Source organism: Phalacrocorax carbo, chromosome 8 (genome assembly GCF_963921805.1).
Source record: "Phalacrocorax carbo chromosome 8, bPhaCar2.1, whole genome shotgun sequence".
Classification (NCBI taxonomy): Eukaryota; Metazoa; Chordata; class Aves; order Suliformes; family Phalacrocoracidae; genus Phalacrocorax; species Phalacrocorax carbo.
In genome coordinates this window covers 20522093-20594181 of record NC_087520.1, presented here as the reverse complement: position 1 = coordinate 20594181, position 72089 = coordinate 20522093, and the positions used below count along the sequence as shown (strand labels likewise).

The 72089-nt window shown below is 38.5% G+C and overlaps 1 protein-coding gene across 2 annotated transcripts; it reads left to right on the top strand.

Annotated features, from left to right (window-relative positions):
- Positions 1-19006: 19006 nt before the first annotated feature.
- Positions 19007-62428, top strand: GABRA1 (gamma-aminobutyric acid type A receptor subunit alpha1). 2 transcript variants are annotated; one of them, XM_064458964.1, is made up of 10 exons: positions 19007-19073; positions 21569-21656; positions 25427-25539; positions 35413-35480; positions 41266-41486; positions 43137-43219; positions 47848-47991; positions 53920-54072; positions 56638-56840; positions 60162-62428. In XM_064458964.1, the coding sequence occupies exons 1-10, from the start codon at positions 19016-19018 to the stop codon at positions 60468-60470; spliced, it is 1440 nt and encodes a 479-aa protein (XP_064315034.1). In that variant the 5' UTR covers positions 19007-19015; the 3' UTR covers positions 60471-62428. The 2 variants fall into 2 exon arrangements, with proteins under 2 accessions (XP_064315034.1, XP_064315035.1); XM_064458965.1 differs by lacking the exon at positions 19007-19073 and adding an exon at positions 19093-19448.
- Positions 62429-72089: the final 9661 nt, after the last annotated feature.

The following is a 72089-nucleotide window of genomic DNA, read 5'->3' as shown; positions in this document are numbered from 1 at the left end:
ACCTACTCAAGTCCAAGAGTTGAAGAGGCATATCTTTATTTGTAGCATCTAGTCCTATAGAACCTGGGTGAGGTCAAGAAAAGTTTTAATGAAATGTTCTAATTCTAAAGAGTTCCACTATCAGATTGTTTTCAAGAATAGGCCCCTCTGACAACAGCTTGTACACATAGACAATTACTTTGCTGGGGAGTAAGCTATGTTCTTTTTCCCTGTTTGAATTGTTTAAATAAGCTCATTCACAGTTAGTATTTAAATGGCTAGTGCTTGCTATATTATAATTGAAATATATGGATTAAAATACAAATGAATGGCCTTGTCATTTTTCTTGTACTAACTGATTTTTCAGTGATTATTTACACAGTCAGAAAGATAAATTATCTCACCATTGATATAAAGTTTTGTCAATAGATTTTCAGGGCGGGGAACACTTACAGCAATACCCAACACAGAACATATGAGAAACTGTTTTAAAGTCCCTCTATTTAAAAAGGCACAGGACTATACAGTATGCAGTCTTAATGAATTCAGTGGCACTGCTAACATACTTAAGAACAGATCTTTTAATAGCATTTGTAGACCAGTGCTTAAGAGATGTTTGTTTTCAGGTACTGAGGCTATTAGGGGTAGGGTGGGGGTTGTTTTATTCAAAGAATCAAAGTATTTTCTTTATATTTCTAATGAGACAAATGGACGACAAGAAAATCCAGCCTTCCTCCCCCCAGCTTTCATGGAAGAATAGCTCACAGGGAGGTGGCATTCTCAGTCATGCAAATATATCATTAATTAGTTACATAAATGGTTTTGTAGAATCATGCAAATGTTAACAGAGAAATAGCTAGGTAATTCTTTAGCTTTCAGAAATGGTTTTGTATTTTATTCCTGATAGAGGTCTGTACAGTTCAAACTGTACTTAAAGCTCTTCTGCTGTCAAATGTACGTCTGGATTCTCAGTGCATACTAACACAACTGTAACAACTGGAGACAGCAATTCCAGCTCCTTTTGTCATCGTACCACATGACTTCACAGGAAATCCTCCATAATCCTACTTGTACTGAAGGACCTTTAGTCCTCTGATAAAGCGTCCTGGTTACAGCTGGGGTAGAGTTAAATTTCTTCGTAGTAGCTAGTATGACACTATGTTTTGGATTTTTGCTGGAAACAGGGGTGATAATGTGGAGATGTTTTGGCTGTTGCTAAGTAGCACTTACACTGGTCCAGGACTTTTTCAGCTCCCCGTGCTCTGCCGGGTGCACAAGAAGCTGGGAGGGGACACAGCCGGGACAGCTGACCCAAACCGACCAATGGGATATTCCATACCATATGACGTCATGCTCAGCATATAAATCTGGGGGAAGAAGGAGGAAGTGGGGGACGTTGGGAGTGATGGCGTTTGTCTTCCCAAGTAACCGTTATGCGTGATGGAGCCCTGCTTTCCTGGAGACGGCTGAGCACCTGCCTGCCCATGGGAAGGACTGAATGAATTCCTTGTTTTGCTTTGCTTCTGCACACAGTTTCTGCTTTACCTATTAAACCGTTTTTATCTCAACCCATGAGTTGCCTTGCTTCTACTCTTCTGATTCTCTCCCCCGTCCCACCAGAGGGGAGTGAGTGAGTGGCTGCGTGGTGCTTGGTTGCTGACTGGGGCTAAACCACAACATAGGGTAAACTGAGAGGTGTGTTTCAGGAGGGAACTGGGAGTTAGGTGTAGGATAGGCTATATGACTGTACATTCCTTGACTTGTAGAAAGGACGAGCCAACAGTTCTGAGTATTTGAATTTGCTGGTTTAAGTAATTATCAAGACAGTCTATGTTTGTAAGAGATAGTTTTTGTTATTAAAAAAAAAAAACAAACAAATCCAAGAAACCTGCTCAAACTGCTCAACTGTACTTGGTCAATAAATCCAATAAATCTGCATGACTGATCTCATTTTTCCTAATATACATAAAAATGCCAAAAAACAGCAGGGAAGGGAAAAATGAAACTGACACTAGGACTCTATTGAAATTCCTATACAATTAATACACTTAAGACAATGAGCAGATCCGATGATGCAGACAACACTGACTATTCTACACAGGCAAGGCCTACTTTCGCAAAGAAAAAAGACAGGACTCCATAGGATGCTGCTAGCATGGAGGCAACATTCTAAATCAGAGAAACACATGGCTGGCACAAGCATACACAGGTATATACAGAGCCACCCCTTAAAAGAATTTTGAGGATTGGGGACATGGATATTAGCATGCTTAATATCTATAATATCAGTCCTAAATACGCAGCAAAAGGGAAGGTGAACTAATACAAAATAAAATTTATTACTAATAAGTAATTATCATAGTCTGGCTTTGCATTATTCAGTGCCATAAGCCAGTAGACAGAGATATCTGGAGCAAAACAGCCGGTGCTGTGGATCAGCACCCAACTTTATGCATTCTGAGAGAGCTACTTCTAGTCTGGCCCCATGGGCTGAATATCCATTAGCTACTGGAACATGTCAGACACTCACCTGGAGACTGTCGCCTGATATTGTTTCATTTGCAATGATTTGAATTTCCATGTTCTAAGACTCCTCCCTAATGTGAGCCAAACTGCAGCAAATATCCAGATTTGCTTCAAAAGGCCACACAATATGAATAAAACACTAGCATAAATGTATCTTTTAGATAAGGATTTGCTAAATAAGGCTATCTTTGGCTCTTTTCTACAGTGGATATTGTTACTATGAGTAAGTACTCATCAGGTCAGAAGAAGCAATCAAGAGTACTATTGCTGCTTTAATTGCCCCATTTACACACCCTCATCACAAACACCTTTCAGCAGCATCTAAGAAATTCCCAGATGTCCCACTGAATTCAGGATTAAGATGGTTCATGGCATCTTCCCTTGGTAAAACGTAGTAGTGTCGTGGTTTAGCCGGCAGCTCAGCCCCACACAGTCGCTCGCTCACTCCCCCACCGGTAGATGGGGGAGACAATCAGAAGGGTAACGCTCGTGGGTTGGGATAAGAACAGTTTAATAATTAAAATTAAAAGAAACAACAGAAATGCAATGTAAAGGAGAACAACGAGAGGCGCAAAACCCCGGGGGGGGGAAAGGGGGGGGTGGGAAGGGAAGGGGGAGGGGAACGAACTGCCGAAACAAACCGCACACGCCACAGACTCCCGCCGCCGCGCCACTCCCGAGCCGCAACTGCCCCCCCTTCATGTACTGGTCATGGTGTCACGTGGTATGGAATGAACCTGCCATTGGCCAGCCGGGGTCAGCCGCCCCCGCCATGGCCCCGCCCCTCCCAGCCCCGCCCCCCCCACGCGGCAGAGCGCGGGAAGCTGGAAGGGTCCCTGACCCCCACAGTGAAGAGAATTAACCCCTTCTCAGCCAAAACCAGCACATTCTCCACCCCTTATTCCATACCATTTACACCATGCCCAGGTCCCGTACCATCCAATACAACCTTACCAAACACCACCCCTCCCCTTCCCATCCTTTAACATAATACACAGACATCATTCCCTTAGTCTATGGACCTTCCCTGTAAAATGTCCATTAAAATGTCCATTGAGCTCACTCAGTCCATGACTCTGGGCTCCATCTGTCGTATCAGTCTTTTAGGATGGGAGAGATGGTGTGTGTGGCGCTGGGTTGCTGCATACCGAGTCAGTCATTGTTCCATCACTGCTACACCTTCCTTGTTTCACAGTTTATCTTCCATGGGTTGGGAGGCTCGTACTCTGATATCATTGATACAACACAGAGGTGACACACAATATTATATAGCAGTTCGCATTGTGCCATTCAGTTCATTGGCTGTTTTCACCCAAAATCAAATCCCCTTGAGGCACACATTGGATTTCTCCATCCTCCCGCATCACCCACCAAGTGTACCCAGGTCCTCGAGCAAAAGCAATCCCACGAATGGGTTTGCCTTTGCCCGAGGCAGGAAGAACCCAGACTGTTTTGCCCATCATACTTTTTTCGTGCAGTACAGGGACTCTGTCCCCTTCCACAGTACGTAAGGGTTCTGACTGGGCAGGGCCAGCTCTGTTGGCAGATCCCCTCATGTTGACTAACCATGTGGCTTTTGCTAAATGTGTATCCCAGTGCTTGAATGTTCCACCCCCCCATTGCTCTCAGTGTAGTTTTTAACAGTCCATTGTACCATTCAATTTTCCCAGAGGCTGGTGCGTAGTAGGGGATGTGATACACCTACTCAATGCCATGCTCTTTGGCCCCGGTGTCTATGAGGTTATTTTGGAAATGAGTCCCATTGTCTGACTCAGTTCTCTCTGGGGTGCCATGTCGCCACAGGACTTGTTTCTCAAGACCCAGGATAGTGTTCCGGGCAGTGGCGTGGGGGACAGGATATGTTTCCAGCCAGCCAGTCGTTGTTTCTACCATTGTAAGCACATGGCGCTTGCCTTGATGGGTTTGTGGGAGTGTGATATAGTCAATTTGCCAGGCCTCCCCATATTTATATTTCAGCCACCGTCCTCCATACCACAGAGGCTTTACCCGCTTCGCTTGCTTGATTGCAGTGCACATTTCACATTCGTGGATAGCCTGTGCAATAGTGTCCGTGGTCAAGTCCACCCCTCGATCATGAGCCCACCTGTATGTTGCATCTCTCCCTTGATGGCCTGAGGTGTCATGGGCCCACCGAGCTAGAAATAGTTCACCCTTATGTTGCCAGTCCAGATCCACCTCAGCCACTTCAGTCTTGGCAGTCTGATCCACCTGCTGGTTGTTCCGATGTTCTTCAGTGGCCCGACTCTTGGGGACGTGAGCATCCACATGACGTACCTTTACAACCAGGTTCTCTACCCAGGCAGCAATATCTTGCCACAATGTGGTAGCCCAGATGGGTTTGCCTCTGCGCTGCCGGTTGCTTTGCTTCCACTGCTGTAGCCAGCCCCACAAGGCATTTGCCACCATCCAGGAGTCAGTATAGAGACAGAGCACTGGCCACTCTTCCCATTCAGCAATGTCTAAGGACAGCTGGATGGCCTTTACCTCTGCAAACTGGCTCAATTCACCTTCTCCTTCTTCAGCAGTTTCTGCTACTTGTTGTGTAGGACTCCATACAGCAGCCTTCCATCTCCGGTGCTTTCCCACAAGGTGACAGGACCCATCAGTGAACAGGGCATATTGCTTCTCATTTTCTGGCAGTTTGTTATAGAGTGGGGCTTCTTCAGCACGTGTCACCTCCTCCTCTGGTGATAATCCAAAATCTTTGCCTTCTGGCCAGTCCATAATCACTTCCAAGATCCCTGGGCGACTGGGGTTTCATACTCGAGCCCGCTGGGTGATCAGTGCAACCCATTTACTCCACGTAGCATCAGTTGCATGGTGTGTAGAGGGGATGTTTCCTTTGAACATCCAGCCCAGCACTGGCAGTTGGGGTGCCAGGAGCAACTGTGCCTCAGTACCAACCACTTCTGAAGCAGCTCAAACCCTTTCATATGCTGCCAATACCTCTTTTTCAGTTGGAGTATAGCAGGCTTTGGACCCTCTGTATCCCCGACTCCAAAACCCTAGGGGTCGACCTCGGGTCTCTCCTGACACTTTCTGCCAGAGGCTCCAGGTAGGGCCATTCTCCCCGGCTGCAGTGTAGAGCACATTCTTTACATCTTGTCCTGCCCGGACTGGCCCAAGAGCTACTGCATGAACTATCTCCTGTTTAATATGTTCAAAGGCTTGTCGTTGCTCAGGGACCCATTTGAAATCATTCTTTTTCCAGGTCAGTTGATAGAGAGGGCTTACGATCAGTCTGTAATTTGGAATATGCATTCTCCAAAAACCCACAACGCCCAAGAAAGCTTGTGTTTCCTTTTTGCTGGTTGGTGGAGACACGGCTGTTATTTTGTTGATCACGTCCATTGGAATCTGACGATGACCATCTTGCCATTTGATTCCTAAGTACTGGATCTCTTGTGCAGGTCCCTTCACCTTACTTTGTTTTATGGCAAAACCAGCTTTCAGAAGGTTTTTGACCATTTTCTCTCCTTTCTCAAAAACTTCTTCCGCTGTGTTGCCCCACACAATGATGTCATCAATGTATTGAAGGTGTTGTGGAGCTTCTCCCTGTTCCAGTACAGTCTGAATCAGTCCATGGCAAATGGTAGGACTGTGTTTCCACCCCTGGGGCAGTCGATTCCAGGTGTACTGGACACACCTCCATGTGATAGCAAACTGTGGCTGCACTCTGCTGCCAGAGGGATTGAGAAGAATGCATTAGCCATATCAGTTGTGGCATAACACTTGGCTGCCTTTGACTCCAGTTCGTGTTGAAGTTCTAGCGTGTCTGGCACAGCAGCACTCAACAGTGGAGTGACTTCATTCAGGCCACGATAGTCTACTGTTAGCCTCCACTCTCCATTAGACTTCCGCACTGGCCATATGGGACTGTTAAAGGGTGAGTGAGTCTTACTGATGACTCCTTGGCTCCTCAGTCGGTGAATGAGCTCATGGATGGGGATCAGAGAGTCTTGGTTGGTGCAATATTGCCGCTGGTGCACTGTTGTGGTGGCGATTGGCACCCGTTGTTCTTTGACCTTCAGCAACCCCACAACAGAAGGGTCCTTCGAGAGGCCAGGCAAGGTAGACAGCTGTTTAATTTCCTCCGTCTCCAAGGCAGCTACACCAAAAGCCCAACTGTACCCTTTCGGGTCCCTGAAATATCCTCTCCTGAGGTAGTCTATGCCAAGGATGCACGGAGCCTCGGGGCCAGTCACAATGGGGTGCTTTTGCCACTCATTCCCGGTTAGGCTCACTTTGGCCTCCAATACAGTTAGCTCTTGGGATCCCCCTGTCACCCCAGCAATGCTGATGGGTTCTGCCCCTATATAGTTTGATGGCATTAGGGTGCACTGTGCGCCGGTGTCCACTAAAGCTTTATACTCCTGTGGGTCGGACGCGCCAGGCCATCGGATCCACACAGTCCAGTAAGCCTGGTTATCCCTTTCCTCCACCTGGCTGGAGGCAGGGCTCCTCTAGTCCTGATCATGGCAGTCACAACTCACTTCCTGTAAATGTGAATCAGGAGTCCCTCTATTACGCTTAGAAATAGAGTCAGCACTTCTACTCCTCTGTCTGGGGACTTGCTCTCTGGAAACTGGAGCAGCAGCTTTCCTGGAAGAGCCTCCCTGAGTGACTGTTCTTCCTGCAGTTCACGCACTCATGCCTGTAGGGTTGAGGTAGGCTTGCCATCCCACCTCATCATGTCCTCTCCGTGGTCACGCAGGTAGAACCATAGGGCAGCCCGTGGTGTGTATCCTCTCCTTTGAGCCAAAGGACGCTTATTCCTAACAGCTGAGACACTACTCTGTAGAGGTGGGGAGCAGGACATATCTTCTTTTAGTTGCTGGACCTCTCGGGATAGTTTCTCCACAGCAGAGATTAGGGAGGGAGAGATATTTGCTTTGTAATCCCGGAGTCTATCAATCACCTCCACCACCGCTGGTGTCTCGTCCCCTCTCCAGGACATCACTGCCAATGAGTTTGCATACAAGGATGCTGCGCTCCGTACAAACTTCCGCCACATGGGTCGTGTGCACTCGGCTTCATCTGGATCTTTGGATGACCGGTGATCGTCCAGGTCACCATAAATCACCTCAAGCACAGCTAATTCCCTTAGATACTGGATGCCTTTCTCCATAGTTGTCCATTTTCCTGGGCGATACGTAACATCATCTTTAGAAGGATACCTTTCCTTTACTCCGGACAGGAGTCGCCTCCAGAGGCTGAGGGCTTGTGTTTTTTTCCAAATTGCTTTGTCAATACTCCCTTCCCCAGAAAGCGATCCCAGTTGTTTGGCTTCTTTTCCCTCTAATTCCAGGCTACTGGTCCCATTATCCCAGCACCAGAGCAGGCAGGTGACAATGTGCCCACCTGAACAACGACTGAAATCTTTTTGCATATCTCGCAACTCGCTCAGGGACAGGGATTGGGTGGTCTCTGTTTCATTTATGACTTCTTCCTCCTGTCCTCATGATGGCCCTGCTTTTTCATCATCCCGTTCTAAATGAGTTGACATCTGCTTCCAATATTTCATCTTGTGTATGGGGGTGACTGATACTGGTACAGGCTGATTCTCTGAGCCAGCTCCAGTGCTTGTCGTGGGGGTTTGAGTGGCCACAGTGCCAGTCACTTTGCCTTTCAATCCAGAGACCTTCTTGTCCCCTTGGGAGCACTGAATACTGCTGAGCAGGGCTCGGTACGCACAGGCCAGGCCCCAGCACGTTGCAGTTATCTGTGTCTCTCTGGAGTTCCCAGCATAACAACATACTTTCTCCAAATATTCTACTAGTTTTTCAGGATTCTGCACTTGTTCAGGTGCAAAACTCCGAAACACTGCGGGTGCCCACTGCCCTAGGTATTTGCCCATGCTATCCCACATGCCCTGTCACTCGTAACTATCAAGCCTCGGGGCAGATTTCTGGGTGATATTCTTAAAGTTGCTTAGTCAAAACCAAAACAACATGCCCAAAAACTAACAATAAGTGCACCTTAACCACCCAAGGATGCTCAAGATACAAAAAGGTTGTTGTAATAAAGGCAGAGACATCATAGAACAAAGTTGCAAAGATACCATTCTGTATTGCCTCCATATAAAATCTCTCAGAGGAGGAGGTATAACTGTTAATCGCCTCAACAAGGTGGTATCCAAAGTACAGTAATGGTTTCAGCAAAAACCCCAAATACCAGATAAATCTGAAAATGAGTGTTTGCATAACAAATCTCGTAGGCAAAATGTTACTAATCACAGCAGACTAAACAAACCAACACCGATCTTTAACACCAACTGCAAAAAGGACAACATGGTGCTGTGACCAGCAGCTGTTGTTATCTCCAACCCTTGAGCCCCACGTTGGGCGCCAAAAAGACTGTCGTGGTTTAGCGGCAGCTCAGCCCCACACAGCCGCTCGCTCACTCCCCACCGGTAGATGGGGGAGAGATTCAGAAGGGTAACACTCGTGGGTTGGGATAAGAACAGTTTAATAATTAAAATTAAAAGAAACAACAACAGAAATGCAATGTAAAGGAGAACAACGAGAGGCGCAAAACCCCGGGGGAGGGGGGAAGGGAGGGGAGAGGGGGAACGAACCGCTGAAACAAACCGCCCACGCCGCAGCCGCCCGCCGACCCGAGCCGCAACTGCCCCCCCTTCATGTACTGGCCATGGTGTCACGTGGTATGGAATGAACCTGCCATTGGCCAGCCGGGGTCAGCCGCCCCCGCCATGGCCCTGCCCCTCCCAGCCCCCCACCCCCACCCCCCCACGCAGCAGAGCGCGGGAAGCTGGAAAGGTCCCTGACCCCCACAGTGAGAATTAACCCCTTAACCCCTTCTCAGCCAAAACCAGCACAAATAACTTTTTCCTACAGTGCATGTATGAGGTCAGCACTTGTGCATGAGCAACGCACGGCTGGGAATACCCACTCTTTGTTACCTTAAAGGTTGCAGGTCTCTCATGGAATCAAGTCTTTGAGTTTACTTTTGAAATATATTCTTGTTTTTATTATGTTTCAGCATTTAAATTGCAAGATTTTCTAAAATATGTGTATCCTGCTATGCTACCTAGAAAATAAGAACCTTTGAGCTTTAATAGGACAATCTGAACTACAACCTGTTACCCACTCCTGTGAAGGTCTACCACAATGTATTAATGGAAAAGAAATTTTAACATTAGACAGGAGAAATTATTATGTTGGATGAACGCATATTTCAAAACCACAGAAAATGCTTGAGTGGCTTAGGTGACTGATGGCTTTTTCTGTATTACTCAATTTCAAGAACAATGAAAAGATAGAACAAGGAAAAGTTCATGGAAAAGCTGGGGGTGGGGTGGGCGGGAAGTCTGGAGAGTGCATATTCTGTTCTTTTATGCAAAAATATGGTAGAAAAATATAAAATATAAACAGAATTATTTCCATAACACCTTTGGCTGATTCTCCCAAATGACAAGAAAATTTGCACTTTTGGCAGACCTTACTTACGTACAGCAGATATTTTGTGCTAGTGAACTTTTTGCCTTCAGAAGACTTTCTTCACTATTTCTTCCTGTTTTGCTTCTTTATGGGGAGCAGGAGGGAGTCCAGCGCTGAGCCCTGTCCAGTTGCTGTCTGCCAAGGATCTAGCATTGGGAGGTTTCAATAACTACAATTGTGTTGACTAGCCAGTTTTATTTGCAGGCACATACAGATTTGCTGTTGCACTTGTTTAGTTTGTATCACTGTCTTTAGAAAAACGCCTTCACTCTCTTTCTTTGTCATCCAAGGCAAAGCATACTTTGATACATTTTAGCTACTAGAGCAAATCACTCTCTGTAATCAAGGAAAATACCAGCAGTTTTGCAGTCATAGGGCCATTGGCATCCCTAACAGATGAGAGAAGTTCATGACACTGCTACGAAGCGATTAAAGATTTTGCTGCAGACTACTGATAAGACAAATGTCAGGTGTCAATTGCTTTATGATACAGACTTAAGCCATATCAACATTTAGGCCTCTCAAATTCTTGCTCGAATTATATATGTTACTGAGTAACACTGCTTTTAGTTTCCGATGAAGAAAGTATTTTCACTCTTGACAAATTACCTCACATACCAATATAGTTGGGGATTTTTGTTCTGAAAAATGGAGGATATCATCACAGCATCACACCTGGCTCAGTATCAAAATACTGTTACATTGGATATTTTTCTTGAACTCTCAATTGATGGGATACAAATAAGAAACTGTAAAAAACCCAACCCTCCAGAACTGCTACAAAACAGCAGCAATATTCTGTGGACCTGACTTTACAACCCTTTATTACGTTCATGTAACTAAGTTTTAGCTACATTTTTATCAGTATTTTCTAGTAGAATGGGATATATCTGTATAAAAACCCCCATTCATTCCATTTCAACAGTCTCTTAAAAAAAGTACAGAGACATCACCCTACATGAGAATTTAGGGATCTACTTAATTAGTCACAGCTGAGGATGGGTTCGATGAACCCTGTCTTTAATGACCTGCAAAGCAGAGTTTTACTTTCAAAATGAACAGCTCACTCTTTTACTTGCTACCTTACCACAAAACGAGAAAGTCAGACAACCTTCTTGTCAGTCCATGAAATGCTGCCGATGATAACATTTCTTTGTTCGGGGCCTGTGCACTCTCACTCCCTTCAGTGAGGGTAGCACGTGGTAATCAAGCAGGAGGTTCCAGTGCCATGCCACTGAATCACTCCCCAAAATACGGAGCTCTTTGCCCCACAGCAGAACTAACACAACTGAAAAAGTAGTTTTCCTCCCAGTCACACCAGTGGCTGTTGGCCTGAATATTGTTCCAATCTCAATTGCTTTGCTTTTGACTGACAGCAGCAAAAAAGAGAAAAGACTCAACGTACCTTTTTAGAGAACCACTACTGACTAAAGAGGCACTGCTTCTTTGGAGACACATTTCATAATTTTCATAAGTAACAGTTTGAGCTCTAAAACAAAGCCAAATTAATATTGGTACACAGGATCTCAAGAGAAGTAAAACTGCACACCAATATGCATGCTACAAAGGTTAGGTAAACATGAACATTTTTATGAAAGGAGCAAGTAAAGACTATGAACACTAAATACGGCTACATATTAAACTTACTACCTTTTCACATGTTACCTGAACAAGCCAAGGTGTTTGTAGCAATTTCTTTGTTAGTTTAAGCTGGGTAGTAGGAGGGGACCAGATCCACAGCTGCTGCAACAATCCAGCTGAACTCAGCACAGCTGTGCCAGTTTACATGTGCTGGGGAGCCAATCCCTACATCTACAAGCCTGTTTATGTTATTCAACACTAAAAATTATTGGTTATATTCCAAAATATCACTTGGATCATCTTGGATTATCAGACACCTTCAGAAATGCTACTGTTATAGGTCTCCCTTAGAAAAAGCACAGATTTAGATTACAGTTTCAATTCTGCTAATATTTACATTCATTGCTAATGTCCAGAAAATATTGATTTTTTTCAAATTTTTGGGTTTTTGCTGCTATACCCCAGCAATTATTTCATCTGCTTGTGAATGAAAACAATTGTTTTCTGATATAATATAAACACGTATGCAAGCTATTGTAAATGCAGACTTCACATTGCAAAGCCTGGCATATAAATATAACAATTGTGAGGTATGTTTCCGTGAATGAAATAGATGGAACCGGAAATGTAGTTAGATCAGTACGTCACAAAAAGCAAGAAAAAACTAGAACTTTATCAAGCAGCTCTCTAGCCAACATCAAAATTTCAGTTCTGCCTGACTAACCCTGAAGGCTCTGCAAAGACATTTAAAACCTATAAATCAGGTTTTAGTCTATAACAGCAAAACCAAGCAACATAAACCACAGAAGAAATCAGGAAGAACCCACCTTAGAAGCCAAATGCATAGAAACCAGGAACCTTGGGCCAGAGGAAAGCTCGCATGCTACCTACCCTGCTCTTACATTGCCTGTAAATTTCTGCCACTAACACCTGGACCTTCAATTGTCCCAGCACAGCAGCTCTGGGAAAATTACACAGATTTTGTCTGTGTAATTTTCAGTAGGTATAAAAGCAAACAGAAATAATTTTAAAATGGAAGGAAAATGTAGAAGAGTTGTGTTAGTAACTTTTGGATAAGAACCTTAAAAGAGATGAGTGCAAACGCTAACGTGTAAAATCATACCATTATAACATCACTTTGTTAATGATTGTCCCAGTGTATTGCTCATCTATATTTGCTATGCCTGACTAAAGTTGGATTTTTAGCACTAAGCAGGTCACACAAAAATGAAATTTGAAAGTCTGAATATCACTTAAATGTTTACTCTGCTGTTTCTACAGCAGACTTCAAACTCTAGAACAGGACAGTGCATTCAAGAGTCCTTTGATAGCATACTACGATTGAGCAAGAGCATCTCCATGCAATAGCATCAGCGGTCAGGAAGCGTATGGTGTGTCCAACTGGAAGATAAAATAATCCAAAAATCCTCCTTGCAACCATCTCTAAGAAGGGAGGAAGGCAGTGGAGCAGGAGGAATGGGTGAATCAAACACTGTGCGCTTCTAAATGACAGTGGGACCTGACAAGCTAATGGACGTGTTACCTTTGCTTTACAAACTTTCCTGTGGTTTCTAAACAGTATTTGCAAGAAAGCTTCTGCTTAGTACTGCGCTTGCTGAAATCTACAGGAATTTTGGCTAACTGAACTTCACAGGTTGCAAAGTTCTCATTCTAGATAAGGGCAGCAAGACAGGGAGAGAAATTAAATGTGTCTAAGGTCACCTAAGAAGTCAGCAGGGTGATTGGCTTCCAAAGCAGCAAAGCAGCAAAATTCAGCTTAGTGTGACACATTTAAGTTTAAGAATATTTACGACTCGTGGCATTAAGTGGATTCTTAAGTGTTTGGCTGAATAGGGATGGATTTAAACACATTTTAAGCATATCTCTGAATTCAGGCTGAGATATTTTGACTGTATGTCTTTTAGTTCAATCAAAGGCAAATATTTACAGTAGGAAAATGAATTTTTCTCTACTGATTTTTTTATCCATTTTAAAAAATGTATTTTAGTTTTTCTTATATCTCTAAATATTTATTTTGCCTTGCTCACTTTCTTTTCGTAGTCACTTATTTCCTTTATCCACAAATAATAAATAACAAGGGCTTACTAATGCACTAAACATTATGTTGTCAGATAAATTTTTAAATGGAAAAAAAAGTGTCAACCTTCAGGAACTTTGAATGATCTAGAACTTCCACTTACATAGATTTTTATCCTTTCTGATATAAGAAAAAAAAATCATCATTATGGATCAGTACTGTTGCTTAAGAAAATGTGAAATTACAGGTTAGTTCATCGATCTGTAGGAATATGAACTGTCATTAAGTATATCAAACCACAAGTCACAATTCTAAGGTCTGAGTCCCAAATGCAGAGCAGGAAGGACAGGGAGCTACAAAATCACTTTCTTATTTCTGAAGGGTACCTGAATGATGTCCACATCAGGATGGCAAGAGTACAGTCCTCCCTTTTTGTGGGGAGAGCTTCCTAGTTGTAACAGGTGTGCTGAACTTACACTGAAGTTGCCGTGAAAGCTCCAGGAGTTTGTAGATTTCTAGTCAAGGCTTCACCTCAGCAGAAAGAGTGAGTTTGACTGTAGGAGATAAACACATATGGTGTTTGTATTCCACTATAGACAAATCCAGCTGTTGCAGGGAACGCCTCCTGAAAAAGATCTCATCAATGATCACTGCTGGATTTACCAGGCTCTTGTAATCCCCACAAGCTCCCTATTGTGACCTTTGTTATTTTGGTGGTTTTCATTATTTCCGCAGTGGTTTTTTTAGAAAACAGATTATTATCCCATTCTTCCTTTCTGACACCAGACAAGAAATTCTATTATTATCTAGGAAAGAACCCTCCATTTCTGGCTTTATGATTGAATTTCGCGGTTGTGTCTGAGAAACTTGTAAGTAATTGGGTTTTCTGTTTGAAATATTGTATTCAGAGATCTTAAAGTTCAAAAGACAATCATCATCTCTAAGTTTCTGGGCATCAGCTATTTTACATCTTTATTCCATTTTTAAAAGGTAATGGGTTCAAAGAAGTGCCTCTTTCCATTTTCAACGCAGACCTAGAAAGAACATCCCGAAGTCTTTAATAGGTATCATACCTCAGATTGACTCTCTGAAAATAGTGCAACTTGTTTTCACGAAGATTCTTATTTGTATTTCCCAGAAAGTTCTCTTCCTACTAATTTTCTGAAGAGGAAAGAGACAATGGATAGAACCTTACTGTAAAATGAGAGAGGCATAATAAGCAGGAACTTTTTTTAATATCATCACTTGCCTTTTATAAAAAACACTAGCTGACGATTATATGTCCTGTTTTCTTGACCGTGTCTCTAAATTAAAGGGGAAAAAAGTTAAGCTACTGAATTTCCTTATGTCTACCAAAGGGTCAATAGCTATTCTTCAGTATATTTATGAAACACATTAAATTAGTAATCAAATTCAGATCATATATTTAACAAAATATTTCCATTTAATCACACTAGCAGGACTTGTAAATAACAGAGTTCAAAGCTGTGGAGCAGATGGTCTTTCTGTTTTAATTCTTTATCTGATCTGCTGTATGCCAGTAAATCTCTGAGTTTCATTTGCTTTATTCAAATCCCTTGGCTATTCAGGACACATTGTGTCAAAGCATTCTGCTGTGGAATTTCAGTTGGTTTATATATACTCCTAAACTAAACAAAAGCACGTGCATATTTTGTACACATAAAGAACAACATGATAAAAAACACAACACTGAAAAAAAAACATTCTTCCCTGGTGACTTATATAAATACCCTGCATATGTGCTCTGTATATAAATGCAGAGGGAGGATCAGGCACTTAAGGAATAGGACAGATTTCAGAAAGTGTTCACTAGAAATTCAAAAGCAAAAATAGTTCTAATGACTTCAAGAAATCTTTCAATCTTTCTATGTCAAATTTAATCCATCATTTAATACCTTTATTTTACCAAAATAGGATTCAGTTGGTTTAACTTCATTGCTACTAATCACTTGCACTAACATCAAGGTTCAAAGCGTTGCACACAGCAGCTGTGCCAAGTTCGTTTTGGCTGACTGTTTAGATTTAATAATGTTTTTAAAGAATTTAGCTCTACACTACCTTGTAACGTGAATAACATAGCCTCTTTTCGACAACTTTATGGAGCCATAAAGCTGTCTTGAAAAAACCTTAGGTCTTCTTGACATCTTCCTTTTCCAAATGTGACTGTAAAACCATGCAGTGAGGTGCACATCATCTAATATCGAGTTACTTGGAGACAATCAGATGCATCTTCCTTTTCTCATTTGAACAACTCATTCAAGAATGAAATCACATGACCCCAAGACTCCCTGGTAACACACACATTCCTATATATAGCTTAAGATTTTCAAAGCTATCCTCTTAAAGTAGATGCCTGAAAGTCACAGACAGCATGATTTGACAAATGCATTACCCTTAGTGGTGTTTGGATTAGGTCAGTGGAATTTGGATGGGAAGAAGAAAGAGTAAGTATTGCAAGACATGCATCTCCCACTTTAGCACTTGTTCTTTGAAAGAGCATTCTTGTCAGTAACAACAAATTATATTTTTCTTTAAAAGACCAGATGTTTTCTTTCATAGTTGGCTCTTCTTTTCCTTAAAAGACAGTTATTTTGTTACCACAATCTGTCATAAAACAGACTATTTGTTTGATTACATCCAAATATTGTTAGTGTTTACTGTAGAATGACATGCTAACTGTGATAACAGCCCTTGAAAAGAAAAGGGAAAATCTGGGTTACGTGTGAGCACTGATGGACAGGAAACTCAGCCATGGAGGGAAAAATAGTTTTGTCCTACTTTCTGAGCAGATGAGAATTAGAGAGAGAATGAGCAACTTCCAATTTTAGGTCAATATTTTCGCCCAGGGATAACTCAGAAAAACATATCATCCTTTGGCACACAGCAGTTGCATCCACGGAGGAAAAGACCGTCCTGTGTAACCCTTGACATAATAAAAACAGTTGCCATTGTTTAGGTACTAATTAAAATAAGTCAAGAAGAAAAAAATAGGATGCAAGGTTATGTCTCATTGGCTCTGAACCTATGTCAGCTGCCCACTTGCTCCGATTTTAGTGCAGAGGTACGTGAACCTCTAGCCATTCAATCATTCACTTGTCAGCCCATCTGTCTGTCTAGCTGCCTACCACAGACATACACATACAGCAAATGGACTTAGAATTTCTTTGTTCATGAGAAATGAAGGGGGAAATGAAATACTGGAGCAGTGATGAACATCTATTTATTTTTGCAAACATATAGTAGTCATCTAGGAAAAAGAGTTTAAGGTCATTGTAGATAATATAATTAATGTCCTAGTGACAGGGCAAGGGATCTCAGTGGTTTTACAGCCACACAATATCGACGTACTTCACTAAAAATCCCTTGTGCTGTTTCTGTATATTTGGCCGAGGACCTCAACTGACTTGTTGCTTAAGCAAAACTCTCTCATGCATCAGTGCAAGAATAAAAACATAGTAAATTATGCTAGCTAAGAGCAAATGAGGGTGGAAACACTGCATATTTGGAAAATACCTCTAGCCACTCAGACTGTGTCTATGCGCTAGTGATTTGAAAAGCTACTATAATTCCCTTGAGCAGCCAGCAGGTTTTTCTGTTCCCTACATTTCTGTGCACTGCTAACAACCTTGAATCAAAATGAGATGAACTACACTGGAAGTGTCAGGAAACTAAGCAAAAAGTCCATTGCAAGTTTTTAAAATAACCTGTGGCTATTTGATGTTGATCATAATGACTGGGTGAACTTGGTGCACTAGGGGACATTGATAAACCAAATTTCTATTTTCCTTGCGCTTAGGGGAATCATTGCAGCATTTAGTCAGGCACTTATCCAGAATGACTGCCACCTTGGAAGTTATTGCCAGCCTCAGCTATGAATGTCATTGGTTTGTTGGGTCACATCAAATCCTTCTCATGCTGTTGCAAAGACAAACAAATCACGTGTTTCATGAGCGCGCATAGAATGTGCAATATTTCAATTAAAAATCTGGATAAAGCTTGCAACAGATAGTTTGACTGTTACATAGGATACTAATTCGGGTTATCTCTGACAAAATATATGGGATTTGACCTCCCTTAGAACAGCATCATAGGAGGGAACAGATATTGGCTCGGCGATGGCATTGAGAAGGGAAGAGAGAAAGTAGACAGTATGTGAAATCCAGTAGGTGCATACAATGTAAGGATTTCTTCCACCCCACGGGTGCCGGTAGCACTTTATAAGTAACAGATACTGTTGATTGAGGGGTTCGTTTTCTCTTCACACTAAGCAGAGCTAAGGCAGCTGACCACGCCGTGTTTGCGGCCGTCAGCCGTGTCTGACATTTCTGCAGAAGGCTTGGAGCTGAAGAAAGGTGCCGGGAGCCAAAGCCACGATAACCTGTGGCGGGCAGGTGGGGGCTGCGTGCCGCCCTCCCGGCGCCCCCGACACGGCTCCCGACACCTCGCCGCGCCCGGCTCCCTCCTGTTTCTCCGCAGAAGTATCGGCACCCCCGGAGCTCGCCCACTTTGCTCGCACCTGGGCAGAGGCCGGTCGCTGGCGGGGGGAGGGGGTTTAATCGACATTAGCTTGGAGCAGAGCGGTGCCCCTCGGGGACCACGGGTGGGCCAGGGCCGGACTTCCCCGCCTGTCCCGGGGGCAGACGGCAGGGCCCCTCCGGCCGCGGGCTCCGGCGGGGCGCGGGGGCTGTCCCGGCTCCGGCCCCCCGCGGGGGCCGCGGGGCCGTGCCGGGGCCGTGCCGGCTCCCGGCGGCCCCGGGGGGAGCCGCGCAGCGGGAGCCCCGAGCGCGGCCCTCGGCGGAGCCCTGGGGCCGCTCCGGGCGAGGGTGGCACCGAGCGGCGACAGGCGTGTCCCGGCGCGGGAGAGCCGCCGCGTCCCGCCGCTCCCGTCCTGCGGCTCTCGCCCCAGATGCGTGCTACCTGCGCTTAATTAGGATTGCACAGCGTCTCTGTCCCCGTCTGGCTACATCCATAGGCTCCCGCCTGGTCCCTATAGGTACAGCCAGCCCACAGGCACCCACGCGTCGTGCTGCATCCGCTGCATTTCTCGCTAGCCTTCATTCATATGTATGCCGCGGTTAAATATTTGATCAAAGGTTGACGGCTAACGCCGATCGGTTTTATTTTTAATGTACGACCCTCAAAGCAGGCTGTTTTGTAAACTGCAAGTGTCCAAAGATTCTGGGTGCAGCCCCCCCCCCCCCCCCCCGCGCAGCCTCCCCCCAAATAATAATGCTGCAGATTGTGGAAGGATTTGAGTCTGCAGCCAGAGAGAAAGGGATTAGGGCGAGAGCACTGGAAGTTAAATTGTGCTGCATATAAAAAATGGGCGGATTGGTCTCTAGATGAGAGCTTGGTACCACCTTCCTTTCTAAAATAAAATCTCTCTGGCATGAAGTCACAGCCTATTTCACATCCGGTTTACCCTGGGACGTATTACTACTGTCTTGGTAAAGAGAAAGCTTTTGTTGTATAGCGGCGGTCGGAATACTGGGAAGAGAAATTTTGGGTGCTGAAGCCGGCGGAGCGGAGCAGCGGCGGGGCCGGCGATGGCCGGGGCGGAGTGAGCGGGGGAGCGGAGCCGCGCAGCCCCCGCGCAGCGCCCGCGCAGCCCCGCGCAGCCCCGCGGGCGGGAGCGCAGCCCCGGCAGAGCCGCCCGCCGCGCCGCCGACCCGCGCCCGGGGGGCTCCCGCTGAGGGCGGCTCTTCGCTCGCTCCCACCCGCACGCACCCACCCACACCCGCACCCACCCGCATCCCTCGGCGCTCCCGGCTGCGGGCACCGCGTCCCGCCGCGCAGGCGGCTCCTCGCCCCTCTCTCCGCAGGTACCGCCGGGTCCCGGGGATTTTTTTTTTCCTATCCCTCCAGCTTGAAAATCCGCAGCGATCGATGGGCATTATAATTTATCTTATTTATTTATTTTTTTAGCGCGGTCTGATTTCCACCGGTCTCTTGGAAAAGGTTTTTGGGGGGGTTTGGGGCTTGCTTTATATATATGTATATATTTTTTTTTCCGAAGGAGGCGGTGGGAGGGGTGGCTTTCTCAGAGTGAGGGGGAAATACAAAGTTGAAATGCCGGCAGGAAAACAAGTCTCCATTTGCGCCTCAGAGGTGGGCAAACCTCTCACCGGGGATCAAAAATGCATCAAAATGCCCCCCTTCCCTCTCCCCCCCCCCCCCCCCCCCCCCCCCGCCTTTTTTTTCTTTTTCCAGTGGGAGCTGCCGGATTTCTCCCGGCAGCGTGGCTCTTTCTCCCATTTTGAACGGGAAAATCAGAGCTGGTTTCACAGACGGGCGGGGGGAGGCCAGGGTCTGGGGGCTGCTGGTCTTTAACACTCCTTGAAAGTCTGTGTTAACATTTGCTTTTTCCAGCTGCGAGAAACTTTCCTTCTCCAGGATTTACAGTGCCTGTGTGGGTTTACTGAAGCGGGGGGTGGTGTTGGGAGGGGGGGGCGGGTGTAGAGCTCAACAGATCAAGATAGTTCAGAATAATTCACTTTCCGTTCTTTATCCCGAGGAGCCTTTTGCCAAAGCAGAAGTTGGCAGGACGGGGAGAAGGCGATTTTTGAAGCCACAGATGTTGCCTTTCCTTTTGTAAGGGGGCTGATCACAGGGCAAGTTAAGATGCAGTCTCGTCCCTGAAGATCTTTATCCACGCTTTCCTGCCACATCCAGCTTCTTCCTATCCAGTTAGATCAGCTCAGCCCCACTCAATTCTTATCTGTCGATCATTTGCCTATAAACGCACTAATTATATCTCACTGCTTACATACCGCTTTGTAATGATATTTTATTGATTTAAATTGTCCCTGAGAGTGTGCAGTGAATTCGGGTAGCTTTATTTAAAGGTACAACAACATTTCCATGTGCAGGGCTTCATTTTCGCAGGCATTTAAAAAACCTCCAATTCGCTACTGGGGGGAAATAGAGGCTTAGTGTTTTGTTGCCCTTATTTACTGTAGTAAATCGACTGGATTCCAGCACACAGGATACAGATATGTAAAGGGACCTGCAGCATCTCCTGGGCAATCAGTTGAATCTGGAACACCGGTTCCACAAATATCGGCTAACTTTGTATTTTAGGGTTTGTTAGAAAGCGAAAGAAACCTTCTGAGTTGTGTTACTTTTTACTCAAAGGTAAACCGAGAGTAACTCAGCGAATTCTGGAGAGAGGACAGGAGACATTTGGAGAGGAGGAGAAGGCTGCTGATGCAAAAACATTCCCTAGCAGTAGTCAGAGACCGGTAGAGATTTAGGAGATGGTGTGTAGGCTGTCAGCACATGGTTTGGTTATGAATTGTGCCCCTTAGACCAACAAAAATATTAGTGTGCATACGTAGCAGCAGATCAGAGAGTCAGAATCTGATCACTGTACTTCTTCTCTGATGCTAACATTTCAGTGAAGAGGAGAATAGCAATATCTTCAGAAGAAAGTTGCTTCCCTCACATCAAAGCAAAGCAGTGGCTGTGAGGGAAGCACCGCTCTCCTCGGTCACGCTACTGCACACTGACACCTTCCAGGAGGTTTGGAAGGACTCAGGCTGGTTCAAGTCAAACAAAAAATAATTACACTTGGCTAGCTGGAAAAGTTATGGAGGCACCTTGTCACATTTTCAGCACAGGAGGAAACAGTAAGAATTGCCACGGAGTTTGGGGACAGCAGCTTTAACTCATAATTGTTTTTGTTAAAGTTCAAGAACAATGCAAACAAGAATACACCCTTACCGGAAAATAAATCCCACCCTAAACCTCTGTGTCTAAAAGTAGAAGGTAAACAGAAGAACAGCCAAGGCCGTGCTCCCTTATTCTGAATGACATGAGCTGTAGTATTGTGAGGTCATTGCCTGACATCAAATTATTCTGCAAAAGTTACCAAAATTGGACATTTTTTTTTTTTAAGTACCTGTTTTAATGTAGGGGATGTTGATGATTATTTTTCTTCTAGTTTCAGAGCCCACCATGAAGAGACTCCTGGTGCTTTGTGACTGCCTCTGGGCCTGGAGCCTCCTTTTGAATGCGTTGACTGAAAGAAGGTGGGGAGCTTTTTTTAATGCACCAACATATTTTAGGAACCTTTAACTGAATATAGCAGCATAAGGCAAATACTGCATGGGCTGCACTACTACTAAGTGTACTGGGGGAAGTTAATCCCTGTTCAAATCCCAGCTAAATCTAACTAAGGGAAGACTGAAAGAAAACAACAATTTATTTGCATAACATCTTTTTTTTTCAATATTGTGAAGAAAAAAAAAGCAAAAGCTTTCTGAAACAAATTGAAACTAAACTACCTCTTAAACACCTGTGCAATCCTTTCTACCCTTATATAATGACTGCTCAGAAATACAAGTTCCTTAGGAGAAAAAAAAAGTGTAATTAGGTTTTTTTTTAATCTCACTTAAGTGCTACTTAGTAACTTTATTGTCCCTGCAATCAGAGGCAAAACCTTTACTTCTTGGTTGGTCAGGATTGTGTCTTAACTTAGTTTTGCAAATCTGAGGTAGACCTTCCTGGCAAAGGAAGACTGCTTGGATGAAGACTTTGTAAGCTCAAACCCCGTAACAGTTTATGTTTGAAAGACCATGCTGCGCTGAATGTTTATGGAATATATGTTGAAATGATAATCTAAAAATAGCATTAGTATTAAGAACAATCTCTAATCATACAACACCTCATCTAACAACTAATAAGTTAACTAGAGATTATAAAGCAGTTTAGAGTATACTAGAAGAACTCTCTGCAGTTCAAAATTCAGTAAAGGTGTTTGAGAAGACTCACAGATATATTTCTGTATTTTAGAAATATTAATGTCCCATCAATAATGTTACCTAATGACCAAAAAGCAGTAGAAATTCTGTACTGTCAATAGTGATCCCTAAAAGATGTATTTGTGCCTTGATCTCTATAATGTGTCCTTATGCATTCACAGCTGTAGATAAACTTATTTTCTGGCTACCCTGAAGGTTTTGAATAGAGTGGAGTGGGCAAAGGTTCATCTGCACAAGTGTTTCCTCAAACAAACAAACAAAAAAGGAATAGAAGCGGGTGATCCATGTTATAATTGCTGTATCAAGTAAACATGACATTTTATAAGAAATACCTTTATTTTGATAATATATTAGGAAAGGTGAGATTTGAAGTATTCATGAAGTACTTCATCTGGCCTAGCTAGAGAATTTCGTGAAGACATGTTTATTATATAGATACATGTACATGTATATGTGTACATATATTCATTATGTCTATAATACTTGCATGTGCGTTCTTGAAGTGAGAATTAAAATGCATTTAGACTAGTGTTTAAAAATTAGATGGTGTGTCACTATTATAATGACCTGTAGATGGAGTTAGTGCACAGTTTTTATTATACTGTGGTTTAATATGAAAACACAATCGCACACTGTCACTTTTTCCTCAAAATGTACACACCTTACATGAAATATATCTGTTTCTAAAGCCATTCTGTCATAGCAACTTCCCTTCCCTTTCCTTCTAGAGTGCTGTTAATCCTTTATGATAAAAAACAATTGATGAATTAGATAAAGTGTCTGTGATACAGACAGTCTTTCTATATCATTCTTCTTGTCATAAACCCCCAGCATTAAGACTATTTTAATATGTGTGCTTTGAATGAAAAATCACAGTCCCTCTGGAGTTACAGTATACTTTATATGTACACAAATGTTCACATCCTTCCTGTTGTGACCATATGTCAGTTAAAAACAGCCTAATGGTGCTTTTTACCTCTGATAAAATGGTGGGAAGAACAGGTAAGGGTACTGACAAATGCAACACCCAGAGTGGAAGCAGTGTATTGCATGCATCCTTTCTGACTGCACTGCCACTAGTCCATCTTTCTGACACCTCTTCTGCAAAAATATTCATTTATTTACTGCTGAAATTTGTGAAATGCTTTTATATCCTTCTGCCACCTTAATGCTGACGACCTTCTGCTACCCTTGAGATATGTATGTACAGCTGCTTGTTTACTGACAATGAGCGTTAACATAAAATTTAATCCAGTGAAAAGTCCTGTGTTGCAATTCTACATAAGGTGTGCGAGGAACGATCCTTTGAAAGATAATGCTCACTGGAGACAGCAGGAGAACTTGTTATCTGTTAACATATAGAAACCATAAAAGAAAAAAATATAGCGTTTGCGACTTAAAATGCATCTGTAGGTATGAAAAATATAAAACAACCAATTGTTTTTTTAACGGAAATTATATGATACGGCTAGAGGAAATTCATAGTCTTTTTTAGAACTATTAAAGATTTTCTCTTCTTCATTAGAAACAGTGATTTATATGCATTAAAAACCCCTGAACATTGTTCTCCACAAAGTCACATCCTATTGAAATAAAACAAAAGTTAGCAAAACTTCTATGAGTGTCAGTTCTGAAACTCATTTAAATTTGTACTGTTACTTATTCAAACCCGTACTGCAAAATAACTTTGAAGCATTTGCTGAGTCCCTACATTCAGGCTATCTTTCCTCCTTCTCTCTGTATTTGACCCAAGTGGGATATACGTGTGGGATGTACAAAGGATGTTTGACTAATGCAGCTTACAGAAAATAATTTTGTAGGTATTTTAATAGAACAGATCATTTCAGGTAACAAATATATTCCTCATAAGACAGTCCTTGCTGGTTAGAGCAGGAACAACTGGCAGGGCACCGCGTCCCGCATAGCGCTGTGGCTGTAGGGCTGACAAGCTGCCCAATGGAAGAAACACCTTTGTGACTAGCCCTGATCCTGACAAAAGTTTTTGGCACTGCACTCTTTATCAAGTTCAGTAGCAATGTGTGTGACAAAATGACGTGTTGGAAAGCAGTGTTTTTGCTTTTAGTCATGATGACTACACATGTTTATAATGGAAGCCTTCCCAGCAATGAATACAAAACTGATACTGGGTTTGGCTTTAAGACAACTGTATCCTATGATTAAGGGAATCGTCTATGACAGGGTATTTTGTAAAGGTTTCAGGTTTAAGTAAAAGGTTGATTCTGATGTCATCTACAGCTGACAAAAACATAAGCCCAAGGATTTCGTTCTGATCTACGTGGATAGGAGTAAGATTTTGGTAGCTGTGTTCAAAGAGCTTAATTTCATCCTTGTTCAAGAAAAATTTCAGGACCTTTGGCTGAGTTAGAGATACACATTAGGGATCTGTAAGCAAAGCTTTACAGATGTGAGAAATTTCCATATCAACAGATGGTTTTGTTACATATTTGTGGGAAAAGTTGGAGGTATTCCTCCAAGTCTAATTGCTAAAGGAAAATGGGGAACAAAGAAAAATTATATACCAACTGTAAAAATGCACTCTCACTTGATTTACTTCTATATTCATAAAGAAGACATCTCTGTATTTTTTTTGTTTTAGCACTTATTTTCAGTACTTGTGTCAGTGTTCTCAAGTATCGTTATCTTTCTTTCTGTGCAAACCCTTTATAGCTATTATGAATTAAACACTATCTTTTGCTGACAAATGAGCCTTTTACTGAGGAACATATATTAAAATATTATAACCATTAATGAATAATGACAGTTAAGGAACTGTTGTTCTATTTGCTCACTGTTTATTGAGAGTTATTGTTTTTCTATGATTTTACAAAAAAAATGTACAATCTGAGAAGAAACTCTTTAAGTGAAAGAACCCTATAAAGCACTACAATCTTGTTTTATGGAGGAGATTTTGTGACCACAAACCAGTATAAGGAGGGTTAAAGAGATTTTGGAATTATTGTTTTGTAAGGTTATTAGTAGATCATTGTTTTTTCAGTGTTAACTGTTCTGCATTTCAGCTATGGACAAACCTCATCACAAGATGAACTTAAAGACAACACCACAGTATTTACCAGAATATTGGATCGCCTGCTGGATGGTTATGATAACCGCTTGAGACCAGGACTGGGAGGTGTGTTGTATTATAATTTTCAAGGTTACATGTTAGATAAAAATCAGTTTAAAAAATGTTATTCTTCCATGATATACTTGTTTTAATTCTGTTTTTATATACACATAATATAATGCTGATATGTAACATTAATTTTTTCAAAAATGGCATGCCCTATCTGTCTTTCTCATACTCTTTTCTCTCACACTTAAAAGAAGAAGAAAATGGTTCACAATTCAAGAAGACCTCTGAATATGTATTGAAACTTTAAATGTATGAAGAATAAAAGATAATAAAATATGACCTGTGACCTGACAAATGACAAGTTTATGAATCGGGCCTAAACAGCACATCTATCTATGATTATCTTCATAAGAGGATTTGGTTTTAAAAGTGAAAGCATCAATCAACCTTAGTTGTAAAAGTCTCAGAGAAGTTTATAAGTTGGGTCTTTGTTCCTACTTATGTATGTCAGGATTTGTTTCTGTAACATTTTGCTTTCACAGCTTGGTAGAAATGTCTGTCTTCTACTCTTGGTGCTGAATCCATAAAAAGGTTTAAAAACACACAGCAATTAGAACTTTATAAAAACGTTACAAAGTCTAGTCTTTATCAGCGTCTCCACGTTCCACTCTGATTTGTTCTACTCCGACATGACCCTAAAATTGGGTCTTAAAAACTTGTTGTTGGTTTCACTTCCTTCAGATGTGGGTGGGTTTTTTTTGTGTGTGTATTTTTTTTTTAAATATTCAGGTAAAGTAAAATAAAGCAACCCACCCTGCAAAGTATAGTTCAACCTGTTTTCATATAATAGCTCTCAGAGGAACTGTGTTATCTGAAGAACAGGGTATTACATTAAGAATTTTTATACCAGCTCCTGCGGATGAAATGGAAGGTAATTAAGAATAAGCTTATTCTGTGGTTTGAGGCTACCATCTTGCAACAGTTCTTGAATTGTGAGCCAACTTCTTCAACGGTTTGACTTCACTGACTTCAAGGAATGGCTAAAGATAAAATTCTGTTTATAAAGTATCAATTAACACATTTAGAAATTGGTTGGTCTGTAAATTTTTGTGTGCAATTTCAGATAATGCACAACAAAAAATAGAATAACTTCTTTTATCTACCAGTAGTTTTGCCTGCCTACTTGTAATCCCTTGGACTAGTGTAGAAATAAATGCTCCTTTATCTTTGATTAATGCAACTGTACAATTCAGTCAGCTACTATATCACAGTAAATAAACATAGCAGAGAAGGCAATAAATAAATGAAACTCTGTAAATTGTAGTAGAGTCTGGTACCTGTCTACAAGAAAAATCTGAGCACATGGTGATTTCTTAGATGAGTTTTGTAGCTGTTATGATTTGTTTAACAATTACTAGAAAAGCAAACAAAAGGAGACACAGGGAAAGGATTTTCTCTCATTCTCTGGATTGCAGTTTAGAGAACTGAGCACATCTGTAAAGAATCTTATGTATATGTATTGATAGATATGTTTCTGAAGCCAGACTTCAAGGGTGCACTGTGAGAACGGGCCAGCGTACCTCAGGAAAGGATCATCCAGTCCATTTAAAATTTACACTTGACAGTAAGATTGTTTAATGTAACTGCTTCTGTAGGAGGAAATGAGTCTCTTCGCAAACTTTGATAGCCATTTACATCATTGTAGGTTAAAAGAAAAATAAGTAGAGCATGGGAAATATGGGGTGGAGGGAAGGCAGGATCAGAGCAGTTTCTCTAACCAAGGGTTAGAGAAGTTTGAATAATCTTTGGATCCCTCCTTTTTTGAATTGTGTTGCATGTTCTTGCCTATAGCCAAGAACCTCAAATATCACAATTTCCCTATTGCTCAGTACATTATATTTTCACAGTTATTATAGTTCAGCAGAGTAAATTTAATTTTTCTGTTATATTTGGTAGCTTTGAATACTAGGAACTAAGAGTACCAAGTTTTAAAAAAATCCCACCTCTAATGAAATTGTGGGCAGTAAATTAATGTTTAAAATCAAATGTAGTAAGAAGTAGCTTTACTCTTTTGACTGTTGAATAATGCTTTATAGATTTCAAAAGTGAGGGACAAACTTCTAGGCTAATAGTTTCAATTCTGGTACCAATTTATAATACAGGGTTTGCTCAGGAATTTTTGAAATTCACCTCTGCAAAACCTTCTTGCTGAGGTATCTAAATATAAGCTAAGAATCTCAAGATGACTCAGTTTTGACACATTTGATTTAGACACTTCGTATAATGAGGAAATGTATTCTGAAATATTCCATAAATAAAAATATCCAATGGGAAATCCAAATCAATATATCAAATATAACACAGTTTTTGGAGTTGGAAGTTCAACAGCCTTTCATTATAGCATAACATGTTGCTGGAAATTTTAAAATGTATATGGAAGAGCAGTGGTTTCATTTTCCATCCCAACATCAGTGACGGCTTCTTATTAAATATTTCAATCAGAACTTGATTTTTATTTACTCTAAAGAGAAAGTGAAGAAAACTACCAATATAACAGCATTTTTAGATATATAGAAGTAGGTCTAAAACTCATTTGCTCCATATTAGCTGTGATGTATCTATCAGAATTTGAGAGACCAGAGACCCTCACACATATATGTTACGTTGATAAATTTTATACTGTTAGGCACGATGTAAATCTGTATACTACTGATTACCCTATAGCACTCTTCCAATTATCCAAAATTGTCTGTCCTGTTCTTTCTATGCCTTTTGACAAACAGTAGGTGAAGTAAACCAGTGCTTGGTACAGTTACTTTCTTCTACAGAAAGGGACATATTGCAGAAAACTCTCTGCTTATCCCTGTGTGACCTCTCCTTCTGTATTGCGGTTTTTCAAACATATACACCTCCAGAAAAGAGAATTCTGTGCATGAACAGAAACAGAAAAGAGAACCAATTTCTCTCTTTCTCACCTATGGAAGAAAAGGTAGAAGATAGAGTTTCTTCAGTCAATTTATTTGTTTCTCCTTCCTTGTGTTCATGTGTATGCATGAACTACTCAGTGACAAAAAGGTCTGTTTACTGAGAAATTGTAATGAATTGTGAAAGGGGTTTGATCTTGATCTTCCTTTACTCACTTACGGGAGTAATTTCCTCCTTTTTGAAATAAACACCATGATATTTCTCTATCCCAAGTTTGCAAACTTCTTATTAGTGTGGTGACCAGTTTCAGTGTTTGGTAGAAGTAGCCTGGTGAGGCAGATGAGGCACCTTGAAGCCAGGAACGAGCTTCTGGACACATGTCATTACAAAGATACATTGTTGGAGATAGATACACTATATATTAACTGGAAAGCCACGTTAAAATGTGGAGCATTAAGATAATGAAAAATTTAGAGATGCTGAATTTTGAATCACTCTTTCAGCATGCACGGAATCAGTGGTAGATTAATAGTAAGTCCTCCCTTTCCTTTTTTTAACTCTTCTTTTGAGGTATAACTTCAAAAGGAAAACTAAAAAACACATATGTTCCATAAAGAGTATGGGAATGAAAACTGTTATTCATCAGATAGCCCAGTCAGGTTATATCTGAAATTAAGCAAGCAGCTCTGAGCATTTTGCCATTAAACAAAGGAGGAATTATTCATCATTAACAAGAATATAATAAAATGGAGTAGGTAGCCCACAGGGAAAAATTATAGTGATTGAATATGTTCTGTATTTTAAAAATGGCATTGTGGCCAAAATTAAATTGATTTTTCTTTAAAAGAAACATGCAGCAATATGTTATGCATTGGCACATTTGCAGCTCTTATCAATAATTATTGATATAAATTATGTTATTTAGATGTTTGCCTCCTTCATATGCAGGCATAGTCACTTAGTCAGACATTGCTAGGGAATAGCATCTGTTGTACCCATCCATAAACATGGACAAATAACTACATTTACAGTTATTTATGCCTAGAAAATAGAACTTTCAAAATGAATGTGAAAACATTCTGAATCACACTAGAGGACACCTATTAACGCTATGAGAGGATAATAATTTACAAAAAGCAAAGAGGAGGAATTGCAGAGAGTAACATATTGAAGCTGAAAAATAGGAAATGATGTTAGACATTAAGGAAAAAAATAAACAGTGAAGTCATTTAGGTAATAGCATAATTTTCTCTGGGAACTATCGGGATCCTAGAACTATGGGTGATCAAAAATAGGCTAAATAATCAAGATACTGTTCTTTTTTCAAATACACAATCCTGAAAAAAATAAAGGATCAGAGAGTGGTGGGAAGGAATCAGATTCAACGCAATGTTTGGTGAGGTCTCACAGTAAACCACTATATCTAGAGTGGGAGTTTAAAAGAATTGAAAAGCAATGAAAAATGAAGGAAGAAATAAATTCCTCACATAAATGAGCATGCCATTGCCTTTTGTTCTGGGTTGCCTTCACGTGGGGAATAGAGATGAGCCCTGGGATGCCACCATGGCAGATTTGGAGTGCCACGGTGGAGAGAGGGTGGGCTTGCACAGCACAGGTTAGTTGTACCTGGTGCTGAGATCCATTAACATGAAATCAAGTGCAGCTACAGGTTTTTTAAGACTATCACTTTTGCAGTGTGTACCTCCCCTCTCTAAAACTAAAGGCTATCATGTGGTCTGTGACCTTTTAACTTAGAATAACTGTAAATGTGGTTTATCCTTTTGAGAGGGATTTTGTAGTAGAAAGGTTGTTTAATACAGAACTAAGAAGAACAAGAGTGGGTTTGATCAATCTTCCTAAATGAAATTTGCTGTTATAGTTGGGTCAAATGCCCATTAGATCATCCCAAAGAGATTATCAACATTACTTCAGTATTGAACAGAATTATACTTGTTTTATATTATCAGGAAAAGCTATTTGTTGAGCTCTCCTGTGTGATATTTATCAAAATTGAGTGTGACTGTCCTTAAGTGGAATGTTGGTCCATCTCAGGCAATTCATTACTTCCACAGAGTGCTTACATTTAAAGTGATGGAAAATAAACCTGACAGTATTATGTTAATCAGGTTTTAAAATTCAGTTTTATGAGAACATTATCTATAAATATATGATAAACTTACCTCTTGGTGATTGGGGTCCCAATAGAAATCGTTGGATTTGAAATCATATCTGAGCCAACTTAAAGTTTAGGGAAAATATGGTTTTCATCTGTCTGTGTAATAAAAATTTAGTTAAACCTAAATGTTTCTTCTCTAAATGAAGAGAGAGTCCTATACTGGACCCCTACACATAATTCTGTACGGGAAGAAGGACTAGATGCTATGCTTCGCTCTAAAAACTGAAAGGGCTGATTTTGGTCTTTTTTCCACTCTGTAGGCACCACATTGATTTAAAGGCAATGGTAAAAAGCCAGAGAAGACCCTAGGAGAATTGATTTAGTACAACAGTAGGGAGGTAGGGAGGATATGAGCAGCTTTGAGCTATTAATTGGCATGGGGAGAGCTGCCATGACACTGTGCAGCTCTCAGTAAACCCTTCATAGCAGCACAGACTATAGCTGGTAACCACAGGACAGCTTACTATTGTCCCTTTTGGTCTCTACTTTTACAAAAGCAGCAGCACAAAATTCTTATGAATGTATTTGTTGCAGTTCTTCAATCAAAATATTTCATAGGATGCAGCCATAGTGATTAGCCCACATGACTTTTTTTAGTAATAATAGTGTACAATATACAGGCATCTAAATTCATTCAAAACCATAGGAAAAGTCTTCTTTATTCTAATAATTATAGCACACACTTACACAAGACATGCAGGAGGAACAAGCGCATTACCAAAAAAGATGGAATTAATTTAAGCCACCAAAACATGCTATTTAGATAAGCCTTGTACTCAAATACCAGCAGGTCAGAAAGGGAAATAGTTAATGTAGACTTTCCTATGATAAATAGGCTTAATTCCTGCTGTTTAAATAAATCTGTATTTCTTATTTTGTTCTCAATTTGTAATCCAATCACAATTCTAGCAATAATGAGCTCCCTGGGAGTTAAATCAAAATATTTATTGTTATTAATTTTGAGAGGGTACGTTAGTCTAGCATCATTAGCAGAACGCTGTAGTTGTAAAAAGCAAAATTACAGTAGTTCACAGTGACTGGTGCTTTCATAGCCGTACGTGGATCAATTGCCTGAGGCTGTCTGTTCCAGAGTGTCTAGGTGTGGTACTCAGTTGCTGTTTTGCTGATCAGTAACTACTTGGACCCTATGGTTGCCTTATAGTAAAACTAGTATATCATTAATAATTTCCTTGTTTTTTTTTTAACTAGAATTGTTACATGTTCTACAGATATCCCTATAGTCCTGGTTCATGAGGTAGCTGTGATAGTCAAAAGACATGGTTAACATGTCTTTACAACTGCTGGATTTATCTCAGCAGTCTGATCAGCTCCTGACCTGAGCTTGTTTTGTTCAATAAGTTAGAATTTTCTCTAGTTCTTAGGAATACTGAGAAGGTTTTGAATAAAGCTCAGGATTTAATGTTCCTGAAAAATGCATTCTGAGCATTTGAAGCACAGTTTAAGCCTTCCTATGGTCATCAAGCTGCAAAGTGAACATGTTTAACCTTCATTCTAAATATATATCCCAACTGTATGAGTAAACACATGTCCTGTGCAGGAGTGACTCACAACTTCTGAAGCTCTTAACAAAGCACAGTTGAATCATCTAATTAGAAAAACAGTAAACAAAGATTTCAAAACTTCCATATGGCTTTGGAGGGGCTAATCTTTTTCTGTGTGTTCATACACACTTTTTCATTGCTCTTGAAAATGAGGAACACATCAAAGAAAAAAGAAATCATTTGGTGGTGTGTACAGTGGTTTTATCTGGATTTGAAGAGACCTGGGAGCAGATGCTCTGCAAAAGTGTAATCAATATGAAGATAACACAATCTCTTGTGAGTTCACATTCTGAATTTCCTGTTATTACTTATGACTTAAATGCCACTTAAATTGTTTTCAATATTATACAGAAATGAAAGGCATCACTCCTTTTCCCACTCCCTTGGAAGTGTCCCATCTTACTGCCAAAGCCTTTAGTTTTCATTTTGTGCCCTCAAAGTGATTTCCTTAAGCCTCAACCTCTCCACTATGACCATATGTCTCCCAAAACTAGGATTCAGGATACTGCTACACAATACGCTGCTGATTCAAAAAGTATATTCTGTGTTTGTGCAAGGTAAATCAGTTAGCTATATTATTTTCAATGGAGGCTCACTCAGAGCTGGGACTCTGAGTTTACACCATTAAGGGATGAATGCATTTTGCCTGAAGATCTTCTAGCATCTTCTTTCTCCTAATGACACCAGTGGAAGTACCTCAATGGAAAGGAGATGGAGAGATGGGGAATCAGGATGAAATACCTTTAAAAGAGTCAACTGAGTTTCACTTTTTAATATGTAAAAGCCTAATAGGTTTCATGATGATATCAGTCTGCCAGTCTTAAGAAAAGGTGTTTCAGTAGCTGGAACTTAAAGAATCAATTCAGCAATGTTTTACTGGACCTTGTGAAATCCCCATCTTCTTTTTTCTGCCAGCTGTTACATACAAGACCACAGCCTCTTGAACTTTTGCAAAAGTGATGGGCTGAAGGAGAGAATATTTTTTGTCCAAGCCAAGTAATTTCTGGACAACCATATGCTCCTTCCAGTAATAGAAGGTTAAATTCTCACTGTGAACTTCTTGAAGTCCAGAGCCAATTAAATGTCAAGAGAATACTTAAATGTCTTTAAGTCAGTTGAAAGCTTGTAAGCAATGATAAGGCCACACATTAATTTCACTGGACAGCCAAGTAGGAAATTTCACCTGTCCAATGCTTTTGTCACATGTCTCTGTCACTGGTACAAAGAATGAGAATATTATTAGACAATTCAACCACATCATAGTATTTTACTTGCTGTGATTATGAATAATACATTGGAAATGTCCTCCTTTAACTTTTTTAATGAGTTCTGGATATTACTTTGGCTACTGCCTAATTTTTGCATTAACTTGCTAACAGAATACAAGTGTCATTCAGTGCATTACTAGAATGACAGTAGAATCAGATCAAATATTACATCTTGATTATTGCTGTCTTACAAAAGGAGATATTTTATTGTATATATATTAAATATTTATATTAAACTGCTTACATTTATATGTATTTAGAAGTTGTAGACTTTTTTGGAGGAAAGTGAAAAACACGCACATGCATCGTAGAACCGATTCTGATTAGAACTACTGTGTCAGATACAGAAATGTATATTGTTATCGGCTGCTTAAACTTTATTCCTTATTTCACTTCTCTTCTGTCAGAACTTTCTTTTCAGATGGCACAAATCATATTTAAACCATCTAAAGTCTTTCAAAATCAGAGGGTTGTATTAAATTTGTTTTTTAATTTAATTATGTTACAATATTTAAATAATGTGATACAGATAGCTATATAGATACATTTCTTAGTCTTATGCAAATTTTTGCCTGCTGCATGACTTTTGCTTACCATACACTTACTTTTTTTGTTAGCCTCTTTTCTCTAGGATTACTTTTAATATTCAAAATGTTTCTATTTCTTTTTTGGAAGTTTTTTGACAAATGTATCACTCCTTCCGCACTTCTACCAAAAACGCCATCCTGGCTTGTATAGCACTATCGTAAATGCATTCAGAGTTACATCACTGTAAATTCTGAAAGCTGATGGGGTTAGCTCTACTCAACACTGGATTTATGCCTCCAGGTGGTGTTACTCCCTGCAGCTATATTTAAGTCAAGCGAGTTATTTTGATATATGCCATCCTGGTTGAATATTGTGTGATGTGTGGCCTAGAAAATACCAATATGTTCAGAAGCAATGGATTGTGTGTGTGTATGTGTGTAGAGCAGGAGGAGAGGAAGGGGGGAGGTTAAGCTCCTGCATTTCTCAAAGTGACTTAACACTAGATCTGCACAAGCCGGATGTTTGTCTCTTTATGGAGATCAGCACCATTTTAGATGTCTCAGACTGAGCATTTGTGACCACAAAAATCATTAGATTCTTCTGAAATGGCCAAAGGTATTGTGCCATGGAGAAAATGGACATCCTTGAAACCACAGAAAAGCCTAGCTTTATGGTATAGCATAAACATATATTCTGTATTATGTACAACTTAAAGATTTCAGGATTATTATTATTTATACTAATCTGTCATTGAGGCCTATAAAACAAATTTGGTAATTTAAGGGAAATCTAATGTTAGTGCTCATATAAATCTAAAAAGAAATCTAAATCATGTACAAACTATAACATTTATACATAGTCAAAAATTGTAATAGAGAAGTTTAGCAGATAGTTATCTGGAAAAGTTTTAACTCCTTTTTATTTATTGCAGTTAAGGATAATGCAGCCATTTCTAGCTGAAGCCAATAAAATATGTTTTTATACACCATAATGTATTCTCTCTCTCTTCCTTCTATGCTCCTGTGTCTCAATACAAAATACATAATTCATAAGCCCAGGGTTCATTATTAGAGACCTTCATTCAGCTTGCCCAGAAATATTGAGTACCCAATGAGACTTCTGAGTACTGTGTACAATATTCAGCACTGTTTATATTGTCAGACAAGAAGATTTATTAGTCTAAGAGTGAAAAGATTTACACAGCAGTGGAACTATGGCTGCTGTACTGTGGCATCACAAGCCATGCCTCAAAAAGTTCTGTGGAAACACTGCAATAAAGAAATTGTTGCTGACAATATTGACTGTGAAATTACATCTAGAAGCAATAAATTATCAGGATTGTATCGTAGACCGATTCTAGAATGGCTAATCAAAGCCAATAATTTTTCTATTTATTGTGGGAATTGGTAGTGCTTAGGTCTAATGAAGACTGTTGATAGACACTCACTGTCCTAATTTCCTGCTTCATCAGAGCGTGTAACTGAAGTGAAGACTGACATCTTCGTCACCAGTTTTGGGCCGGTTTCAGACCACGATATGGTAAGTGATGGCCTATATTTCTACAGCATTCATTTTCTCTTGTCTTTTAAATTTGGAGGATGAAAGACCTATGCAATAACTTATTTACCTCTTTTAAAGCTGGCCATTTTTTAAAGCCTTGATTCCAAAATGCTGTCAGCTTTTATGTGCAACCATTCCTGCTAGATGTGACTGCATTTAAGTGCCCTGAAATTAGCAGCCTCAGTGACTTAATAATATGTTTTAACAGGCATTATATTTGCTACATAATATATTATGAAATGCATTAGGGTTTGGATCCATATTCTTCTGAGAATGATTGCTCAGGTCCTTGCTGGCACACCACTGATCCAATTTGCCGAGAAAGATCATAATCTTAAAACGCAATTAACACTTAGGCCTACAGTGTGACATCTGTACAGTCTAACCTGTATTTTTATGTTAAAAGCTACTGATCAATGGGAAGTGACTTTCCTAGATCTTGGCTGCTGAAAGAGAAGAGAAGATTAATGAGAAAATTAGTGTCACTTCTTTAGGGAATGAATATTAAAATCAAATTGCTAGATAACTGCAGGGGATGGGGAAGTTCAGAAAACTGAATGAAAATGTTGTGAGCCATGGTCTTAAGAGATATTAAAAACTGTGTAAAAATATGGATAAGGTACTTTAAATTTTGCATATAAATGAGGTCTTCACAAGTAGGTTGCTATTGACAGGGAAAGCCTGGTCTGCGGCTACAGGCATCTGCTGGATCCTGTGTTAGGATGAATGTTGGAAACATCCTCATTAATTTAAATGAAGAAGAGAAAACAGCTCACCCTTGTAGCTGGCTACATTTAGCTAAAGACATTCACCAAAAGAAAGATGAAAAAAAAGAGAAATTATCACAGGAAAGGAAATAAGTTGTATTTCTTACCACAAAATTGTAAGTTGTTTAATTTGAACTAGAACAATAGACAGGCCTTAAACACTAAGATATTACAAGTTTTGACTACTCAAAATAATGTTAAGGGATAGAAAAACAGAGAAAGTATCTTTTACAAGGTAGTTCATTTTCCTAAATGAACCTTATGCAGAGACATAATTTTCCTGATTGCTTGGAAAACTGCATTTATAAAACTACAGTCAAATTTATAATTGCAACTGATGCCATGATATTTAAATGAAAAAGAATAGCTTGGGCAGCACAGGCTTTTTGACTAGTCATTCTGCTGAGAAGACCTACAACAGAAAGATAATCCAGACTGTGACTCAGCACAGATATACAATATTAAGTACCACCTATATCATGAAGAATTTTTTAAAAAAAATCATTCATTCTATTCAGCTTTTTTGTTCTGTGATAATCTTGTGAAAATCCAATGTCGACTTATTACTCTAAATTATACATTAAAAGAGGAGAAATTCCTTGGATAAAGATTGGTAGAAACCACTGACATCCACCTATTTGTGTTCTGGTAATTGGTTCAGTGAAACACTTCACCTTACTTTCTCATTTCTGTCTCAAAATAGGTAGCCGATCACCACTGGACAAACTGAAAATTTTGAACAGAGCCATGTGACTAAAGTATATGGTTTTTTTTTTAACTTAATAGTCTTTGAATTAAAAAGGTAGCAGCCACAGTTTGTAAGTGATCTGAGATTGCTCCATTTTTTGTAGAGATCTGTCTTCTCGGGACAGGACTTTCATTAATTTCCTGAAAGTTAATGTAATTTAAAGTATTGTGCTGGACACAGATGTTTGTGGGAGGTGAACAAAAAAAAAGTGATAGATATATGCGGGTGAATGTATGCTTTGTATTAATATTTATTAGGGTCATTGTCTATAAGTCAGCTGGCTAAGCTATTGCTTGCCCTTTTGAGTCAGATTTACTAGAAAATTCCAATAATGAATAGCAATCTAATAAAAGAATAGGCATGGATGCTTTCCTACATGTAGATATAAGTTTAGAGTAACTGATAGGCTTACTGAATTACTTGGGACTATATAACATTTGGACTTTGGTATCTACTTATTCTTTGTAGCTTCAGGTGATTTAATTATTAAGTAGAAGGTAAAGATAATTTACCACCCCTAGGACAAACTGATATTTGTATGGGGTTTGGGTTTTGAAGAAGAATAAAACACTGAAGCTAAAAATAATCTGCTTTCAGAAGTAGTAACAGGTATATTTGAAAAGAAATTATTGACTTAAGCTATAACTCAGTATAGGTGAATAACTACAGCATAAGTGATCACTACCTAAAAAAAAATCTCAAAAACAATTAAAAACCCATACCACATTGCCTCCTGATTTTCACTTAGGTAAACAGGAGAAAGAATTAATCAGTCTCTTAATAAAATGTGTGAGCAAGAAACACACAGGCAGGCATTCATATGTCTTGAAAACTAAGGAATTACAGAAAAGCGTTTAGTGTAAAACTCCTACTCACCTCCCCCGAAAAGTAATGTGTGTGCAGCCTACTCATGCTAAGCCTTTTGCCTAAGGAAATAAGTATGAAATCAGAGACAGAAAGAGAAAGATAAAATGAAGAGCTTACCAGAATATAAAATTTATATCAATTTCAATATACATTTAGTGCAAAGTCCTCTATGCATACTACAGGTTGATTGTAGACACCATCATTTGAGGGCTACCCCAAATTTGCTCCAAATGAGCAGACTAACAGTAAATGTAGACTAGATTGTGGAATTTGGTCATGGAGGGGGGCCTCACAAGCAGCTGGATTGGCACATGGAGGGAATGATGCGCTGCTGTCTGAGCCCAGGACTGATGGCAGGGAACTGGCAACAAGATATTCCAGCTGACGCCATGTGTTATGAAAGTACAGCCACAGTGAGACATCAGCATACCTAGACCATCTGTTTGCAGAAATCCAATGAAGCAGTTATATAGATAGTAGGTTGATATATCAGGGAGTACATGGTGTTCCTACCCACTCTCAATACACTCTTTTAAGAGCCGCATAGACATAACCTGTTATTCTATAAAGAGAATGTCTTGGCTTGTTCTTAATCTTGTGAATAAAGTTAAACAGAAGAAAAACACTTTTTAAAATAAAAACATCTTTTTTTTAGAACTTTGCAGGTTTTCAGGCATGGTCTCTCAGATGATGGATTGAACTAATCAACATATAACTGGCTATTCTCAGGACTGTAATTTTTGTTATTATCTGGAATAAGAAGCATTTTAAATTTTTTTTTCATAAAGACAGATTTTTTTTTGTTGTTGACTAGTAAACCTTCATTCCCACTGCTGCTGTACTGTCAGGTTCTCAGGAACAAATATCTGTCTTATTACCTTCCTGTACAGCACCCCGTCTGATGTAGACCGTAGTGTGGTCTACCCTGGGAATAAACACTCTCCAAGGAGAGATATCAGATGAGTAAATTAGAGAACATTTAAATCAAAGTGTTACAAATATATATTCAGTACCATACAACTTATTGCCAAAGTGCAGATAGGAATCATCTTTCTTTACCTGTACAATAAGGAATGAAGGGTCTCCACTGTGGAGAACTTATTCCGAATTTCATCTTGCTCATATGTTTGCACATAGACAACTTCTATAGTAGCTGGTTTGGAGAAAATCCTTCTGTTCCTTTGTTCTCTATAGCACCTTCCCATAGAAGAAAGCCCTGATCAGAGCATCTGATGACTTGATCTTAAAGATCAGCTGTCTGTCAGGATTCATTTGAGGAGAATTATTGTACATGTTAAAGTGGGTAGTGAAAGCTAACGAGTTGAGAAATCTCCGCCAAAATGAATTCATCCTATATGGTGCAACAGGCTGGGACAGAGAATGATTCAGTCTGTGCCAGGCATGACCTGACAGCTACTTTTTGATTGAGTTTTGTCTTATGCTGTCAAGTCCCTTATCAAATCTCTCGGACTCCTTGTTCTTTTCCAGCACAAGGACCTTGTGTTCATATAAAGTGAAAAACCAGACTCCCTTCTCTCAACCTGTATCACCTCCCACTCACCTCCTTCTTTACAGGCTGAAAAAGATAAAAAGGGAATGGCATGCCCACTGAAACGATGTCACCTTCTGGGCGTCTTTTACCTTTCCCATGCATGTAAGAGGAAATTTTCTTTGGCGCTAGTAAAATATGGAGGAAATCTGGTATCTTAATGTCATCATACTGCATTTTAAACCTCCTTCTCTCTAACTCTACTGCACACCTGGGACAAGATTTTGCACACAGTTCAACCTAAGACCCCAACTAAGCAAAATTCAGAAGCAAGTAGTTGGCTATAAATGCACAACTGCTGTCACTGGAGCTGAACAAACCCAGGCTACAGCAGCTCACCAAGCACGTGATTAAAAAAAATGGAAATACAATCAAGTATGCACCAAAACAATTCACAGGTCTGGGATGTAAATTAACCCCCCAAAACCCCAACAAAACCACAAAGTAAGACCACCCCCTGGAACTACAACATTTCGATGTCCACAGGAAATTTATTTAGGCATTTCATGCCCTAAAACCAGGACTAACACACCACCAGTAAGAATCACCATTCCTGCTGATACTTGCACAAGGAATAAACAGCTCATGATTGCTTACATTGTATGGAGCGTTGCCATTTGTTGCAAGAAAAATCACAAGTCTAAGGGAGTCTGCCACAGAGTGATTTTGCACACTCATTCCAGAATATTTCTCTTTAATAACATGCTCCTTGGGGCAGCTCTTTTCCTTATAGTTGTGTGTGCCTTCACACACAAGAATCTCCTTTATTTCAGGATTTGCCATCTCCATTGGCAGGAGGTCTCAAGCAAAGGTTCAGTTTCTCAGCCAAAAGATTATCAGTCAGGGTAATACTGAATAGTGTTTGGATAGCTACTTTTCATGTTTATCACAATATCATAACCATGAATGATGGAAGGGCAGGATAGTCCCGTACTGAACTTTCATGTCAGAATGGAATTTTTCCCTGGGAAAATATTATACTATACTCCATCCGCAAGAGTTTTTCACATTTTCACCCCACATACATATTTTATATATACATATTTTAGGTATAATACTTCAACATATTTTTCCTAATTTCACGCGAGAGAGTGAAACTTAACTGACCTCTTACCTTTGGTCCTGTTGCTTTGTAACAAATAATTCTTTCATTTCGTAGTGAGTGTTGCTTATTTTGATTCTCCCCATGTACACTGAGCCAGCCACTGCCTCTCTTCTCTGTTGGCCCAGTCTTTGCATAACTGAACTGTACTTCTTGGTCCAAAGCTGTCCTCGGCTTGTGTTCTCTGTAGTCCAGTGATTTGGCCCAAAGAGCCATTCCGCATATCATAAATCAGACCACATAATTTTAGAGAACTGTGAACTTTTCGCAGGTGGACTACATGTTTATGCTAATGAGACACTTAGAACAAAAGGTTCTAGTAAGACCCTGTCTCACCAGGCTTGCGTTCTTCTAAAAGACATATTCTTTGTGTGCTACACATACTGGCTACATATCCACAGCTTCAAATTACAGTTTTACTGAAGGTGAAATAGAAGTGAGAAAAGTGTGAATTATTTTGTTTCCACTATACTATATCTGAAATTCTTGTCTACTTTTCAATACACTATTCTCCCTAACATGTATTCTGTTGAACACAGTAATGATATTGTAACTGTTTAATAACCAGCTTCAGGTACATTGTAAGTAATATGGAGTATAAATGTTCTGATAATTACTAATTTCGTTAATAGTCATCTTGCTTCTAGGGAACGGTAAGAACATACTTTTCAAGTTCTCACACTGCAACATATGGCATCATAAGTGTTTCCCTTTTTTCTGAATTGATGTAGGAATACACTATAGATGTATTTTTCCGCCAAAGCTGGAAAGATGAGAGATTAAAATTCAAAGGACCTATGACTGTTCTTCGGTTAAATAATTTAATGGCCAGCAAAATTTGGACACCTGATACCTTTTTCCACAATGGAAAGAAGTCAGTGGCTCATAACATGACGATGCCAAATAAACTATTACGAATTACAGAGGATGGGACATTGCTATACACAATGAGGTGAGCCATAAAATATTATATCCTTCATTTAGTTTGACAATTTAACTTGTTAAAGCATCATATTTTCCAAACAGGAAACAGGTTCCTTTTTGAGCATAACTTGATCCCTGCTTAGTAACTGTTTTCACAATAGGCCATGGAATAATGGACAACCTGAGGCATTTTCAGTGTTTATTTTTCTCCCTTCCTGCTGTGCTACCTTTACACTCTCTGGATGCGTCTTAATGCTTGATTTTAAAAAGGTATCTATTTTATTAGGAATCCATTGATTTGCAGAGGATCCTAATTTGGAGCTGCTTTCAAGGATTCCATCAGCAGAGTATAACAAAGCCTGAATGTTTAATATAATCTAGAATACTAGATCATGTACAAGGGTCTTTAATCTTTGGATCCTATAGAAAGCAGATTCTAAGAACTAGCACATGCACACAGAATTCATTGCCTATTCTTCATATTTCTTGTTCTTGGGAATACAGAGCATGACAGTCTAAAAATAGACACTTCTTATTCCGTTCATAATAAGAAAAACAATTCACTAAAGCATTTGGAAAGTTAGGAGAAAAAAAATATTTTTGTGCTGGCACCATTTTTTGCAGGAAATATGTTACTCTCTTCATGGATAACTGAACTTTAGCTACCCAGTTGTCAACAGAGGAGTTAAGTACATCCTTTTGAAGTAACGATGATCCAGAGTCACGGAAACATTCTGGATTAAAAGACTACAAATTAATGAAAAAAATGGTATGTTGTCTCTGCAGAGCTACACATACCCCATTTATGTCTCCCATGGAATCAAACAAGGTATAAAGTGATTCTGTTGACTCAAAGTCAAGATGGATAGCTTAGTACATAGGTGAACACTGAATTTTCTTTTAACAATTTTAAAGATGTTTTTAAAAACAGTACAAGTATTTGGAGAAAACAAAGTTTCCAGGCTTTCGGGAGCCTGTCAAATATGCTCAATTTATTCTGCAGTATCTTTCAAGACTGCCTAGGCTAGGGTAGACTTTGCTTGGCTGGTAGTTATACAAGTCCAGATAATTTTTTCTTGTCTTCCTCAATGCTTGGCTGTTAGGGATTTAATCCGCAAGAGCACTATCTTGGCAGCACATTGTTCATATATGTCTCTTTTTTTGACCATTACCATTTCTATTTGCTCACCTTTGCAAGTGCCTTAATGCAGTCTTCTGCCTAGTATTCAACTATTGTTGTTCATTCCTTGCTGGTATGCGGTATGTGACTGTTTCTAGTTTATCTAATCTGTTTTATTGAGAAATATGTTTGCACCCAAGCTGATAGCAACAAAATGATTTCAGCAAATGTCTGAACATCCAGAGTTGGCCAATTTAATGATGGCAACAAGGAAGCAATTTCAGTTTGTAATAGATTTTAATCCTCATGCCAAGTTAGAAGCCTGAGCATGTCTCTGCTCTATAGTGGAACATGGTAGAGGGGCAGAGCCAGTCACACTGTGGTGTCTACACATGCCTGTCAGGCCCCCAGCCAAACAATTCAGGTCCCATTCTAGCTGCTAATTAATCACATAACAGATATTATGCTATACTTATTCTGTGTGTCTTAATAGAAGTCTATTTGCTATTTCTATGAAACTAGAGTAAATGTGTCCTTTTGCTCATTAATCCATTATAGATTGACTGTGAGAGCAGAATGCCCAATGCATTTAGAAGACTTTCCTATGGATGCACATGCTTGCCCCTTGAAATTTGGAAGCTGTAAGTTTATTTTAAATTGAGGTTTCTCGCTTTTTAGGCCACTTTACAGAAGTATTTTGCAACTGAGAAAACCTCAAGGGTTTAATCTTGTGTATTTTTCATTCTTTTCAGGGTTGTATTTTTATTTTTTTATATATATTTATATTTAATATAACTAACTTCTATGTGTCTTAAATATTCTCCAACGTCATGACTGGACATTCACAAAAGAGAAAAATTACAGTGCTCTAAACGTCTAGAAAAGTAGCTTGTCACACAGAAAACATTGTTAATCTTATAGTTGCTTTATTTTGTTAAGACCCAAAATCAATGTTAGAGAAAAGTAATACAGTCCATGGATAAATGAATTGATTTAGGTGAAAAGAATTCCCCTACCATAGTCTTGGCACATTTAGAACAAAATTCTGCCTAAGATTATAAAATATAAGTATTAAAATTGTGTAACATTTCTGGAAGTGAAAAATCTCACAAAACTCCAAATAGAGTCCTATACTTGCAGCATTTGTAACCTTTGATTAGAGAACATACTGGTCAAAATGTAACTTAACTGAAATCTGTAATAAGTGACGAAGCTTCCTGTAAGTTAAGTATTTGCCCCAAAACTTTAACTTGAATAACAACTAACCTGACACTGATACTTTCAAACTTAGCTAAACATAGTATTTTTAAAAAATTAAATATAGTTGCCTTCAACTCTTTAAGTAAAAATAAAGAAAATGAAGAGCTGTTTTACTCTGGTTGGTTCAACACAAACAAGGAAGACAGACTGTGTGGAAGATGTAGTGTACAAATTGTTTCCTCAATGGTTATTTTTTTCTGGTAGAAATGGGTCGTTTCATTGATAATGGGTACTTAGTGGCTTGATCTATTTTAGAAGTCAACAAACAGAACACCCAATTCATTCTTCACATGTTACCAGACAGGGCGATAATTTACTTTGGGCTGAATAGCACTATGTTTACCATGAGAAAGGACTGATGTTTTGTCTTTAAAGAGCTACTAGCCTCCTAGATAAAATTTAGAGAACAAAAAGCTCATACAAACTTGGCGTATCACTGACAGGAATAGTTTACTCCTTGAATGTTAAGTTTTCTTCCAGCACTTCCAGTAAATCTTTCCAAATCTCCTCTGAAACAAAAGGGGGGGGGGGAGGGCGGGGGGTAGGCCTACTCCAGCTAATAACAGAGCAAATAGCTGCAGTGGGCTCTTGATTAGTAACAGATCTGTGCACCTGAGATCCCAGTTAGATCAGGAGTGGTCGCAGGACGGAATTTCTTTTGAAATGCACATTAAAATATTTATGTGGACTGCATGTTGGATCTGGGAGGTGGGAAAATGGCTAATTGTGCATAAAACCTGCTCATGCAAAGTTAAACCAATAACAGTTTTTGAACAAGCTGAACTACTACATTGAATTTTTATAGACTTGATAAGACACTTGTCACCACCTGTGTGCATCACTGAGCCACAGCCTAAACACCAGACACTCCCTAGTGTGAACAATAGATCCCATTTTTTTCCTACATTGAGTTCTTTCTAGCCCACTGTGTCCCACATTAGTGTACTCTTGGTTCACAAAATGCACAGCTTTCCAGATTACTAAGGATCTTGCCTCAATTAAATGATTAAGAGATACAGAAATCGTGAATGAAATGGGATAGATAATATGGATTTGAATACAACTCCAGAACCACAACACAAAGGAAAAACAAGATAGCAAAAAGACTTGCAAGTGTATCTGCATATCTTTTGTATTTATTTTCCTTTTTATCCTGCCAAGAAGAGTTTATTATCATAACATACATAATTTTCTCAAATGAACAAAAAAAAAAAAATCAGTGATATTTCTGATTGAGACACCGTTTCTTACGCTAAAGTCAGAGGCGATAACCAGCATTCTAAGCTCAGAGTGCTCTGTTGTGCTTAACAGACTATTCTCATTATTCTCTTGTTTTGAACGCTAACTGGCTATCATGCCGGCTGTCCTAAACAGGACCTAGCAAAACAAGTAACTCCAACTGCTGGGAAGGGCCATGAGGCAAAATCAAGGAGTTTTCAGGGAAACTTTGCATTCCCCTACTAAATTCAGGTGAGTTTCTAATCTGGGGTCCTCATGGGGAGGAGTTCCTTCTGTAGCAGGGTTTCACTGCAAACACTGCATAGGGAATTCACTGTCCAGAACGGGGCCTTAAAGCTGTCCCTCTCTCCTCCTTCTCATCAGATTATATGTCATAATTACCAGATTATAGAATATTTATCTCAATATTTCATTATTGATATGAATAGAAATATCTTCCATGGCACAAATAGCTGTATCCAAGCAAGATATGAAAATGGGAATTGCCATTATACACAGAAAAAGAAGAGTTCTTATATTTATTTGCCACTTTTTCAGTGGCAATCATACATTTCAGACATTTCTGTTAAACAACTAAAGCAATTCATTATAATCATCCTAATGGACTGAAAAATTTAGTGAAGATGACATTTAACTGTCATGAAAACATTGCTTTAAATGCAGACTACAATATTACACTTAGTAGGTCCCCAGGTAGTGTTTGCCCAGCTCTGTTTGTTTTGAATTAAATTAGATAAGAGTTTTTCCACGTCCTCATCACTTGGTGGAGTTGGATTCAGAAAAGCCACATATTGAAGGAGTTGCACAGCTTGTATGGACTGCACCCGTACTGTAGAGGCCGATAAATGTTTGACCCAGCTCCAAGGCTAAAGTGATTTTCCAAAATAGCAGCTTAAGCTAGAGGTTATTTCCATGTAAATTCAATGTGACAAATGCTAAAGAGATTCTGGAACAACAAAAAGCCATATGTTGGCAAAACAAAATCAGAAAGGCAGATGCTTTCAACCCTTTCCACAAAAATCTGATTGCAAGTTTAAAACTAAGGCCACTCTGGATAGCAGCAGTGGTAGGAGCAAAAGGCTGTGTTGCTACTTATCCAATATATGAACTGGAAGTTGAGGATGGAAACTAAACAGAGCACCGAATCTGGCCGTTACAGGGCAGGGCGTGCTCATCTCCAGCACTGATGAGTGTGCTCCCTTCCCGCTGACCCAATCAGGTGGTTCTCAGCAGCTCAAGAAATCAGTCCTCTCTCTTGCAAACTCCTTTCCTGCTCCAGAACAAGTAAAAAGCTTGAAAATTAGTATTATTTCTACTTTTTCTTTTTGCAACTAGATTACCAAGCCAATTGTTGTACTTAGCAAGGCCATTATTTTTAAGGTCAGAATTATTAATATGTAGATTGGCATTTACCACTGATTCCATAAAGCTATGTATATATTACAGTGCTTAGGGAATATGAAGTCCAAGGGTAAAAGCACCCTTCCACTTCAATAATGTGGGATCAAATGCCATGCAATTAATTTACCAGCACACTCTATCCAACACCACCTCTTCAATTTTTGTTATCTCTCACATTGATAAGATAAAATTACTAACTCACAAATGAGGTCAAGTAAATCAGATTCCTCCTTTTCCTGTCCTGCTTTCCAGTCCTGAAAAAAGGGAAAATCTCATCCTGTAAGTAGGAGTCTAGTGTCATTGTAGATGCCTTAAGATGTCCCATCTGGCTTCCAGCTGCCTTTGGTGGGTGCAAGCTTTATGTAGGTTCTGATGACACGTTAAGTCCTATACATGTCTTGGATACTCTTAGGTGTGAAGAATGACACTAGATACCTCCATGTAGCCAACTAAGTCCCACCCTAACTGCTCAGAGCAACAACTGTCAGACTCCAGACTGTGCAAAATGACAGAAGAATTTTACAACAGGACTGACTAAAAATATTTATATATAGTTTGATTCCTGAAATAACAAAAATAATGTACTAATAACAGCACAAAACACCTGGATGGCATAGGTAGCAGGCTACTGAATTATCTATGTAACATACTGGACTACTCAGGTTTGGAGAGCCCACAGTGTTTTTCTTTTGCTTTGTTGAAGTCTCAAACAAATGTGAACTTAAGTGTGAGCATTTCCCAAAAATAACTAAATAAAAAAAAAAAAAGATTAATTGTGATTTAAACTCATTCAAGCCTAGGCAGCCTCAGAAATGTCTGCTATGCCTGTTATGCAGCAAGGACAGTGCGAGGAGGGGGATTACCAAATGGCGAGCTCTAGACAGGCCGATGATGAGAAGATCACTGAAACCAATCTGAGAAGAACTTGTTTTCTTACAGTGGCCAAGACAACATCACACTATGACAAATTGAAAAGACTGGGGTTTGTCTTTCTTGATAGGAGTTAAAAGTTAGAAAAAGAGTTGGATTCCTCGCATGCCCATGAAATTCCACATTTCAGTCTCGCTTCTGGTCACTCAGATTTTACCTAGGTAGGAATGATGTAAGGCAGAGAAAGATTTTCATGCCATTGAGGACCAACCTTAATCCAGCCCTGCAGAGCAGATATTTAGCTAATCATCATATGGATAGACCTATAAAATCAGTTCTATTTCCCATAGCTAAAAAGTTCCAGTAAACTAGTTGTGGGTTTCTACAGATAATTAAAGAGAATTTAATATTCAAACTACTGCTCAAAACATTGTTCTGATAAAGCCATCTGGCAATATAAGGTGCAAAGCTGAAATGCAATATATTTCTTTTAACTTAGATGCTTACACCAGAGCAGAGGTTGTATACGAATGGACTCGGGAACCAGCAAGGTCAGTGGTTGTGGCTGAAGATGGCTCTCGATTGAACCAATATGATCTGCTTGGACAAACTGTGGACTCTGGAATTGTTCAGTCCAGTACAGGTCTGTGGAAAAGGTTTTTTGGAAAGAAGCATATTTAACTGCCAAAACATAATTTAGAGAAGGAGAAAAAAATACAAAGACCAAGGAGTGAGAGATAAATTGCAATATAAGGACTTCAGATTGGGAAAACATGATTCTGAAAAGATAACATATCCTAGGATTAGTTTCCTACTTCAACTGGTGCTTAAAATATTTGAACAGTTAAAAAAAGCTTCCTATAGTGGCATATCTAGCCAGAAAAAAACAGTAATTTACATTATAAAGAACTCCTCATATTATTGTATTGTCTGCTTACTATATAAGCTTAAAAAATAGAATATGAATATTAATCCTCAAAGATCATATTCCTAGAGGCAGTGAAGTAACTTGCTAAAAAGTAAGCATATAGTTTCTCAAGGTGGTATTCAGAGAGTAAAAAACCATGTCATTAAATTAAAAACCATCTGGAACATCCACACAGGATTTAGGTGTCTTAATGCTAGCACCAGCTTTAACTCCAAAGCTATTAATGAGATACAGAAATATAGCTGACATTTGTAGTATTATGTACCTGTTACCTTGAAGCTGGCTAAAAACCTTCACTTTTTCACTTTGCAGTGTTTGTTTCAAGATGTAATTTCTTTTTTATTTTTTTTTTTTAATAATTTGGAAGGGGCACGAAGACCTAAATACAGTAATAAACTGAGCAATAAAGAAGAGTGCGTTGAATAGATTGACTGTTCAATGGACCAAAAGAAGCACTGCATTAGGAGAACTAGTTGTATTGCTTTGAATGCACCTGATGTTGTGACTGAAGTAGAGAAATACACTTATACCTGCATGAACCAAACTTTCTATTGTGCCATTCACAAAGTCAAAGAATGTTTAAGGAAAAGTGAGTCAATTTAAGGTGAACCCTAACTCATGTCTGAATTTTTTATTTAGCTTGCCAAAATATATTCATACGCTCTATTAAACCAACAAAATTTCTCAGAAACAAAAGTTTCTCATGGACCAATATTCAAGTTACTACTTGCAAGCCCCTGTTCAGCTGATGTAATCATAAAAGAAGTAAGTAGGATGGCAGTAATAAGGGCTTTTTGCATGAGAACAACATCAGCACAACTGTTCCCATAGCTTCACTGTTTCCATTATTGAGCAGAGAAGCATGCATCAGACAAGTAAAAAGAAAAGGGAAGAACTCTTGGCCTGGCCACGGCTAGAAATGTTGCCATTGACTTTTGTGGAGCCAGTAATTCACCCCAGCTGCCCTTTGCTGAAAAGTCAATAGGATTTGTGAGAAACTGCAAGGATCTCGAGCTCTCTGCGCTTTCTGTTCTGAAGCTACTCAGTCAGAGAGACCTTGGCAACCTGAATGCCTGCCCTTTTGCACTCATTGCCAATTCTCTGCTTGCTGGATGCAATATAATAGCAGCAAGATAATCAGAAGACCCATAATCTTGGGAACATATCTAAACCAAATAGATAATTCCAGATATAGTTCAAGAAAATTAGATGGTAACTTGAGAAGTATCCTATAAATTCTTAAGAAACGCAGATAACAAATTTTTAAACAGAACTGAAGGCAAACATAAGTAGTGTAAAAATTCTTCACACACTTCCATGAAGAAACAACAAAATATTTGTTTGGTCTATATGTTTCATAAGTTTGAATTCTGCCTCCTTTTTCTACCTGAAGAAACTCCTTACGATGCCTACCTATAAAGTTGAATATGGTATAATTAATATTAGCTGAAATAAAGATGCTGTTGTCTAGATGCAGAAAAACATTACAAAGAACTGAATACAATGGTTATCAAAACTAAAAATAAGCTCATTAAAAAATCTTTTTAGTACCAAACTTACAATCCTTTTAGTTACTACCTGATAAGAACATACAAGTGTGGAAAAAACACATTTATTTCTTGCAAATTCAAGGTCTCGGGGAGAAATTCTTCTTGATTTGCTTTGTAAAGAAAAATGCTTTGCTTTTCCCAGAATAATGGTGTGGATCAGAAGTTGTTAATTATCACTTTTCTCCCCACTCAGGTAGGTGGGCAGCTAGTCTCAACAGAATCCTCCAGCACATCTTTGTCCTCTGCTCATCTCTGTTTTAAGATATAACATATGTAACGAAAATTATGAAATCCCTACTTTCAGAGTTGTGGATGTTGACTCATCTGACAGAATGACAAAAGGAATAGAAGACAATCTTCATTTAAGAGTTCTCAGCACCTTTATTAGGCAAGAAAATGAAGCTTTTGTGCAGCTGATTCTGTGGATCATTACAGGAATTTACATAATCTTGGGCAATTTTAAGATTATATTTATAGTTGTCTGGAGTTCCAGACACTTATTTTCTAAGAATTTGTGTGTAACTGGGTTACTCTAAACATTCTCAAAACTATTAAATGATTTAGCAAATCGATAAAGTTTTCCCCTCCCCACCCTTAATTTCTTCCTCTGCTAGTAGGCCATCTGCTATCCTTATTTCTGGATCTAGAACAAGATAACTATAAATAAATATTATTTTTTTTTAATGACAAGAGAATCTTGAAAGACTACTTTTTTATGGAATAGTTATTCATCTATGCTGGCAATGGAATATGCAGGTACTACAGGCTTAAAAATAGTATTCAGTAAACTAAATAATCATTATTGTTGCTGTAGTTTTCCTTAAGCAGAGAGTCATCCATTTTGTACTGGTATGTAAAACTCCTGTCACTCTCCAAGTACTGACTCATATTGACTCAGAATAAATTTAAAATGATCTTTTTTTATATGCACCTTAACAGATGCTTAAAGGGTTCATGCAAGCTTCTGTTTACACTGAACTATTTTGCCACCTTGAAAACATTGCTTTGCACTAAGAATCATCAGGATTTAGGCTCACAATGGTATATTTTTTTTCTGCTGTTCTGTAAATCTGTTAAGAGAATGCTGTTCTTAAGAGTTTTTCATTGGGTTACATGGCATAAGTAGTAAATGAGAAATACTTAGTTTTAAATTAATGGCAAGGAAAGCCTTACTTCCTACCTACAGTGATAGAACAAGTATTATTATAGCTAAAACTCAGCCTCCATCTCAAACCTTACATCTAACGTGATGCACGTTAATTTTAGGTGCTCACCTGATAAACTGGGATTATTACAAATAGTTTACCGAACACTAATAGGTTTGATGTAACTTTACTGAATTATCAACTATTTTCTTCTAAAGACACAGGCTAGTTTATAGCACCCTAGCATTTGACTCAATGATTGTGATATACTGTAGAATTAAGGGCTGGTCAAAAATTGTAGTTACAGAAGTCTTGAATCATAGAATAATAGAATCATTAATGTTGGAAAAGACCTGTAGGATCATCATGTCCAACTGTCAACCCAACACCACCATGCCTCCTAAACTATGTCCAAAGTGCCACGTCTACATGTCTTCTAAATACCTCCAGGGATGGTGACTCCGCCACCTCTCTGGGCAGCCTGTTCCAATGCCTGAACACTCTTTCAGTGAAGAAATTTTTCCTAATATCCAACCTAAACCTCCCCTGATGCAGCTTGAGGACATCTTCTTTCCTGCGCACAGGCACAAACTCTTTCAGAACACTGGATGTGTTCAAATGTGGACAATCATTCAAAACATTAATAGAAATGGAGGAGTTGTGTGACCACTTTTAAATGCTTCATATTGTGTAATACATACAAAATAATTTAACCTTCATGGAATAAATCAAAGAAAAATCAAACTGTGTAGAGCAGATAAATTATTAGTAGACAACTTTAGGAATTCCAAGGAAGCTAAAAAGAAATACCTTTCTAACTTCTTTGGATAAGAGAATAAGAGATAAAAGAATGTCAGATGCATAAGCTACAACTTGTGCTGCAACTTGTGTAAGCCTAGTAATCAGGTGCTATGAATATAGGAAATGTTTTGCCCAAGAACTACTTGAAATTTTAGCTTGTAGTGAATTACAGGCCTTTGAAAACAGAATTGCAGAGGAATTGCTGGGAAGTTAGACAGTGGTCAGCATATGTCAAGAATGTGGCTATGTTTTTCAATTAAAGAAAGCCATAAAATATGGGAAGCTAAATATTTAGTGAATAACGAGTACTTTCATGTCCTGCAGTTTTTAAATAAATCTCACCAAAGATCTACTATCTTCTGATAAATGACTACAGTCCACTGGTACTTTGAAGGCTTAAATACATGTTTTTGCCTTGTAACTGAACCGTAGGCGTTATTCTAGGCCTATGCTTTGCCTGATTCACTCCTCATGGCATTACCTTTAGCTGACTTGTAGCTCAGACCTATTGCAATGCTTAACAGATGAGAGTAATCCCTCTCTTTTTAATTGCATTTATGCTTTGAATCTTGTTCTCATTTTCCAGAGGTTAAAAATACTTTGATAATTTAAGCAGCTAAATAAAGCTTCAGAGTACAGTAGTGTGTTCACTCTGTATTCTTAGCTTGCCATCTACAATCACTGAATTAATTCTGACATACCGTTGTGAGCATTCTATATCTGATTGCATTAAAATAGCTTCCCACGTCATATTTTAGTAGATAAAATTAAATTATTGGCTCTTCTAGCCAAGGCTGGCACCCTTCATAAGATCATAATCTCCGGTACAGAAGAAAAGAAGATTGTTTCTGTCAAAGTTAAAGAAAGGTGGGCAAAATTCAAGTAATAATACCTACTACGCTACTTCTGCCAGTCCTATTTTTGAAAGAAATTTTTTTTATACATCTTTTGCTTTACCTCTCAACTTATAACTGATTCTTTTTTCCCCCTTTGCTACTGTTTTTTATATTGAAACACACCAGGAGTATTGTCACATCTTATTTATAAGCCTTCCTCAGGGTTACATATTGAACAAGATTGTTCAAATGACTGTTCTTCTAGACTCTCAATTAAAGAAAGAGCATTTGACATGCTCGGTGCATAAGCAGTCAATGTCTAGACATAGTTTTTTAATCCAATTTAAGCTTTTCCTGTACAAGAGCAACTTTCTCTTTCTAACTGCCTACATTTTAAAATAGAACAACAGTAATTTCACATGCCATCTCTAATCTAGATAGATGTTTCCCTTCAAGTGCATGTCCACCTGTTTTTTTTCTAAGATAATGATTATTGCATAATAATAAGAATCAATCTACTCAAAAAAAAAAAAAGTCACAACAACAGGCTTTCCAATCTTTTGAGAAACTACTATTTTTCAAAATACACTTTCAACAATGTAAATAATGATCTGAAAATGAGGCATTATTTGCTGTACTTTGGCAGGAAAGGCTTATAGAATTATATAAATGCTTAAGGTTCATTTCAATTGCAATTAGAATACTTACATGTTTTTGTGGCACCCAAAAAGTTAGTGCTAATGAAAATATTCTATGTTATTTTTGCATTGTCCATTTACTTCAAGAGAGAATAATCATTTAGTAAAGTACTGAATTAGCAGAACAGGGACACTTTATCTTCAGAGTACATAAAGCACAGACAGTGGTAATGCAGACACAATCACATCAGCAATTACATCTTAAGCCTGGCCTGACTGAAACACTTCTGAGTGCCTGTCTTGATTTAGTCTTTATGTGATGTTTACATGTGTATATTATGCTGGTTTTCCATCTTCTGATGGAATAAGACCTTTCACAAGAGTCCTAAACAGCCACCAGTTAATGCAGACTTTCATTCACTACTCAACAGAGATGAAAATATGTAAATTTAATTCACACTTCCCAGAACTGTCTAGTTTTGCATTATTAGTGGAACTTCAGAACCTGCTTTTTAAAATGTTTTCTTCAGAGCTGACCCAATCTGATCTGAGGAGTTTGTTTGTTGTTTTTTTTTTACAATAGGGGCTAATGTAATGAAAATTTTCTTCCTATAAAGCCCTCTAATGTGTATATTTACAAAAGCTTTAATGTTCCTGTTTTTCTTGTTTTCAGGGGAATATGTTGTTATGACTACACATTTTCATTTGAAGAGAAAGATTGGTTACTTTGTCATCCAGACTTATCTGCCATGCATCATGACAGTGATACTGTCACAGGTGTCCTTCTGGCTAAATAGAGAATCTGTTCCAGCAAGAACCGTATTTGGTAAGCAAGACCTATAAACAGCTTGCCAAATAGATTTAAGAATAAGCCAAATAGATTTAAGAATTTTTATGGCGAAACTAGTTAGCATAACATAATATTGGAGAACAGCACGAGCCTGGACATAGCGCAGTACACAATAGTTAACGCGTTTCATTGCAAAGATGTAGCAGAAGCTGATTTAAGGTACAAAGCTTTTAAAGTGATAGTAAAAAGAGATCTGAAAATATTTTAAGCAATCCATTACAGTTCAATGTTTCCAAAACAAAAAGTATATGAATAAAATATTACTGACAATGGCAATGACATCCATGGTGGGGATTGTCAAAAGGGCTTTAATCAATGGGTGCTGGTCATTGTGCTTAGAGTGATAAATAGACACACTCAATGAATGCAGTAAGGCAGCGATCTATAGTTGTAGGAGTTTATACAGTTGGTCCCTAGTGTTTTAACCACTGCTTATCATAAAATTAGAAACAAACAACTACCATATTTTTTGAAGATATTAATCCAAGCGGAGTACATATTAAAAAAAAAAAAAAAAAAGAAAAAAGATGATGTAACAAATCTTCAGTTAAGGAAAATAGAACCTGAGACTTCTGCTATGTGACCTAGACTTTTTTGTGATGTTCAGATGGGACACCTGAACACCTTCGGCAGAAGAAGGTGGAAGAATGCACAGCCAAGTTGGCTTTTACGCTAGGTTCCCTGCCGCGGGGCACTGCTGGGGCAGGTTGCCATGGGCTCTCCTGTTTTGCTGAAGAGAATTTATCCATTTACACTGGACATAGCAAAGCCAGAGAGTCACAAGGCCCGATTCTGAGAAACTGAGATTCTGAAATTCTTCTCGAACAAGAGCTATTTCTATTGACCTTTTCTGGTAGTCGTCACAGCTGTGCTTTAGTTTCCCAATGCCTCTGGAAATCAGTCACAACTTGCATAGCCTTAGACCTCATGAGCCAAGTAGAGGCATTCTGTTGATATACAGATGTGCATTTACAGAAGAATTGTTTAGAGCACAGTAAAATTAAATTTGATTTACATAATACTGTTTAGAGTAACATCTAAAATTAGCTCTGAATTTTTATCAACTTCACTGAAAATTAACCTGGGACTTTTATTGGCCTCTGTAGTCAAAGCTATTGAAATTATAACTATTTTACCTCTTTTTGCACATGCCATTTAAAAAGAAATGTCAGATGATCAGTTTGAAGTGTGATACTTCATTGTCCCTAGATGGACAAAATTTCCTAGTCTCACAATGAGTAATATATAATAGCGCATGATGTTCAAGTTGTTATCTTCACAGGCTCAAGAACCCACACAATTCTGAAAGTTTTCTCTTTAGAAGACAGTTATTTAGTAAATAGTCTTGTGCTTACTCCATCATTATGAATCAAAACAGCTTTTTTCACTTCTTAATGCAGTGAAACAATGTTTCAGAAAATTTTGCATTTATGTACATACATACAGAAGCACAACTTAGATCTTTTAGTCCACTTAGTACCACAGATCATAAAAATTATAAATCCTGTTTTGCTACTATATTAAAGGAAATTGAAGCTCACTACTGAGTCAAATAAAAGGATTAGATTGCCTCTCAGAGAAGAGAAATTTATTCTTCGTTAGGCATTAATAATTCCAGCTCTTTACACCAGCACGTAAATATATTGTCCATTATTTGGCCTATTTTAGACCACTGCACATTTTTGCTAACACTCAGTGCAGCAAAGATGAACTCAAGACACATTCAATACATGACACTGCAGTTGTCAAGGTAACTTGTGGATGTATGATTTGATGTAAATGTCTAGCTTGTAGATTTTTGGCTGGTGGGTTTTTTCTTTTTTTTTTTTCTTTTTTTTTCCAAGCAGCTGCAAGCAGAGTGAGTTTGATACAGTCCTGCTTGCTCTCTGTGGCCAGTTAAGGGACACAGTTCATCAGCAGCAAGAAATTCTGATATCAGAAATGCAAATTACATTATCATTGTTCATACATAAATTCTTTGCTATTTTCAGGGCATCAGTGAATAAAGGGACAGAACCCTGCAAAACCATCAATTCAAATAAAAGTAATATCGCATAAAGCTTAGCGCGTTTGAGTATAAATTTGAAGGAGCATATACCAAATAAGCAGAATAGAAACAGCAAGTCTTTTAGCTTTCTATCTTAGAACAGGTGTAAGAAAGACCTAAAAATGTTAAATTGTTACATCTGTGGGATGATTTGCAAAGCATGAGTAAGGAACAGTGACAATGATTCTCCAAATACCAGGAAGCACAAAGTAGTATTCAGTCCACAACTCAAAGTTTTACTGCCATTCTAACTTTAAAAATATTATTCTACTACAACAAAGTTACAGAAAAAATGGTATAAAAGATGTTTGGAAGATCCAGCAACTTCCACAGAACTTGAAATCTGATATCCTCAGTTAGCAGCTGAGCTTAAGCAGGGATGTTTGTAAGAATTAGGGTTGAAGGCAAACCTTTCCCATCTATTTTAACAGTTGAGAGATGAAGCACAAAATATAACCACAGATCTAAAGAGACTAAACCTGTTTGCTTTGCAGGAGTGACAACTGTCCTGACAATGACTACTCTGAGCATCAGTGCAAGGAATTCACTTCCCAAGGTGGCCTATGCCACTGCTATGGATTGGTTTATAGCGGTGTGCTATGCCTTTGTGTTTTCTGCACTCATCGAATTTGCAACAGTGAATTACTTCACAAAGAGAGGCTATGCATGGGATGGCAAAAGCGTCGTTCCTGAAAAGGTAACACCACTTAATATCTATCCCAATGGGCCATGCTGTGTCACACTTGGACACTATATGGGTTTTTTTAAGAAATTCTCTTTATTTAGAATAGTAATTATTCCAAAAACAGTTTACTTATGTGGAATGAGGAAACTCCCACACAACATTTCTACACATAAACAATAACTACTTAGAAAATGAATGCCTAAATACTACTTCTGACATACTGGATATTTAATCCTATTAATAATTAAAAATTTTACTGAGATTTTGACTTGTGTTGCTGAGCAGAAAGAAGAAAAGTGTGTATTCTTTTCAGGGAAGGCAATTAAATTTCTAGTGTTCAAGCAAGAGGAAATGTGGATGCCTCAGTACAAACAAAGGAAAAAAAAATTCTGGTGGCTACTGTGTTTGACATTTTCCAAAGTATGTTGCTCCCCAACATGAACTTCAGGAGGACTGCCCTGTGATCGTGATCGTGACCGCATACATCACCACAGGACTTTTTCTTTCCTTTCTTTTGCTTCCTATCATTTCCCTGTTTTTAAAAAATCAAAATATTATTTTTACTTCTTAGTCTATGGGAGAAATTGATTTGTTTTGGGGGAAGCATTGGCAATTGTGTTGGGAGTGTGCAATCCTGATCTGTACCTCCCTGAATGCAACAGAGACATCACACTGACCCGCTTTGGTCTGGGATCAGACCTGCTCTGAAAATCACAGGTGCATCAAGAAATTGTTGAGGTCATTTAAGGGGATGAAAGGAAAAATTTCCCATTGCCTGTGAGTTGTTATGTCCGCTGCTTCTGTGAGGAAGCTCATTTGATTGGGTGTTTTTTTGGTGTTTGGTGTTGGTTTGGTTTTTTTGGGGGGGAGTGTGTGCGGGTGGTGTTTTTTTGTTTGTTTGTTTTTTGAGATATCTTGAAAGAGTTTTAACTTGCCTAGCTGGTTATTACAAACACTCACAGACTAGAGATTCAGCAGAATAAATATTTGGAGGAGCAGATGTTACTCATTGATACGTGAATATGTGTGTTTAATTCATAAGTATATCCCTACTTTTTTTTTCTATTTTAATTGCATAAGTCAGTGAGAAAACAGAAATAAAATTAGGACATTTACACAATGACAACTAATACAAACATACTGTAGAATAAATGAGTGAAGTAACAAAACAAACTGACAGCAATGAGCTGCACGACTGCTTGTGAATACTGAGTTTTCAGTTACTGATGATACTTTCATTGAAAATAATTTGTTTGATTGTTGTGCTCCTATTTTCATGATATCTGTTGTAAAAAAAATGGGCTGTATTAATAGAAAAAAATGCTTAAATGTTAAATATTGCCTTGTTAATATAACCTACCTTGTAACATAGTTACTATAATCAGCCATGTTATTTGTTTCAAAGAAAATTACATTTTCAGAAAAGAACCCAACCAATATAAACACAATATTCAAAGACTGTTTAAAACATAGGAATATTTATGGCTTTGCATTCCTCAACAAGTAAAGGTCTTTATGTGTAGTTTGATGTAAGTCAGCAAAGACATACTGGTACCTGGTACAGTGCACTGTCTGCAGACGTAAGGAAAGGCAAGTAAGGCAAAGTAACAGAGAACAGAGCATTGATTTAGAGCTCTTATTAGCTGTTATATTACTTTTTCATAACCTTGAATAGACATGAAATATTAAGACCCTGACTGGTGTCAGGACTTCGTGGATCAGATTCCTCATGACATTTACATCTATAGAAAAAGTCTCAGATTCCTGTGAAGCAGTTCTTTGCCTGCTGCATTTAGTGCTGCTTACTATAGGATCTGGCTGAGAAGAAAACAGGACTGGCTTCATGCTCAGCAAGTGTGTTAGCAGCCTTTCTGCTCAGGAGGAAAAGAACGGACAGACAGCTACAACAAAACCAAACCAAAATCTTTCTGACATCGCCTTTCTTCTTTTCTGAGATTTTTTTTTCAACCTGTTTGTTCCTCCTATTCAGCAGAAATATTCCAGAAGAATTTGAAGCTTTTTCTTAGCCTCAAGCTAAGCTGAATATTATTGTGATGAAATAAAGAGTATCTACACCAGAGTAATTATGTGAATCCCTTTTCTTACTAAGTAGCAGAAACTTAACATTTCAGTCTTCCTTTCCTTCCTGCATGGGGCTCCAAGCCATGCTTTGACAAGCCTCTCCCCATTTGTTCTGATGCCTTTGCAGCTTCCCTTTACATTCCCAAGTATCCTGCAGGAGCCCATCTGCTCCCTGGAATGTTCCGCTCTTGAACAAGAACTTTTTACCAGAGCCCCCCTACTGGGTGGCCCTTATAGCTATTAATCTGTAGTTGATCTGTCATAAAAAGTACTGTGGCTACTTCAAAAAAATATTGCCTCTGTGGGACAGCTGCTGCTTAAAAACAGAATTACACTTGCTATCTTGTGAAATGACATAATAGATCACATTCTGCCAATATTTTCTCTTTAGCCATATCTTCCCCCCTTCCTTCTAAGAGGATAAAATGGATAACATTTGCCTATTCCTTCTGTGGCAAATACTGCCTAAAGGTTTTCTAAGCTCTTGGGATTTTTTTGTTCACTGTTTTTTTTCTCATAATCAGAGGAACTTGGAGCAAATGGATGTTTTTCTTTACACCTCCTTAACGATCCCTACATCTGTCTTCTATGTTTATCCTTGTGCAGTGGCTGGAGGAAGGTTTTGGACTGTCTGCAACAGGGACAGTTGAATTCCAACTGATAACCCCAGATGTCAAAATTTAATTTTTTTTTCCTACAAGTAGATCACAGAAGTAGAATACTAGAAAATATAAGGACCCAGGGGAAAAATCTAGATATTCTTTCTGATCAACAAGTTCTTCTCCACGAAAGGATTTTCAATACATTCTTGCTTTAGCAATCAAGGTAGGTGGATGCAAAAGTCATACAACATTATTTGTCTTGATACTGGAAAGGTACAATAAGGAATTAAGTGTCTTTTAAAGTTTTCATCCTGGTCAAGAAGCACAGTTGATTAAGGGAATATGGAATTACGAGTGGTTTGTCACTATTGATTACCATTAAAGGTAATTTTGTTGATCAGTGAGCCTAGCTATCAGTATAAATCCTCATTACAGTTTATCCATCATCTAATTTATTTTAACTAATACAAGTAACAGAGATGGATGATTTTGTCTTTGTCCTCACCTAAATATTTCATATAACTCATGTATCCAGACACTAACTTCTTTCTTGCAGCTTATTACAATTAATTGCAATTTTTAATGTGCTTTTTTATGATCTTATCTGTTGAGAAGATAGTGAGAATAAAACGTTTTCTTCTTTCTTCAGCCAAAGAAAGTGAAGGATCCTCTCATTAAGAAAAATAACACATACACAGCTGCAGCTACGAGCTACACCCCTAATATTGCAAGAGACCCTGGGCTGGCAACCATTGCTAAAAGTGCAACAATTGAGCCCAAAGAAGTTAAGCCAGAAACAAAACCTGCAGAACCCAAGAAAACTTTTAACAGCGTCAGTAAAATTGATCGACTATCAAGAATAGCCTTCCCATTGCTTTTTGGAATCTTTAACTTAGTCTATTGGGCTACCTATTTAAACCGGGAGCCCCAGTTAAAAGCTCCAACTCCACATCAATAACCTCATTTATTTGTATAGTTCTGTTTTGTCTTTTGCTCTGGGAATTCCTTCCCATTTTCACATACAGTAATTCCCATTTGCTTCATTGCCTCTGTCTTAAAGAAGATAAAGGTTTCTTTATTTAAAAGGTAAAATATATCTGTATATTTAAAAAACCTGTGTGTGTGAGAGAGATATAAGTTATATACTTTGGAAAAATTATTCTGAAAGTGGGAAGAGAAGAGTTGTAGAGTAATTAAAAAAAAAAAAGGAAGTCATTTGTAGATAGTTTAGTGCTGAATGCTCCCAAAGGGTATTGTATATGTTAGTGAAAAAAGATATTTTTATTCAAAGGATTGTGGGGAGTGGGAAAATATTCTTTATGACATTCCTGATACACATACTGTCCTGTACCATTTATTCAACCACTGTTTATAATCTTTTCAAGGATGTAAAGCTTTCCTTTTGCTGAATCCCGTAAGATTCATTATTTTCCTAATCCCTTTTCTCTTCCGTATTCCAAACCACCTGATTTATAATATTAAATGGTCTTTAAAGAAAAAGGAAATCTACTCACTCTATTACAGTTCATCACTGTATAACACATAAGATCTAATGGTAACAAATGCTTTAATCTGCTGTTTTACCACAGTCTTGTTCTAAGCATTAAGTTGTCACTAGACTAGATTTAAAACCAGTTGTTGCACAGTCAAGTGCGGTTCCCAAGTTCCTTCTATCACCTGCGTAATCCAGACAATTCCTGGATGCTTTTACAGATAGCTTTTAATCATCACTATGTTTTAGAGTTTAAAACAAAAAACAAAACACAACAAACCAACAATTTTTGCAAGCTCTAGATATGTTGAATGTATTCTTTTATAAAATGATACATTAACAAGAAGCTTTAGACTGAGATTTATGGGTAGCAGAAAGACAAAATATAGTATTTAAATAATATATGTAAATATGCAGCATGAGATTGTACATTTTTTTACTTTTTTAAAGTTGTGTTCTTAAAACATTGTGTAGGATCCACCTCTTAGCTCTTAATATGTTGTTAAATGCTCAATAAAACATATTTTGAGCCTGAATTAAAAAGAAAAGTGGTACTGGAAAGCCAAAAAAAAAAAAAAATGCTCAGAAAGCGCTTGGAATTAATTCCATTTGTAAAGTGGTTAAGTGTACAGTAGCTTGCAATTTGACAATGTCATCCAATGTAAACTATTAGATTAATGACTGGTCTGCTCAGGTCATGCATAAATACTAAAGTATGGGATTATATTTGGTAGGTAAATGGTGAAATATTTGTTAAGACAGAAGTTCATCTGTATATTACTGCTATATTTGCTGATACATAACTGTTACAATAAGTGATGTAATATATGTAGCATTAAATACAAAAAGTCATACATAAAAGAATGTACAGAAAAATAGATTTTATTGAGTAAACTTACTACATTTCATTTTTACTGTAGCAATATATTTGTAGGAACAATATGTAAGGGCTTTAAATACAAGATGTCCATTTTGCAGGTACTGTGCTCCCTTTAAAAAAATTCTAGTCAGTATCATTACTGCTGATTCTTAGAAATAAAATTTCAGATAAATATTTTTCAGAAAGATGGGAACAATGGTGGATATTTGCACACATCAATTAAAAAACTCAAACATATGGTATTGAATGAATTTTAAAACAATGCTACATGAGCCTCCAGAGAAACAGCTACTGAGTAAAATTTCATAGGCAATGTTTTCTAAACTCTTTCTCAATAAATCAGAAGTTGACATTATCTACAAAAGGAAATAGTTAATGTTTTATTTAGAGAAGATTTTCTTTTTAAATAATGCTTCATTGTCTAACATTTAGTCCTGTCTAAACTTGGTAAGTTATCTGATTGGAGCTTATTTAAAGGGGATGTTTCATCTTCTGGTATCATGTGTAGATTATGTATAGAAAAAAATAAACTATGGCTCTTTAACTTCTGTGTACTTGTTTATCTTGTTATTTTTGGCGTTAAATTAGTGTGTTCATTTAGGGCATTTTACCTTTCTAGCAATTCATAGCTACCTTTTGGTCTGCATTTTGCACATTAGATGTGTATATTACTTAACTAGTCTGCTTTTTGCTATGCAATGACTGCATTATATCACCTCTTAGTTAGTCTATGCCAATAGTATTATACTGTATAAACTTGATTGCACAGTTTATCAAAGACAAGGTATTCTCTATGTAGCTTTTTTACAATGCTTTGCTAAACCATGTAATAATAGTAAGTCTTCCTTGAAAATAATGATACACTCTTATAGAGGACAGTTCCTGTTTACTCCTGGGATAATTTTAAACAGATGACATTGAATGTTTATTGCACCTCAGTGCAGTGATGTGGCAATAAAACCTAAATCTAATAGAGGTTGTTTATGGCAGAAGCATGTATTGCTTTACAGAGTTTAGCAAAAGCTCTTTATTTTATGTCAGACTGTAATTCTATTATAATAATAAAGCTAAAAATGTTCAATAATGAAAGTGAATGTTTTACTTTGGTTTTCTTTAGTTACTGCCTTTTATGACACACTGCTTGATAAACTGCTATTAATCAAAAACTTAGTTTCTGTGGATTTGCTATTGAATGCAGTTTTAATAGATATAATTTTCTGTCCAGTGTTTTCCAGGGACAAATACATCAACAGGAATGTTTCTGAAATCTGATTTGACATTCAAAAAAGATAGTTCAGTCTGTACAATGTATAGCCAGTAAAGCAATTAATTGAATCAGATGAACAATTTTTAAGGTTTAGTACTACAGCAATGAATATGATATAGGGTAGGAACAGAATGAAATGCATTGTCACCCAGATAAAATGGCAGAAAAATCAGAGAGTGAGAGTAAAAATGTGGGTATTTATATTATTCATTTCACTGTTTAAATAAATGCACAGATCTAAAGACAGGCTGTTAGAAGAGAACCTCAGGACGTATAAAGTATTATTTCACTTATTTAATGACTTGTAGGGATAACATTCAAACAAGCATATGTATAGGTGGAAAATGTTATTTCTCAACTCTTCCAGTACATCCGGCTCTCAAATTTTCTTGAAAAGTTCCTGGAAAGCAAGGCTTATGCTCTTACGTAGGGGGAGACAACCAATTGCAGACATACAGTTTTAGAGGACCCAAAGCAGGAAAGGCTGATATAAGTGTATATATGCATATAACAATATTCATTGTGTTCTTAAACACAAGTTCTACGGAAGGATTCTTCAAAATTGAAGGAAAGACTGCGTTACTAGGGACTTGGATTCTATTAACTTATTATGCTTTCCTCTATTTTGAATGAGAAAACTCAGTCTGAATCCCTGTTCCTTGCCTCATACTACTAACTCCAGGGAGATGAATCCCTATGGAAACCTACACAGGATTTTATGGAGGAGTATGGTAAGGAATGTGGCAAGTGACACTGAACACCCACCTCCTAAGTTCACATGCCAGATGCAGAGCTTACATGGGGATTCTCATATCTCCTTTATGACTGCTAAGACATTTTTAGGCAGAATTTTACTCAAATAAAATGAGAGAAATGTCTAGATGCAACAGGATTTGACTCAGAGGAAAATATATAGCACTAGTCAGCTTCACAGAGTGGAAGAACAGTCTCAGCAGATGACATTCACAGCCACCAGGCAGTCCAGCATGACACCCTGGCATGGTGTTGCTGTATTTGCTCTGATATTTCATCAGTAGGACAAACTTCTCCACCTTATTTTTGGTCCATCCCTTGAAGCTACTGCAGGACTTTTGTAATGACCAAGAACTTGTTTTACCACACTGATAACTATTAATTATATTCTTTCTCTTGGACTGACTATGTGAGACCTGAAAAAACTTATTTCCTTTCCTCTCCATCTTCTTCTATTTTTCACCAATATGGTAAATAATAAAAGTTTATGAAACACCCTAATGGTTAGAAAATGGGGCACACAGGCTTCGGGGAGCAAATAGTAAAAGAACCTCTTTCAGCCTGTGCTTCGTACCTGAATGGCTGTCCAAATAAATTAGTGTGACTGGGGGAAGTAACTTTTTCTTAAAGGCTGTAAAAATATCAGTCATACTTTAAAAGATAAAAACCCAAGATCTCCTCAGACTTTCTGTAGCTGATCCACAGAAGAAAAAAAGAAATCCTCCTGCTATGCATAAACATGACATAGCTTAAATAAAAATGTGTTTGCCGTCTTAGCACATGAATTTTGCAAGTGAAGTGTATTATCAGCTTGTCAAGCTGTTGCTGTCATGTTACATCTGATTACAAACTGTGTCAAATACAACAAGAGAAGTAAAAGCCTTGAAACACCAAGTTTCCATAGGCTTGTTCACTATAGGCCCATCCAAACAGGCAGGACAACTTCACAGCTGCTGATAAATTTATTTGATTGAACTGCTTTAGGGCATTTGAAGATGCTCTGAGTAGATTTTGCACTTGCAGCACAGCTGTTACATGCATTTCCCCCAAAGACTACAGACATTTCCCCTCAAAAACCTGCAAACAGACAGACCAAAAGGCACTGCTTTTCTGAATGTGCTGTCAAGGGAAGAAAGATATGTTTGCTGAACTCTTTCTCCAATCAAGGACATTTGAATGCAAACAAATATGATTCATTTCTTTCCAAATGTCCTCATATACAAAATATTTAGTTAACCTCAAGCTGTACTAGCCTAAGGAGCTGAACCAGGCCTAAGATGCTAAATTTGTTTAGAAGTGGTTTGCTAATGGCTGCCCAGAATGCACTAGCTTTGTTTCTTAACATGCTAACTTTTAACAAGCTTTTTTATTTTTTAATATGATAGTTTTACATGTATGCATCACCTGCTTAATACTAAGTGACTAAAGTGCCTCATAGGAAAGACATTATTTAGCTGCTATAGGATTAATGGAAATTTCTTTAAAAACCCCCACTTAGACTTCCTATTCCATTACTGCCTGTAGCAGCAGAACCACACTTCTAAACAAGTGGTTTGTAAGCTTCTAGGATTGTTCTCTGTAGTAGTGATATTTATTAATGCAACAAATTTATGGCAATGATATGAAAAATTCCAGACAAAAATGAAACTGAAGAAAATCTTTTATGGTCATGTAAAACTAAAAATAAAACCTAGTGAAACTACAATAGAACGATCTTTCTCATAAACTACTTTTTTGTGAAATACCTTACAAAAACAAAAATTGGATTTCAGCCAACAATCTTTTGAAAGAATGCACCATTTGAATATGAGAGAAAAGCAATAGAGACCACAGTGAAAATCTCTGCCTATTGTTAGGACCTGCTTTAGGGAAATAAATTTAAGAAACAAAGATAATATCTTTCAATGAAACATAATTAACTAAATTAAGAGGACATATCTCTTTTTTTATGAACTTGTTAATTTCAATACCCTCAGGAGGCATTTTAGACAAAGGGGTTTTTTATTTTGTTTCTTTACAAAACCCCATGAAATTCAACTCCAGTTTTCATCTTTTTCCTGTCTGAGGATCTACAGCAGGCATAAAGAGGTAAGGGACACAGTTCTCAAAGGTAACAGTGCATATCTCAGGAAATAATAGTGTGGGAGTCTTAGGTCAAATGTTAGTTTTAATAAGGCAATGTAAAATATTTTTGTAAGTACACATAATGCTCAGCTAAGCCTCATAGACATGACAAAATAATATGCAGATTAATGTAAAATTGTGTGGGCTTGATAGGATTTTGCTCATTTTTGTGAGACAGCTAAATCAAACTTTAAAGAAAACTGCTACATATAGCTACTTAGAAGACAATACCTACTGTCAATCAGCCTGACAATTCCTGCGCATTTCTATCTTCACCTTAGCTGGCCTCACCAGTGCTGGATTTGTAAGGAACTGGGCTAATTTAGACCAAGCAAAATGGGGCCTTGGGCCATTAGGGCCTTTACCAGCTTGTTTGTGACTACCTTTTCTCCTCACTCTCTTGTCTGTAGGAAGATGAAGAAAACATAAATGAAGTAACTAGAGAAACACATCCCATTTCAACAGCTTGAAAGGACACAGTGTATGTTATGAGAATAATATATGCACTGATATAACATTTATCTGGCTGTAAAGCCAGAACTTTCACACCTGAGTGCACTTCTCTTATATCTGTCCGTAATCTCCTCCCCAAAAGATAGCCAGATTCCCACAGAAGGCGAGCCTTTTTGTAGTTCCACATGATACTTCCAGAGGATCCCAGCCATGATTTCACTAGCAGCTTTCTAAGAATGCATAGGAGTTTTGTTCTGGTCATTGAGTTACTGAATCTCAATGCTTATGTTCATTTGTAAGTCACACTAACAGACACCTTCTTTTCCAACACAGGTGACAGGGCTGAAAATGTCCTCTTCCATTTAACAGAAAGATTTTTTGCTTGCAATTGCCAAGTAGTACAAAAATTGAGAAAATTGATTTTAAGAACACTCATACAGAAGACAAAGATCATTACGGATAATATAGAGAGCTGGTAAACCAGAAAGTCCACCTTCAGATGTCTATCATAGCTTTAGTCCTGGTGATTAACCATCTATCATCCAGCCCTCGCCCCAGGCAGCATTGACCTTCTCCTAGCAAATGTTAATAAAACAACAAAAACCTTTTCAAGTGGATATGAGCAGAATTAAATGAGTGCTTGATGCTTTTGGAAACCTCACTCAATATTTCTAGCCATATATAGAATGACTTTTAAAAGCATACTGGTGATGCCAAAAAATCATTATAACAGAAAACAAGAATTTTCGGAGTCTGGATTTTGCCAGAGCATGAGGTTAAAAATCTTATTCTTGCAGACACATGAACAGTGCCTTAAATACTTCAGTGGTAAACCACACAAACATGGGTTTCAGGTCTTTGAAAGAGAAGAATAATTCCTGGTTATATTCACACTGCTGCAAAAGATTTTAATTATATAACAAAACTGGAAATTTATGTGGAGGGTTGTCATAGATCTGCGTGGAGCCATTGATCAGCCAAATTATAGATACAAGTTAGATATCATCCAGTATCAGGCCTTAATAATGGCAGTAGAAATAAGAGAAGTTCAGGTAACTCAATTCTGTGAAGTATTTCTATCATATTATTCTGGAGCTGATGTAATGTACCTTTCAATACAACTTTTTTCCCCTAAATGTCATACTTGGCTAATTGCAAAGTAAAAGCAAGAATATTAATTTTGGTACAGCCTTACGTTCAATGGGAATAAGCAAGCTTCAAGAAATATGACCACACACCTAAAGAAAAGTAGTTTTATCTGGCTACTGCAAGAAGTGCAAAGAAGTCTGTAAATAAACATGATTCATTTATTTATAAATGCCTAGAGATAAGAAATAATAATAATTCTCTGGTGTAGCACAAGCTGACATATTTATTACTAAACATAGTGTACTTAACAACAAGAGTTGTTAGACAACAGGCTGCTTTACTACTGCCTCTTAATGGGAATTACATGAATAATGAGTCTCAGGAGGCACTTACCAGTGATAAAGGTAGATATTGGCTCTAAAATACGTCAGACAAGCTATTATACCTCTGTATTGCAAGCAAGCTATACAGATTATTAGCTATTATTTTGTTTTATTACATCTAGTATTTAATAGCTTGGAATGCATGTTCAAAAGATAGAAAAGCTGATGATATCAGAAGGTATGGTCAGTGCAAATGGCAAATAATCATCCATTTCTCTTCACATCATACCTGTGGCTGGATAGCATGCATCACTAAAGTAGAGCAAACTGGCTTCAAGGTCAGTGCACTGAAGGATCTCAAACAGAAACCAACACAGCCTCAGTCTCAGATCAAAAATATACCTTGTTTCTACTATTACTAGTTTCCATACAGTAACAGAGAAGAACTTGTCTAACACTTCAGCTCTGCTACATGGAGCATTATGCAGAGTGCCAGCAGTTTGCATAGTTAGAATGGACACGTTGTTCTCATCAGCATACATGAGAAAAAGACAGACACAAAGCAACTTTGCCTATGCAACACCAGAAGGAACTGAAGGCAAGAAGGCTATAAAGTCAGAGGTGAAGCAGCTTGACACAGGCTAGGGGGAGGTTGGCAAGCAGTGAACATGGGCCTCAGTATGATGGGGGAGGAGGTGATGCCACAGCTGCCACTTCATGACTCCTGGTCAGGCCAGAACTTCGGCAGGAGCCAGTGCCTACGTGCTGGGGCAACCTTCCCCTGCCTGATCTTTGCCATGGCCCAAAGAGATCTCACTGCAGGAGTGACCTGACACAGAGCAGGACTGTGCTTGCCACAGGTGTGTGGGGAAAATCCTAAGCCTTAGTGGGGGGCTGTCTCTGTGGTCCCCTTAGAAGGGACACTGTAGCTCCATCAAACAATAAGGCTGAAAAGGGCTGCAGAAGGTTGTCCTTGTCCATTCTTTACTCCAAAGGGGGACTGACAGTCCCCAAATAAATCATCGTTCCCTATGACTGAAAAATTCTTATTAGATGTACACTGTATTAATTTGATAATTTCCACAGTTAAACTAATGTGTTTCAGAAAGGCCAAGAAGCCATCCATGTTAGATGTACGGTGAGATCACTGCTCTGTCCAAGAAATAAAACAGACTTCCACAGGTGAAAAAAAGGGGCACACCAGACCACAACATATTGGTAATAGTAACTGCTAACTCACAATGCCTGGGATTTAGGAAACTGCTCATCTAAACATAACTTCCTGTTCAATTGTGCACAGTTAAAAGGAAACTATTTACCATGGTCACACCACCATAACTCAGGTGATATAATCTAATGGCTTAGCTATGGTTTAACTCTCCAGGGGCCTGAATTACTGAGTCTTTTTCTGGGTAAATGTGGATAAGTCACCTGTTCTATAATTGCATTGCTTCATTGGTCAGATGGTGATAATGATGCTGATCTGTTTACAAAAGCTCTGAATTCATATTTCCCTCTTTAATTAAATGAAGGTTAAGAACAACAATTATCTTGTGGTTCACTGGGTTTGAAGAAATCAGGCAAGGATCCACTCACCCTATTCTCCAAGACTTCTTGTATGACCTTTAGATTCTGATAAGAAAAAATATCATGTATCAGCTGGGTATTATTGCTATTAGCTATAATAGCAACTAGAATCTGTGGTGAGTGATTGGGACTTCTCAGCAGTGAATGTTATATAAAGAAGCAGCAGATAATTAGAAAAAATGAGGAAAAGATGGAAATATCACCACAGTATTTGTTATGATTACGTATAATAGAAGTCTCAGCACAGAAATGTGCTATTGACAGCTGAAAGTTTAGTCCATACTAGACAATAATGTACAAGAATAATTGTGGCTAAGGCAGTTTTAAAAGATAATTTTAAATAAGAATACATTTTATGGAGCCTTTTTTCATCCCAGCATTTTTCTAATAATAATAAAAAAAAGATTTTTGAGATAAATGGTTCTCACAGTTTATGAAATTCTTAGCAGAAGTCTGAAATAGGTTCAAAACAACTTTGGATTGTGTATTTACAGGGTACACACACCCCCCGTCTTTCGGGGGATTTCTTCATAAAGAAGAAAATTTCCTAAGTTTGAGTAGCCTCTGTGGTGACTGATATATTTCAACAATATATGTCAAAAGAATTGTCTCAACTCTCTCTACCCATGAAGCTGTCACTTCTGATGCCCCAGAAATCACCAGTCTGACTTACATTTCTTCTGCCACTGCTGGCCAGTGCAATGTGATAAGGCAAGGGGCATAGTTGTAAGGACATGCCAAGATGAGGGAAATCAATTTCAGAGCCCAAAAGGCAAAACTACTGATGCAGAAGATTACTAAATACAACCAGTTGCCTTATGGCACTTGAGTCTTTTAAGGAGGAGACTGTGAGCTTGCTGTTCAGTAAATATGAAATAAGGTCTAATGGCAAGTCAGAAGGAATAAGATTTTTTCCATTGCTCCTAATTACTGTTAGCTTGGGGGGGGGGGGGGAAGTAGTAGAATGTATATCCATATAAAATACATTAAAAATATTCCTATGGTTAACATTACAGAAAGAGTGTAAAACCTGCTGACCCTTAGACATATTTGCATCAGCTCTGGGACTCTGCCAAGGGCAGAATGTCCTTGGGGAAAAATAACTATGTCTTAAATACATATATTTAGAGCTTGAATTGTGTGATGAGATCTCTCAACCCTAATGAAACAATCGCAAATCTCTAATAAAATTATTAGAATGCTGTTAATAGGTATTTTTTAATGTAGATATATTTATACTCACATATATAAGAATTTTCTCCCCAACTTCAAGTGGTTCTTCTGCCATAGATTCAGTGTTATTTTGCACATAAACTGTTATCTAGTCACCTACTAATGCAACAGAATTTATGTAGAGGATGCTATGTGAATAGCGCCATAAATCCTCCTAAGCTTTGTGGAAATCAATGGAAAGTTTTGGAGTTGGCACCGACTTCAAACTTAATTTCCTTTTTTCTCAAAGCAGTGCAGTGCAGTGCATTAGAAGCTCAGGTACAACAGCCTACTACTCAGTGGCTGCACCATCTGCTAAGATGGTGAGACTTGATTTATTAAGTTTACTTTAAGTCTATTTATTAAGTTCATTTCATAGACTTCAGTGATAAGTGAGATCACAATCTGAAAGCTTCCCTTATTTGCCTCATTGTAATTATTAGCATTTTGATAACAAAGTACATGATCCTGTAAAAGTAATTTTTCTGATATGGTGTTTATTCTTGCCTAGTGTTCGAGTACGACTGCTCAGGGCCACTGAGACACAGGGTTGACAACTGCTATCGCCAATGTCCCTTCCAGCTCCATTTCATCTACTCAGCTGGAGTACACAACTGATTTGCTGTGAATGGAGTTGGCTAATTTGTGAGCTTCAGCACAGCTGGGGCGAGTCAACCTCTACATTTGTGGCCTGAACTGTAACCACAATTTTAAATGAGCCAGTGAGCACCCCATGAGTCATGCACATGTCAGTAACCCCCAAAACTTCATTTCAATTTCCAGTGGAGATAAATGGTGAGCTATTCAAATGTGTGAATGGTGATTACATACCTAACTTGGAAAGGCTAATTCTAAATGCCTATTTCAACTTGTGGCAGACGCAGAGCTCTTCATTCTGCTTTGCTACTCATGTGCCATCTTTTCTTTCTCTTTTCCCCTCAAAGTCACTGCCTTATGTGGGCATACTTTGTTTGACAAACTTGGGGTTTTCTACAAACCTGGATTTCAAGGTGTATTCACCTAGACAGAGTCATCACTTGAACTAGGAAAATTAAGGTGCCCCAAATGTGATGACCGTGCACATGATGGCCAGGTATCTCTTCCCTAACTGTGGTTAGACACTGAAATGTGGGTGCTTAAACAAGTTTGGGTCTTGGACCATGTAGGCTGAAATGTATTTTTGATTTTTCACTCTCAACATCTCTTGTTAAAATAATAAATCAGGGAAATACATTTCTGTGAGTATTAACAGAACGTTTGAGCTAGAGTTTCCTTGCAGATTCCCTTTATTTTGCTAAACCTTCAATTACCTGCTTTTCTTTCACTTGTGCTTTTGCCAAGACTTGTTAGGGCTAGATATAGGGAATAGGCTCAGGACGAAAGCGAGATGACAGATT

Bases quoted from the DNA above. Each gene is read 5' to 3' on its own strand.
- GABRA1 (XM_064458964.1), top strand. From the start codon at position 19,016: ATGAAGTCACAGCCTATTTCACATCCGGTTTACCCTGGGACGTATTAC. The intron at 43,220-47,847 runs GTAAGTTTATTT...CTTTTAACTTAG, and splicing joins CCCCTTGAAATTTGGAAGCT to ATGCTTACACCAGAGCAGAG. The intron at 56,841-60,161 runs GTAACACCACTT...TTCTTTCTTCAG, and splicing joins AAAGCGTCGTTCCTGAAAAG to CCAAAGAAAGTGAAGGATCC.